This window comes from Paramisgurnus dabryanus, chromosome 2 (assembly GCF_030506205.2).
Source record: "Paramisgurnus dabryanus chromosome 2, PD_genome_1.1, whole genome shotgun sequence".
Classification (NCBI taxonomy): domain Eukaryota; kingdom Metazoa; phylum Chordata; class Actinopteri; order Cypriniformes; family Cobitidae; genus Paramisgurnus; species Paramisgurnus dabryanus.
The window spans coordinates 52,207,581-52,279,669 of record NC_133338.1 but is presented as its reverse complement, the minus strand read 5'-3'; the positions used below and the strand labels follow the sequence as shown (position 1 = coordinate 52,279,669).

The 72,089-nt window shown below is 35.2% G+C and overlaps 4 protein-coding genes across 6 annotated transcripts; 1 reads left to right on the top strand and 3 right to left on the bottom strand.

Annotated features, from left to right (window-relative positions):
* Window positions 1-3,945: 3,945 nt before the first annotated feature.
* Window positions 3,946-6,786, bottom strand: LOC141281862 (uncharacterized). Its single transcript, XM_073813664.1, has 2 exons — window positions 6,570-6,786; window positions 3,946-5,671 (listed from the first exon to the last, which is right to left on the bottom strand). Exon 2 carries the CDS (start codon window positions 5,536-5,538, stop codon window positions 4,552-4,554), a length of 987 nt encoding a protein of 328 aa, XP_073669765.1. The 5' UTR covers window positions 5,539-5,671; window positions 6,570-6,786; the 3' UTR covers window positions 3,946-4,551.
* Window positions 6,787-37,062: 30,276 nt separating this feature from the next.
* LOC135743789 (uncharacterized) lies at window positions 37,063-47,228 on the bottom strand. 3 transcript variants are annotated; one of them, XM_065261633.2, is made up of 2 exons: window positions 47,167-47,228; window positions 37,063-40,336 (listed from the first exon to the last, which is right to left on the bottom strand). In XM_065261633.2, exon 2 carries the CDS (start codon window positions 40,187-40,189, stop codon window positions 38,945-38,947), a length of 1,245 nt encoding a protein of 414 aa, XP_065117705.1. In that variant the 5' UTR covers window positions 40,190-40,336; window positions 47,167-47,228; the 3' UTR covers window positions 37,063-38,944. The 3 variants fall into 3 exon arrangements, with proteins under 3 accessions (XP_065117705.1, XP_065117708.1, XP_065117707.1); XM_065261636.2 differs by having other exon boundaries at window positions 47,162-47,220; XM_065261635.2 differs by having other exon boundaries at window positions 47,046-47,171.
* A 429-nt stretch (window positions 47,229-47,657) lies between these two features.
* Window positions 47,658-55,698, top strand: sirt3 (sirtuin 3). Its single transcript, XM_065261632.2, has 8 exons — window positions 47,658-47,838; window positions 48,076-48,169; window positions 48,641-48,814; window positions 48,888-49,120; window positions 49,962-50,062; window positions 50,238-50,399; window positions 52,816-53,028; window positions 53,831-55,698. Exons 1-8 carry the CDS (start codon window positions 47,742-47,744, stop codon window positions 53,852-53,854), a joined length of 1,098 nt encoding a protein of 365 aa, XP_065117704.1. The 5' UTR covers window positions 47,658-47,741; the 3' UTR covers window positions 53,855-55,698.
* A 1,257-nt stretch (window positions 55,699-56,955) lies between these two features.
* On the bottom strand, window positions 56,956-64,529 carry drd4b (dopamine receptor D4b). Its single transcript, XM_065261572.2, has 4 exons — window positions 64,284-64,529; window positions 63,536-63,648; window positions 60,496-61,088; window positions 56,956-57,209 (listed from the first exon to the last, which is right to left on the bottom strand). The coding sequence occupies exons 1-4, from the start codon at window positions 64,527-64,529 to the stop codon at window positions 56,968-56,970; spliced, it is 1,194 nt and encodes a 397-aa protein (XP_065117644.1). The 3' UTR covers window positions 56,956-56,967.
* Window positions 64,530-72,089: the final 7,560 nt, after the last annotated feature.

Genomic DNA, 72,089 nt, shown 5'->3' with positions numbered 1-72,089 from the left:
ATATATATATATATATATATATATATATATATATATATATATTTTTTTTTTTTTTTTTTTAATACAACTTAAAATACTTCAATCTTCCCTTAATTTGCTGGCGAGCCACAGAGCACTCCAGATGAGAATAACGAAAAAAAAAAAAAACGCTTTATTTAATCTTAAAGACCATACATTCAATTCCTGTTTAAAATGGTAAAAGCATACAAAATCATAAATTATCATCTACAAATAAAATACACAAAAGGCATTTGTTTTGGTAAAATTACCATATTCATATTAATGAAAATACCATCTGCAAGCTAAACTTACATTTTCATAGTTTGCATACAGAAAGACATACAGTAACCAACATTAAATTTGCAATAAAATTGAAATAAAAATTAAAAACTGTATTTTTTTTACAAATGACTTACATGTGAGCTTCATTATTTAAAAAAAATCATGTACCCTCACAACTTTTAATCAAAAACACAAATGTCCTCCTTTTTTTAAAATGATCTCTCTTTACTTTCTGTCACATGATATGGTAGGTAAGCGGGGTCAAGAAAAACATTGCAGTGATTATCAAGTAGCAACATAACCCAACTTCAAACGATTAAATCATTTTTCGATTACTTTTTGCAGACACTGCTTTTCTATGTGAGCACTTTTTAGGGTTTTTCCCCAGTAAGGATCTTTTGGTCCCATGTCCGTTCTCCTGCTTACTAGAAGGTTTTTCCACACACAGAACTTAAATTGCATGTGTCTTCTGGTGTCTCTTTCGAGCTTTCGTTCAAGTGAAACAGCAGATGAAGTTTGAGACTTCGTGCCATTGCATAACTCTTATCACACAGATGGCACGAGTAAGGCTTCTCACCCGTATGACTTCGTATGTGATACTCAAGATGTCCACGTTGTGTAAAACTCCTGTCACACTGCGGGCACCTGAAAGGTTTTTCTCCAGTGTGAATCCGTATGTGATTCGCTAGATTTGTTTTTTTGGTGAAACTCTTTCCACAGTGAGGACAGGTGTACGTCCTATCACCACTGTGACTTCTCATGTGAATATTAAAGGCTTCTCTTTGTCTAAATCTCTTTTCACATTGAGGACAAAAGAAAGGCTTTTGGTCAATGTGATTTATTTTATGATGTAGCAGGGACTTTTTACTTTTGTAAGTCTTTTCACATAGAGGACAGCTGTATGTCTTTTCTTCAGTGTGAGTCTTCATGTGAACATTAAGTTTTGTTTTTAGTGAGAAACACTTATTACACTGGGGGCATGCAAAGGGTCTCACATTTGTATGAGTTACTAAATGTACACTAAGGTCTCTTTTACATATATAAGTCTTTTCACAATGAGGACAGGCGTATGGCCTTTCTCCAGTGTGAGTCTTTATGTGAAAATCAAGACTTCTTTTTTGTAAAAAAGGCTTATCACACTGAGGGCAAGTGAATGGCCTCTCATCTGTGTGAATTAATGAATGTCTCTTAAGATCCTTTTTACATGTGAAAGTCTTTGCACATTGAAAGCAAGTGAATGGCCTTTCTCCAGTATGAGTTTTTATGTGATCATCAAGATTATGTTTTCGTAAAAAACCCTTATCACACTGAGGGCAGGTGAAGCGCCACTCATCTCTGTGAGTTTCTAAATGTTCCTTAAGGTGTCCTCTACGTCTGTACGTCTTTCCACATTGAGGGCAGCTGTATGGCCTTTCAGTAGAGTGAGTCTGTATGTGAACATTAAGATTTCTTTGTTGTTTAAAACTCTTATCACACTGAGGGCATGTAAACGGCCTCTCACCAGTGTGTTCCTTAAAATGCCTTGTCTTTTCAGGCTGAGGACTGGTGTATAGCATTACTCCTGTGTTGGTCATTATGTGAACATTTAAATGTTCTTTTTGTGAAAAAGTCTCAGCATAAAGATGGCATGCAAAAGAGATTTTGGCTTCTGCTCTTTCTTCAGGTGAATCCTTATCAGTTTGTGAGCACTTTTCTTCACTAATGAAATTATGGTGCTGATCCTTCATTTCATTTTGTTGTTGATCTTCTTCTTTCATTCCCATTAGACCTATAATGAACAAATTATTAACATGAAATTAATTAAAAATATTAAACCTCAATTTAACCTCAAAATGCAAAAAAAGATATTGTTATGCCTGGTCTACTAAAATTAAATTCTGTCATTACAACACCATCAGATGTAGATTTCTATTTTATAATAATTTAAGTCAAATTCCTTATTATAATATCGTACAGCTTTTATGCTTTTTATCAGTCATTAAGATGAAACACAAACCTCTTTGTTGTTGAGTATGTTGAGGTGTTATTGTGAATGATTCAGGATCAGTCTCCTCTTTAACACACTCCATCATTACAACAGTGGATCAGAATAGTAGAGTAGTTGAATGTGTTGTGACAACAGCTGCTTGTTTGACTTCTTCACAGTATTTATAGATGAACTGGTGTGATAGTGACTTCACTGAAGATTGTATCATTTAAGATTGTTTCTTCACCATCTACCTGTGAAGATATACAAATGACCACAGTTATAATTTAATCAATAGGCTACGCCAAATACTTGACCCAGTCTGTGAAAACCCAGCTAAAGTTATTTTTAGTGTTTTACTGTTTTCTACATAAACTCATCCTACATACTGTTAAGAGCATTCTGTGAAAATATAATATAGACTGGGGAAGAAAATTTCAAAGATTGAACTAAATGTAAAATTAAACTTTAATGCTCATTGTCTTATGAACAGATCATAAAACTATAAAGGCAGGGTGCATGATCTTTAAAGCCAATGTTGACATTTGAAATCACCCAAACAAACACGTTCCTACCTTAATAGAATCTGGACCTTCTTTTGATAGACCCGCCCCAAACATACGCAACCCAGGCAACATTTCGGTTAGTAGACACTCCCCTTACTGCTGATTGGCTACAAGTGTGTTTTGGTACTCAGCCCGACTCCCTTTTTCAAAGTGTTTCAAAAATCATGCACCCCGCCTTTAACCAGGTTTTCATAGGGAGGGTAACACTCATTAAAACTAACTGCAAGGTGTCTTTACAATTGTTTTTTTTTTTCTATTTATGGGCATAAAAATGTGTATGATGCAAATGCAATTCTTTGCATTTCCTTTTACACAAACATACGTCTGACAATTTTTAACTGGAAAAACAAAGTACATTTGTAACTGTATTATCCATGTCACACAAGTCATGACCCTGATTAATTTTACAAGCAAAATTAATTATCCACCTGCTATGTTAAAGTACTGTATGGAAAATAGGAGCACGTAAAATTAAGCAAATTAACAGATTTGAGAAACATAAGAGTTACAGACCTGAATGGGTTGAAAATTGAAGTAAATCTCTTTGTTTATCGCATTCTAAATAAGGCTCGTTACAACTTAAAGTAAATCTACAATATTATCTAAACATCGTTTCAATAATATCTAAATTGTTGGAGAACCTTTATTAAAAATTACGCCAGACAAGCGGCAGCGCACTGAGCGCACTCCTTATTACGTCACTGCACGATAGACTCCAAGAAGCAAAATAAAAGTCCTGAAGTAACTAAAATATACGAAACATAAAAGTAAAATAAATATATTCAAGGTTAAATATCCTACATTTGTCAAACGATTATAATACAGGGTAAAGTGATACGAACACTGCATCTTAATTACAATTAAAGATTACATAACAAATAAATGGCACTTTCTATAAACTATCACAAAAAATGTTCTTTTATATATAATAAGTATATCTTAAAATATTGCCAAACATCATATTTTTATTGTTTGCTGTCTGCACTTTAAACAAACACGACAACAATAATCATAGTACAAAAAAGCTATGCTCAAAGTAGAAATTATGTTAAAGATAGGAATAAACAACATAAAAGAGAGGTTTATAAAACATTTTTTTTTCATGTTGAATTGGATCTGATAATGGAGACATCTAACATGTGAAGCACTGGTTATGAGAGAATAATAATAAAATTTTCAGTTTTGGTCAAATGATTCCTTTAATAATCACACTTCAGTCCATCATATCCATGATTAACAAAAAATGTTAAGTATATGAATGGAGATAATATTGTTACATCATATTGTTACAATCATTTAACAAATTCCTTCAAATGACATGAGTGCAAATCTAATAGTAGGCCTACTGCTACTCCAACATAAACAAATAATAAATCCTGATTTTTTTTTACATTTTATTGTATTTTGCAGACATCTTTATCCAAAGCAAGTTACAATACATTTCATCAGAATGTGTGATCCTGGGATTGAACCAATGACTTTCGAACTGTTAACACAAGGAACAGGAACAAATTTCACCACTTCATTTAATGCATAAACATTTATATGTTTTGGAGTAATTCACTCGTGAAGTTTATCTTCATTTCAGTTCATGTGCTTGCAGGTGTGTTATCGTCTGAAACTTCTCCAACATGAATGACAGCGGTGCAGCTTCTCTCCAGTATACAGTCACTTGTGTTTGATCAGCGTCACAGAGCCAATAAAACTCTTTCCACAATGTGAACACTTTTAGGAGTTTTATACAGAATGGTCAGACAGCAAATGATTTTTGAGACTTCGTGCCTGTGTGTAACTCTTATCACACAGATGGCACGAGTAAGGTCTCTCACCTGTATGAATTCGTATGTGAGACAGAAGATGTGAACGTTGTGTAAAGCTCTTGTCACACTGAGGGCACCTGAAAGGTTTCTCTCCAGTGTGAACTCGTATGTGAGTCTCTAAATGTGCTTTTCTTGTGAAACTTTTCCCACAATGAGGACAGGTGTAAAGCCCATCACCACTATGAATCCTCATGTGACTATTAAGGTTTCGTCTGTGTGTAAAACTCTTTCTACATTGAGGACAAGAGAAAGGCGTTTGGTTAGTGTGACTCATTTTATGTTCTTTCATGGACTCTTTAGATTTGAAAATCTTTTCACACAGAGGGCATCTGTATGTCTTTTCTGCAGTGTGAGTCTTAATGTGAACATTAAGATATTTTTGTCGTAAAAAGGCTTTATCACACTCTGGGCATGCAAAGGTCCTCTCATTTGTGTCAGTTACTATATGTCTCTTAAGATCCCCCTTACATTTGTAAGTCTTTGCACAATGAGGGCAGCTGTATGGCCTTCCTCCAGTGTGAGTCTTTGTGTGAACTTTAAGATTTATTTTTCGTATAAACCCCTTATCACACTGAGGGCAGGTGAAGCACCACCCATCAGTGTGTCTCATAAAATGTTCCTTAAGGCATCCTTTTTGTCTGTAAGTCTTTTCACATTGAGGGCAGCTGTAGGGCCTTTCTCCAGTGTGAGTCTTTATGTGAACATTAAGATGTGTTTGTCGTTTAAAATATTTACCACACTGAGGGCATGCAAGGGTCCTCTTACCAATGTGATTTCCTGTATGTTCCTTAAGATGCTCTTTCTCAGTCATTGAGATTAGACACAAACCTCTTTGTTGTTGAGTATGTTGGGGTGTTATTGTGAATGATTCAGGATCAGTCTCCTCTTTAACACACTCCATCATTACAACAGTGGATCAGAATAGTAGAGTAGTTGAATGTGTTGTGACAGCAGCTGCTTGTTTGACTTCTTCACAGTATTTATAGATGAACTGGTGTGAAAGTGACTTTACTGAAGATTGTTTGTTCAGCATCTACCTGTAAAGATATACAAATGAACAAAGTTATAATTTTACATTTCAATCAATACGCCAAATGCTTGATCCAGTCGGAGTCATTTTTTATTTACTGTTTTCTACATAAAATCACGTAAAGACCATTCTATGAAAACATAACTTTGATATATTTAATATTGAGTAAGGTCATGTCAAAGATTGAAATCAAACTTTGATGCTCTTAATCTCATCATTAGATTATGAGACTTTAAATCTGCCACACACTAAAAGACGACCGGGGCAAATTTGGCCTCGTTTTTGTGTTATCAGCGACTGAATCTGTTCTGAAGCACTCCAATTGCAAAATATCAGAAATCCTGTTGTGTGGACAAATGCGTATACAAGTTATCGATTATCAAGTGGAATGAAACGATACTCAATCAGAAAGCAAACTGATGAAAGACATAAAGTCTAACAGGTGCAGTCCAAAGTAAGATGGACATCAGAGATGTAAAAAGCAGTCCATAGCATTAATGACATTTCTTTATCCCTGTTGTTATGTTTGTTTCCTGTGAAATCACATCGCAAGATCTCCCATGTTCTCAGTCGAGACTCACGTTGTTTGTAAAGGGAATCTGATGGTGTGTGGTGTGCTGTCATGAACAGTTGTTTTTACAATTTTCCATTTGTCAGCATAAAAATTTGGGCAGTAAAAATGCAAATCTTTTACAATCCTGTTTACACAAACATACAATTTTCAACTGGAAAAACAAAGTACATTTGTAACCGAATTATCCATGTATTACAAGTTATGACCCTGATCAATTTTACTAACAGCAATTATTTATCTGCTATGTTAAATAACTGTATGGAAAAGAGGAGCATGAATATTCCTTAAAATTAATGTACAGCTCACCAACACATTTATAAAACGTACATACCTGAATGGCTTAAAAAGTGAAATCTCTTTCCTTGTCTAACTTCTGTCCAAGTGGAACAACTTTAAGTATTTAAGAAATACAATAAAGTATAATAACTTCAAATAACACTGTAATATTATTTAACATTGTTTCAATAATATTTAAGTTTCTGGAGTAACTTTGATTGAAAGATCAAGCCACATTTATATGTTTTTATTCAACTCAATCTTCTCTCCCTCCACCGACAGACGAGAGCCGCGCGCACTCCTTATGACGTCACTGCACGACCGGCTCCAAGAAGCATTATAAAAGTCCCGTTCTTTAATTTATGTCCCAATTCGTGAGATGCAAGCAAATAAATGACCTATCATCTTCTACACCAAAGGAAATACACAAAATATGTTAATTCGTAGCTAAAATAAATATATTTAAGGTTAAATATCCAACATTTGTCAAATGATTACAATTTAGAATCAATTTAGAAGTGAATGACACTGCATTACAGTTAAAGTTTAAGTAACAAAATAAAGAATTTACACTTGATGCAAACTATATCACAAAAACACTGACTGTTTACTGGCTGCATTCATCAGTAATCATCAGGAGCACTGCAGACTAATGTATAAACAAATAACTCAAAAGAGTCAGCGCACAAATGTATAGATAAAATTACCTGGAGATTACTAATCTAGTTAAGTGGTCCAGGCCAGCTTTAAGAAGCTTAAAGTATATTTCCATTTTACTTGTACACTGTACATACAATTAAAAGTACACTACATTAAAATACTGTGCACAAACACAGGTGGTCAACGCATTTATTTTTTTTAAACATTAGACATTTAACATTATATGTGCCAACAATAAACAGTACAGAAAGCTATGCTTACAAGTTGAAATTCACTAAAGAGGGACTGAGTGGGGAAATGTTTTTGAAATGTAGTATAGACTGCAAGACCTGAATAATGGAGACATCTAACATGTACAGTGCTGGCTTATAAGTGAATAATGACAGAAATGTTTTGTTTTGGGTGAACGAGTCCTTTAATAATCCCACTTTAGTCACAAAAATGTTTACTTCTCTTAAGTTAATGAATTGAGATTTAGACCGTTAATTTAACAAATTTCCTTTAATAAGTGCAAATCTCATAGTAACGATATTAGTACCAACATAAAAAAAAAAAATCCCGAAAAAAATGTATTTACGTTTTAATGCATTTTGCAAAAATCTTTATCAAAAGAAAGTTAACAATACATTAAAGCACATTTAATCAGAATGAGTGTTACTGGGATTGAACCAATGACCTTTTGCACTGTTAATACAATGCTCTACAAGATGACGTACAGTAAAGAATTTCACCACTTGATGTTATATTGGAGTAATTCAATCGTGAGGATTATCTGCATTTCACATCATGTGCTTGCAGCTGTGTGATCGTCTGAAACTTATTTAACATGAATGACAGCGGTGCAGCTTCTCTCCAGTATACAGTCACTTGTGTTTGATCAGCGTCACAGACTCAATAAAACTCTTTCCTCTTTGAACATAACAAGTCCTTTAATAATCTCACTTCAGTCACAAAAATGTTTAGTTCAGTTAAGTTAATAGATGGAGATATAGATTGTTGTTACCATTAATTAAATTACCTCTAATCGTAAGAAATCTTTTGGTTCCAATTGCAGTTCCGGTTCAATTCCGATTTAATTATAATAAAAGAAATATGAAAAATAATGCACAGTACTTAAAACAATTTCATTTGTGTTTATTAATCACTGTCAAAATATTTTAAACAGAGTATTTAAATTCACATCAACTTAAATTCAACATCAAATTTAACATTCAGTATTACAACTTAGCAAAACAATTATAATTTTTATACCCATGTTACACTTTGCCTCATTGTTAAACCTTTGGAAATGAATCCTCACTTTGGATTTTCTTTTAGACAAGTTTAACACTAACTATACAAACCGTACATCAGTAGTGCTAGTGTTATCAGTGGTAAGCTACGTTAATTTGGTTGTGGGACTGTAAACAGTGGCTTAACTTAATTAATATTCATGAGGTAAGAGATGGCTATTTAAAGTAACCCCTCCCAGTGCTCTGCCCGTGCATCGCATCAGAACCACTTTTACAACCGAAACTTAAGAATTCTGCACAATTCCGGTGGCTTTTAAAAACAGAACCGGCTCTGAATAAGAACCGGTTCTCGATTCCCAACCCTACACTCTCAGAAATAAAGGTACAAAACTGTACCTTTTCTGTCACTGGGGCTGTACCCTTTCAAAAAGTACAGCTTTGCACCTAAGGATTTCATTTTAGTACCTCAGAAGTACATGCTGGGACCAAAGAGAGCTTATTAGTACCTCAAAAATACATATTAGTATCTCAAAGGTACATACTGGTACTAAATGGTTACATATCTGTACCTAATGGTCCATACAATTACCTTCTTAAAAGGTGCTGCCCCACTGACAGCTAGGGTACATATTTTGACTTTTTTCTAACAATGTAGGTCCTTAAGGTACGGTAATCTACCCAAAATTGTATTCTGTTTTGTATTCCTGTAAAGGTACCAAACAGAAACTTAGGGTACAGCCCCAGTGACAGAAAAGGTACAGTTTTGTACCTTTATTTCTGACAGTGTACCCTTGACCTTTTGAACTTTTAACACAATGCTCTACAAGTTGAGCTACAGTAACAAATTTCACCACTTTATCTAATTCATTAAAATTTATATATTTTGGAGTAATTCAATCGTGAGGTTTCTCTGCATTTCACATTAGGTGCTTGCAGCTGTGTGATCGTCTGAAACTTCTCCAACATGAATGACAGCGGTGCAGCTTCTCTTCAGTATACAGTCACTTGTGTTTTATCAGCAGCACAGACTCAATAAAACTCTTTACACAATGTGAACACTTTTAGATTTTTTTTTCAGAATGGGCAGCCAGCAGATGATATTTAAGACCATGTCCCTGTCTGTAACTTTTATCACACAGATGGCATGAGTAAGGCTTCTCACCTGTATGAATTCGTATGTGAGACAGAAGATGTATACGTTGTTTAAAACTCTTGTCACACTGCGGGCACCTGAAAGGTTTCTCTCCAGTGTGAATTCGAATGTGATCCTGCAGATGGGTTTTTGTTGTGAAACTCCTCCCACAATGAGGACAGGTGTGAAGCCCATCATCACTGTGAATCCTCATGTGAAAATTAAGGTGTTCTCTTCGTATAAAACTTTTTTCACATTGAGGGCAAGAGAAAGGCTTGTGGTCAGTGTGACTTTTTTTATGTTGTTTCAGGGACTCTTTAGATTTGTAATTCTTTTCACACACATGGCAGATGTTTGTCTTTTCTCCAGTGTGAGTTTTTAAGTGAGCATCAAGCCTTCTTTTAAATGAAAAACCCTTACTACACTGAGGGCAGGTGAAGGGCCTCTCGCCAGTGTGAATCATTAAATGTTCCTTAAGGTGCCATTGATATCTGTAAGTCTTTTCACATTGAGGGCAGCTGTAGGGCCTTTCAGTAGTGTGAGTCTTTATGTGAGCATTAAGATTTCTTTTCTGTTTAAAACATTTATCACACTGAGGGCATGCAAAGGTCCTCTCATCAGTGTGACTTACTTTATGTTCCTTAAGATGCTCTTCATCATTCATTAAGATAAGAGACAAACCTCTTTGTTGATAAGTATGTTGAGGTGTTATTGTGAATGATTCAGGATCAGTCTCCTCTTTAACACACTCCATCATTACAACAGTGGATCAGAATAGTAGAGTAGTTGAATGTGTTGTGACAGCAGCTGCTTGTTTGACTTCTTCACAGTATTTATAGATGAACTGTGTGATAGGGACTTCAATGAAGATTGTGTCATTTAAGATTGTTTCTTCAGCATCTACCTGTGAAGATATACAAATGACTAAAGTTATAATTTAACAATTCAATTAATACGCCAAGTCTCCCTTTTGTTAACAGCAACTAAAACAGTATACTGTTGAATAAGATGAAGTGCTTACTGACTGTTAAAACAGTAGGTACTGTATAGTATGAATGCTAGTAGTATGAATGAGATTCGGACATACTACATCCACCATGTTGATACATCACATGACATACATCGTCATCATGTCATGTCATACCAGCGCGAAAACAGCCCCATCGCTGCTTTCGCCTTTCTTCTTCGTTGCATCACTCCGCTTCTGGGGCATCATGGGATAGTGAAGTGTCCATCGTATGCATGCTTCAAAATCTAACTGGAAGTAGTAGGTCATCCGGGTACTTTTAGCATACTGTTTTTGGAATACTACGTATTCAGACATACTACTCGCCTCGCCTACTGCTTTTCCCCTACTATATAGTATTAAAGTAGGCGGTTTCGGACGCAGCATCAGACGCTCTGCGCATGTGCAATCTTCTTCTTCTTTTCTTTTTTAATGTCGGTTGGCAAACACACTAAAAGGTGCATTTCTGCCCCCTACAGGACTGGAGTATGGAGCATATGCACACGTGCAATGATGTAGAATTGGCATAATGACGTGTGACGCAAAGAACTCAAGTTTGTTTTGTTGAAGAAAGTCACATAAAGTGATTGTCTTGTCAATCTTAAAATGTTCCTATTCTCATTTCATTCCCCTTTAAAGTGATACGAGAAAGCGTTGTCCGGTCATTACATGATTTATACTCGGATCCACACACGTTTGTGTTTGGACTCGCTTCCCAGACACCTCTGCAGCACTGCGTGAAGTAAAATAAGCTTTTTGGGCCACTAATCTGAATCTGATTGTTTGTGGTGAGCTCTGTCATGAACACATAGGAGGACTCCACACACTATAGCAGGTCTCTCTAACCCTGCTCCTGGTGAGCTACCAACACACCTGTCTATAGGTGTTTCTCAATGTCAAGGAAGGATCCTCGGAAGCCAGAATTTTGAGGATGCTACGTCATCATTCCGTCGAAAACCTGTTCCAATGTCGAGGATCCTCAAAATAAAAAATAAAAAAAATCCAATATACAGGAAAGGATGCATAAGTGTATCATTGACGCTCTCAAATCACCCACAATCCTATGCGCGCAGCACCGAAAAGCAGACCTTTTCACTGACGTAATGACGTGCACTTGCTAGCCTGTTCAATTTATGTGTTCCCCGAATGCTAAAGAGGAGCCTCGCCTAGCCTCTGAAGGAAGTGACTTGGAAAGACCAGCTGTCTCATTTTTAAAACTGTGCGTAGGATCCTTACTAAAACTCTACTTACGCACAAAAGCCAAAAATGGCAAACGCCAAAAAAATATTAAGACTTATAAAACAAAGCAATGTTCCCTTTATAAATCACAGATCACCTGCAAGTGTGCGTACATCGATCATCCTCAGATCCCACCCTGCAAGCCCATTCTCCTGTAAAGTTTGTTTTTTATAGATCACAACCTTTGCAAGGGAACTGGCGTACGCACGTTTCCAGCCTCGTTTTGTGTGTACGCATGCTTTATAAATGAGACCCCAGTCCTGCCAAGGAAGTATCCTTGACATTGAGAAACACCGTAAAATGATCAAGCAACCCTGAACACCTTGATTAGTAGGGCTGGGCAAAAAAATTAGATTTTCCGATTAATCAGGGTTTTTTAAGTGATCGATTCAAAATCGATTCTCAAAGACCACAAATAGATTTTTTTTAATGAAATAACCTGATTCTGTTTGATTAAGGAATGTGACTGTTCTGACTTTTTTCAGCATACATTTTTCATCTTGCATCAAAATTGTATGTATTTGAAAATTAGAGATGGGTTCTGTTTAAATGTACCGAAGTGTACCTAAAATAAAAGAGTTTAATATACAGGTTTGTTGCTATTAATTTCTTTTTATTAATTGCCCACTTGTAAACTTATGTTCAATGTTCTTATTTTTTTTTAAATAGAGTACTTGTATTAAATCTATATTCATTAAGTTGAATCAATATAAAACCCCAGAACCGAAATCGTAAATCGAACAGAGAATCGAAATCGAATCGATTTGATAGCTTAAGTGTGGCCCAGGCTTTAACTTGGTTTTCACAAACAGGGTTGCACAATCTTTTAAACTAATTGCAAGTTGTCTTTACAGTTTTCCATTTGTCAGCATAAAAATTTGGACCGTAAAAATGCAAATCACATTTACACAACCATACAATATATGACCATTTTTAACTGGAAAAACAAAGTACATTTGTAACTGTATTGTCCATGTTTTACAAGTTATGACCCTGATCAATTTTACTAACAGCAATTACCTATCTGCTATGTTAAATAACTGTATAGAAAAGTGGAGCATGAATATTCCTTAAAAGTAATAAAAGTTACCAACAGATTTATAAAACTTACATACCTAAATGGCTTAAAAAGTGAAGTAAATCTCTTTTCTTGTGTAACTTTGGACCTAGTGTTAACAACTTTCATTACTTTAGAAATACGATAAAGTATAATTACTTCAAATAACACTGTAATATTATTAAACATTGTTTCAATATTATTTAAGTTTCTGGTGTACATTTGATTTAAAGATCAAGAAAATTTATGTAGTTTTATTCACCTCAATCTTCTCTCCATTCACCGACAGACGAGAGCCGCGCGCACTCCTTATGACGTCACTGCACAACAGGGTCCAAGAAGCAATATAAAAGTCCCTTACTTTAACTTGTGTTCCATTTAGTAATGTGCAACGAAATAAATGAACTATCATCTTCTACACCAAAGGAAATACACAAAACATGTTTTTTGTAGGTAAAATAAATATATTTAAGGTTAAATATCCCACATATGTCAAACATTTTCAATTTAGAATCTACAATTGAACGACACCCCATCAGTTAAAAGTTTACATAACAAAATAAAGAATTTACACTTAAGGCAAACTATATTACAGAAATACTGATTGTTTACTGGCTCCATTCATCAGTAATCATCAGTGCAGACTAATGAACAAATATCTCATAAGAGTCAGGGCACACATGTATAGATAAAATTAACTGGAGAAGTCTCCTAATCTAGTTAAGTGCTCCAGAGCAGCTGTATGAAACCCAGAGTATATTATTTCAGTTTTGCTTGTACACTATTCATAGTTAAACGTACGCCACAAAAATAATGTGTACAAACACAGGCGGTCAACTCATTTTTTATGCATTAGATTTTTATGTCTAAAGTGCCAAAAATAAACATTGTATACGAAGCTATGCTTACAAGTTGAAATTCACAAAAAAGAAACGGAGTAGGGAAATGTTTTTGAAATGTAGTACAGACTGTAAGACCTGAATAATGAAGACATCTTACATGTGCACTTAAGTTCACTTAAGTTAATGGATATATAGATTGTTGTTACAATTTGTTAAATTACCTCTCATCGTAAGAAATCTTTCGGTTCCAATTGCGTTTCCATACCAATTCCGGTTCAGATTCCGATTCCATTATAATAAAAGAAATATGAAAAATAATGCACAATACTTAAAACAATTTCATTTGTGTTTATTAATCACTGTCAATATATTTTAAACAGAGTATATATTTAAATCCTTCCCATGACCGTTTGAACAGTTAACACAATGCTCTACAAGTTAAGCTATAGTAACAAATTTCACCACTTTATGTAATGCATTAACATTTAAAGGACAAGTTCGGTATTTTACACTTAAAGCACTGTTTTCAGATTGTTTATGATGAAATAGAACGGTTTTGACTGAAATGTCGACATATGCGGCTGCCCTGAGAATTTTCGCGTGATTGTGTTTCACCTCACACCTCTACAATGGGTTTAATGGTGCACTGGAACAATCCTTCCTAAAATGCATTAAACTTTTGTTTACAAAACGTGAAACTCACCGAGTGGTCAGGGGTGTTCACTGATATGCTCACACAAAAATCGCTGCAAAATACGCATTCCAACAGGTTTTATCGTACTTTTTACCAACTCCATTGACTAGTATTAGATGTCCTGTGAGGTACGGTATTACTCCGCGCCGGGAACTTTGTTTCTATTCTTGCAATTGGCAAAGGCGGATTAGCGCCACCACCTGGGCTGGAGTGTCTATTATTCAAGCTCTAAGCGGAAGAATGTACGGGTGTGAGGCGTTTGGAAAAATAGGTCCACAAGTTAACAACGAATGCTAAAACAGCTGTTGAAAAGCATCTTTTGCAGGGATTTTTGTGTGAGCATATCAGTGAACACCCCTGACCACTCGGTGAGTTTCACGTCTTTGTAAACGAAAGTTTAATGCATTTTAGGAAGGATTGTTCCAGTGCAACATTAAACCCATTGTAGAGGTGTGAGATGAAACACAAACACGCGAAAATTCTCAGGGCAGCCGCATATGTCATAAACAATCTGAAAACAGGGCTTTAAGTCTAAAATACCGAACTTGTCCTTTAAGGCGGAGTGCACAATGTTTGAAAGCCAATGTTGATATTTGAAATCACCTAAACAAACACGCCCCTACCCCAATATAGAATCTGGACCTTCTTTTGATAGACCCGCCCCACACATACTCAAACCCGGCAAGGATGTTGGTTAGTAGACACGGCCCTTACTGCTGATTGGCTACAAGTGTGTTTTGGTAATCGGCCCGACTTCCTTTACCAAAGCGTTTTCAAACATTGTGCACTCTGCCTTTAATATATTTTGGAAGTAATTCAATCGTGAGGTTTCTCTGCATTTCACATTAGGTGCTTGCAGCTGTGTGATCGTCTGAAACTTCTCCAACATGAATGACAGCGGTGCAGCTTCTCTCCAGTATACAATCACTTGTGTTTTATCAGCGTCAAAGACTCAACAAAACTTTTTTTAGGAGTTTTCTTCAGAATGGACAGACAGCAGATGATATTTGAGACCTTGCCCATGTGTGTAACTCTTACCACACAGATGGCACGAGTAAGGCTTCTCACCTGTATGAATTCGTATGTGAGACAGAAGATGTGCACGTTGTTTAAAACTCTTGTCACACTGAGGGCACCTGAAAGGTTTCTCTCCAGTATGAATTCGAATGTGATCCTGCAGATGGGCTTTTGTTGTGAAACTCTTCCCACATTGAGGACAGGTGTGAGGCCCATCATCACTGTGAATCCTCACGTGACTATTAAGGTGTCCTCTTTGTGTAAAACTCTTTCCACATTGAGGGCAAGATAAAGGCTTGTGGTTAGTTTGACTTCTTTTATGTTTTTTCAGGGATTCTTTAGATTTGAAAGTCTTTTCACACAGAGGGCAAATGTGTAACTTTCCTCCAGCGTGAGTTTTTAAGTGAGCATCAAGACTTTTTTTAAATGAAAAACCCTTACTACACTGAGGGCAGGTGAAGGGGCTCTCGCCAGTGTGAATCATTAAATGTACCTTAAGGTGCCATTGATATCTGTAAGTCTTTTCACATTGAGGGCAGCTGTAGGGCCTTTCAGTAGTGTGAGTCTTTATGTGAGCATTAAGATTTTTTTTCTGTTTAAAACATTTATCACACTGAGGGCATGCAAAGGTCCTCTCATCAGTGTGACTTACTTTATGTTCCTTAAGATGCTCTTCATCATTCATTAAGATAAGAGACAAACCTCTTTGTTGATAAGTATGTTGAGGTGTTATTGTGAATGATTCAGGATCAGTCTCCTCTTTAACACACTCCATCATTACAACAGTGGATCAGAATAGTAGAGTAGTTGAATGTGTTGTGACAGCAGCTGCTTGTTTGACTTCTTCACAGTATTTATAGATGAACTGGTGTGATAGTGACTTTACTGAAGATTGTGTCATTTAAGATTGTTTCTTCAGCATCTACCTGTGAAGATATACAAATAACCAAAGTTATAATTTAACAATCATACAAATGGCGCTGAAGGCACTGTCCAAAGTGAGATGGACATCAGAGATGCAAAAAGCAGTCCACAGTATTAATACTAATTCTTTTATGCCCGTCATTGTTATGTTTGATTCTTGTGAAGTCACATCGCATGATCTCCGTGTACTTAGTCGAGATTCACGTTGTTTGTGAATGGAATCTGATGGTATGTGGAGCACTTTCATGACAACACATCGCACTCTACACACACTATAGAGGGTATGCACGTGACGTCACCTTGGGCGAAAGTGACTGCGGTTACGCCCAGTGAGGGGCAAAAAGTCAGAGCGACATCATTAGTATGAAATCTAAAATGAGGGAAGCTGTTGTCTGATTGACTGTGCAGACAGATTCAACAAGAATTTGTAGCTATCGTTTGGTAGTATTAGGCAAGACAAACATATATGTCGGCAAAAAAGATGTCTGGTCACATGCCAAGATCCCCAGACTAATGGTTGTTTGGCAAATTGTTAGGGTCGCTGTCAAGGCCAACTAAATTCAATTTAAGATGATAATTGTCAGTTATACTGCCGCTTTCTATTAAACCCAGGCATTTTGTTCAATGTTTCGACACTTATTCTTTCCTAAGGGGGCGTGTTCATGTGTTAAGAGTGATGTCGATGCATAACCTCTATAGCAGGTATTAGTGTTGTAGTTCTCGAGACCGGTCTCAAGACCACTTTTTAAAGGGATAGTTCGGCCAAAAATGATATTAAACCCATGATTTACTCACCCCCAAGCTGTCCGAGTTGCATATGTCCATCGTTTTTCAGACAAACACATTTTCGGATATTTTAGAAAATGTTTTAGATCTTTCAGTTGATTAAATGTAATGTTACGGGGTCCACACATAGTCCACGACCTTCAAGTCCAAAAAAGTGCGTCCATCCTTCACAAATTAAACCCAAACGGCTCCAGGATGATAAACAAAGGTCTTCTGAGGGTAATCCATGTGGTGTTGTTGTAGAAATATCCATATTTAAAACTTTTTTAACGAAAATAAATACCTTCCGGTAGCGCCACCATCTTAGTCGCGTCCGCATTCAGGAGAGAGTATTAGCGTAGTGTATGCACTTTTCTTAGTGACGTATGACAAATTCGGAGGGCGGGGGCACAGAGCAGCAGCAGAGTAGCCTCCGTAGGCTGCGTAAGCTCTCATCCTGAATGCGGACGCGACTAAGATGGCGGCGCTACCGGAAGGTATTTATTTTCGTTAATAAAGTTTTAAATATGGATATTTCTACAACAACACCGCGCGGATTACCCTCAGAAGACCTTTGTTTATCATCCTGGAGCCGTTTGGATTTATTTTGTGAAGGATGGACGCACTTTTTTTGGACTTGAAGGTCGTGGACTATGGGTGGACCCAGTAACAATACATTTAATCAACTGAAAGATCTAAAACATTTTATAAAATATCCGAAAATGTGTTTGTCTGAAAAACGATGGACATATGCAACTCGGACAGCTTGGGGGTGAGTAAATCATGGGTTTAATATCATTTTTGGCCGAACTATACCTTTAAAGGTCTTGGTCTCGTCTTGGAATCGACCGTTTTTTTACTCGATCTCGTCTCGGTCTCAGACAAAGAGGACTTAGAATTTATCTCAAGACCGGTCAAGACCACAACTGATGGCACATCACAAATTTATTTGTTATCATTAATTTTAAGCAGTTTATTCAGGTTTGGCATATGATGTTGGCATTGTGTTAAGTGTAGGTTGACTACAACACTAGCAGTAATCTCTAACTGTGCGTTCACACCGCCACCGTCGAAACATAAATAAAAGCTCTGGCTGCCGTCAACGACGTTATAGAAAAAGTGTAGTGAACGCTCTTGCACTCGAATGCATTATCTAGAATCCTCTCAGGTGGAGGTTTCCGCCTTCCGATTGGTTAAGGGCAAACTTTTCTGCCTTCTGATTGATTGCTGCCGAACCGCATCATAGCTCATTACCATAAAGTTGAGCTGATTTTGGAGACCCCTGTACTATAGGAACAAAAGTGTTATATCATAGATTTTTTTGTTATCATGTTTGTGGTCTCTCACATAAAAAACTGATAAGATTTTTTTTACTTTTAGTGTGGCCTAGGCTTTAACTTGGTTTTCACAGATAGGGTTGCACAATCTTTTAAACCAATTGCAAGTTGTCTTTACAGTTTTCCATTTGTCAGCATTAAAATTTGGAGAGTAAAAATGCAAATCATTTACAATCCTGTTTACATAAACATACAATATCTGATCATTTTTAACTAGAAAAACAAAGTACATTTGTTACTGTATTGTCTATGTTTTTACAAGTTATGACCCTGATCAATTTTACTAACAACAGCAAATATCCATCTGCTATGTTAAATAACTGTATGACAAAGAGGAGCATGAAAATTCCTTAAAATTAATGTAAAGCTCACCAACAGATTTATAAAACTTGCATACCTGAATGGCTTAAAAAGTGAAGTAAATCTCTTTCAGTATTTTAGAAATACAATAAAGTATAACTACTTCAAATAACACTGTAATATTATTAAAAATTGTTTAAATAATATTTAAGTTGCTGGAGTAACTTTGATTAAAAGATCAAGACATATTTATATAGTTTTATTCACCTCAATCTTCTCTCCATTCACCGACAGACGAGAACCGCGCGCACTCCTTATGACGTCACTGCACGACCGGCTCCAAGAAGCAACATAAAAGTCCCTCTTTAATTTGTGTTCCAATTAGTGAAATGCAAGGAAATAAATGAACTATCATCTTCTACACCAAAGGAAATACACAAAACATGTTTTTTGTAGGTAAAATAAATTTATTTAAGGTTAAATATCCCACATATGTCAAACGATTACAATTTAGAATCAATTAAAAAGTGAATGACACTGCATTACAGTTAAAGATTAAGTAACAAAATAAAGAATTAACACTTAATGCAAACTATATCACAAAAACACTGACTGTTTACTTGCTCCATTCATCAGTAATCATCAGTGCAGACTAATGTATAAACAAATAACTCATAAGAGTCAGGGCACACATGTATAGATAAAATTAACTGGAGAAGTCTCCTAATCTAGTTAAGTGCTCCAGAGCAGCTGTATAAAACCCAGAGTATATTATTTCAGTTTTGCTTGTACACTATACAAAGTTAAAAGTACGCCACAAAAATAATGTGCACAAACACAGGCGGTCAACTCATTTTTTATGCATTAGACATTTATGTCTAAAGTGCCAAAAATAAACATTTTATACGAAGCTATGCTTACAAGTTGAAATTCACTAAAGGGGGACTGAGTAGGGAAATGTTTTTGAAATGTCTTCATTATTCAGGTCTTACAGTCTGTACTACATCTAACATGGGCAGTTCTGGCTTATAAGGAAATAATGACAGAAATTTTCAAGTTTGAGGGAACAAGTACTTTAATAATCTCACTTCAGTCACAAAAATGTTTAGTTCAGTTAAGTTAATAGATGGAGATATAGATTGTTGTTACCATTAATTAAATTACCTCTAATCGTAAGAAATCTTTCGGTTCCAATTTCAGTTCTGGTTCAATTCCGATTCCATTATAATAAAAGAAATTTGAAAAATAATGCACTATAATAAAAACAATTTCATTTGTGTTTATAAAACACTGTCAATATATTTTAAACAGAGTATTTAAATTCACATCAACTTAAATTCAACATCAAATTTTATATTCACTATTACAACTTAGCAAAACATTTTTTTCACGTTACACTTTGCCTCACTGTTAAACCTTAAAAATGAATCCCCACTTTTGACTTTCTTTTAGACATGTTTAACACGAATTATACAAACCGTACATCATTAGTGCTAGTGTTATCTGTGATACGCTGCATTAATTTGGTTGTGGGACTGTAAACAGTGTCTTAATTAATATTCATGAGGTAAGAGATGGCTATTTAAAGTAACCCCTCCCAGTGCTTTGCCGGTGCAGTATACAGTCATTTGTGTTTTATCAGCGTCAAAGACTCAATAAAACTCTTTACACAATGTGACACTTTTAGGGGTTTTCTTTAGAATGGGCAGACAGCAGATGATATTTGAGACCTTGTGCATGTGTGTAAGGCTTACCACACAGATGACACGAGTAAGGCTTCTCACCTGTATGAAGTCTTATGTGACCCTGAAGATGTACACGTTGTTTAAAACTCTTGTCACACTGAGGGCACTTGAAAGGTTTCTCTCCAGTGTGAACTCGAATGTGATCCTGCAGATGGGTTTTTGATGTGAAACTCCTCCCACAATGAGGACAGGTGTGAGGCCCATCATCACTGTGAATCCTCATGTGACAATTAAGGTGTCCTTTTTGTGTAAAACTCTTTCCACATTGAGGGCAAGAGAAAGGATTGTGGTCAGTGTGACTTATTTTATGTTGTTTCAGGGACTCTTTAGATTTGTAAGTCTTTTCACACACATGGCAGATGTATGTCTTTTCTCCAGTGTGAGTTTTTAAGTGAGCATCAAGACTTCTTTTAAATGAAAAACCCTTATCACACTGAGGGCAGGTGAAGGGCCTCCCATCGGTGTGAGTCTTTATGTGAGCATTAAGATTTCTTTTCTGTTTATAACATTTATCACACTGAGGGCATGCAAAGGTCCTCTCATCCGTGTGACTTACTTTATGTTCCTTAAGATGCTCTTTCTCAGTCATTGAGATTATACACAAACCTCTTTGTTGTTCAGTGTGTTGAGGTGTTATTGTGAATGATTCAGGATCAGTCTCCTCTTTAACACACTCCATCATTACAACAGTGGATCAGAATAGTAGAGTAGTTGAATGTGTTGTGACAGCAGCTGCTTGTTTGACTTCTTCACAGTATTTATAGATGAACTGGTGTGATAGTGACTTTACTGAAGATTGTTTTTTCAGCATCTACCTGTGAAGATATACAAATGGCCAAAGATATAATTTAACAATTTAATCAATACGGCAAGACATCAGTCATTGTTTGTGTTATCACCGACTGAATCTGTTCTAAAGCACTCCAGTCGCAAAAAAAAAGAGGAGCATGAATATTCCTTAAAATTAATGTAAAGCTCACCAACACATTTATAAAACGTACATACCTGAATAGCTTAAAAAATGAAGTAAATCTCTTTCCTTGTCTAACTTATGTCCTAGTGGAACAACGTTCAGCAGCTACTTTAGAAATACGATAAATTATAATTACCTCAAGTATCACTGTAATATTATTAAACATTGTTTAAATAATATTTAGGTTTCAGGAGCACCTTTGATTTAAAGATCAAGCCACATTTATATGGTTTTATTCACCTCAATCTTCTCTCCCTCCACTGACAGACGAGAGCCGCGCGCACTCTTTATGACGTCACTGCACGACCGGCTCCAAAAAGCAATATAAAAGTCCCTTTCTTTAATTTGTGTTCCAATTAGTGAAATGCAAGGAAATAAATGAACTATCACCATCTACACCAAAGGAAATACACAAACATGTTTTTTGTAAGTAAAATAAATATATTTAAGGTTAAATATCCCACATTTGTCAAACGATTACAATTTAGAATCAATATGGAAGTAAATGACACTGCATTACAGTTAAAGTTTAAGTAACAAAATAAAGAATTTACACTTGATGCAAAATATATCACAAAAAACACTTGATCTCATTCACTAAGCATGCGTACGCAAATTTGTTCGTAAAATCTGCGTGGGGACGTTTTAACTTACAAATCATGTTCAATAAAAACTTTCATACTAAAATTTATTTTAAATGTATGCAAAAAAGGCTAAGAACAACTTAGACCACACGTACCCAATAATCATGAACAAGGAAAAATATATATATAACACAGATATATATTATAGGGTTCTTTTTCCATGTTCATGATTATTGCGCACGTGTGGTGAAAAATCTTCTTATATTTTTCTTAAATTGCTAGTCCGGGTTTGGTTGAAGGCTATAGTTTGTCAGGTTAGAACAAGTATGTCTCACTCAAATTATAATTCAAATCGTTGACTTTATTAAATGTGCATAGATCTTCAGCTGATCTCCTTTCCCGTTATAATTCGCTCTCCGACACTTCGCGGACTCTAGCAGAAAGCTTAGGAACAGTCCCTTTCGCACTGAAATGGACTGTTCCAAATTTGCGGTCAAAACTTTTTTTATGCATAAGAAATTTAACATTATGTCTAAGTGCCAACAATAAACAGTACAGAAAGCTATGCTTACAAGTTGAAATTCACTAAAGAGGGACTGAGTGGGGAAATGTTTTTGAAATGTAGTACAGACTGTAAGACCTGAATAATGAAGACATCTAACATGGGCAGTGCTGGTTTATAAGTGAATTTAAGTACTTTATCTCACTTCAGTCACAAAAATGTTTAGTTCAGTTAAGTTAATGGATGGAGATATAGATTGTTGTTACCATTTATTAAATGACCTCTAATCATAAGAAATCTTTTTGTTCCAATTCCGGTTCAAATTCCGATTCCATTATAATAAAAGAAATATGAAAAATAATGCACAATACTTAAAAGTATTTATTAAGTTTATTAATCACTGTCAAAACAGAGTATTTAAATTCATATCAACATCAAATTTTACATTCAGTATTACAACTTAGCAGATTAAATTTTTTCCACGTTACACTTTGCCTTATTGTTTTACCTTTGGAAATGAATCCTCACTTTTGACTTTCTTTTAGACATGTTAAACCCGAATTATACAAACTGTACCTCAGCAGCGCTAGTGTTATCTGTGGAAACTGCATTAATTTGGTTGTGGGACTGTAAACTGTGGCTTAACTTAATTAATATTCATGAGGTAAGAGATGGCTATTTAAAGTAACCCCTCCCAGTGCTTTGCCCGTGCATCCCATCAGAACCACTTTTACAACCAAAATATATTCTGCACGGTTCCGGTTGCTTTTAAAAAACAGAACTGGTTCTGAATAAGAACACTTCATGTAATGCATTAAAATTAATATATTTTGGAGTAATTCAATCGTGAGGTTTCTCTGCATTTCACATTAGGTGCTTGCAGCTGTGTGATCGTCTGAAACTTCTCCAACATGAATGACAGCGGTGCAGCTTCTCTCCAGTATACAGTCACTTGGGTTTGAGCACTTTTAGTTTTTTTTTTCAGAATGGACAGCAAGCAGATGATATTTGAGACCTTGTATCTGTGTGTAAGGCTTATTACATACATGGCACGAGTAAGGCTTCTCACCTGTATGAAGTCTTATGTGAGATAGAAGATGTACACGTTGTTTAAAACTCTTGTCACACTGAGGGCACTTGAAAGGTTTCTCTCCAGTGTGAACGCGAATGTGATCCTGCAGATGGGCTTTTGATGTGAAACTCCTCCCACAATGAGGACAGTTGTGAGGTCCATCACCACTGTGAATCCTCATGTGACTATTAAAGTGTCCTCTTTGTGTAAAACTCTTCCCACATTGAGGGCAAGATAACGGCTTGTGGTCAGTGTGACTTCTATGTTCTTTAAGGGACTCTTTAGATTTGTAAGTCTTTTTACACAGATGGCAGATGTTTGTCTTTTCTCCAGTGTGAGTTTTTAAGTGAACATAAAGACTTTTTTTAAATGAAAAACGCTTATCACACTGAGGGCAGATATAGGGCCTCTCACAAGTGTGTCTCACTAAATGTTCCGTAAGGTGCCAACGATATCTGTAAGTCTTTTCACATTGAGGGCAGCTGTAGGGCCTTTCAGTAGAGTGAGTCTTAATGTGAATATTAAGATTTTGTTTCCGTTTAAAACATTTATCACACTGAGGGCAGGCAAAGGTCCTCTCATCAGTGTGACTTGCTGTATGTTTCGTAATATGCTCTTTCTCAGTCATTGAGATTATACACAAACCTCTTTGTTGTTGAGTATGTTGAGGTGTTATTGTGAATGATTCAGGATCAGTCTCCTCTTTAACACACTCCATCATTACAACAGTGGATCAGAATAGTAGAGTAGTTGAGTGTGTTGTGACAGCAGCTGCTTGTTTGACTTCTTCACAGTATTTATAGATGAACTGATGTGATAGTGACTTCACTGAAGATTGTGTTATTTAAAATTGTTTCTTCAGCATCTACCTGTGAAGATAAACAAATGATCAAAGTTATAATTTAACAATTCAATCAATACGGCAAGCCACCAGTCATTGTTTGCGTTATCAGCGACTTATTGTCTTTACAGTTTTCCATTTGTCAGCATAAAAATGTGGACAGTACAAATGCAAATCATTTACAATCCTGTTAACATACAATATCTGATCATTTTTAACTGGAAAAACTAAGTACATTTGTAACTGTATTGTCCATGTTTTACAAGTTATGACCCTGATCAATTTTCACTGTTTAAATAAGAGGAGCATAAATATCCCTTAAAATTAATGTAAAGCTCACCAACACATTTATAAAACGTACATACCTGAATGAATGGCTTAAAAAATGAAGTAAATCTCTTTCCTTGTCTAACTTATTGACAAGGAAAGAGTCCTAGTGAAACAACGTTCATCAGCTACTTTAGAAATACAATAAAGTGTATAATTACTTCAAGTATCACTGTAATATTATTTAACATTGTTTTAATGATATTAAGGCTTCTGGAGCACATTTGATTAAAATATCAAGCCATATTTATATAGTTTTATTCACCTCAATCTTCTCTCCCTCCACCGAGAGACAAGAGCCGCGCACTCCTTATGACGTCACTGCACGGCAGTCTTCAAGAAGCAATATAAAAGTCCCTTTTATTTGTGTTCCAATTATTGAAATGCAAGAAAATAAATTAACTATCACCATCTACACCAAAGGAAATACACAAAACATGTTTATTTGTAGGTAAAAAAAATATATTTAAGGTTAAATATCCCACATTTGTCAAACGATTACAATTTAGAATCAATTTAGAAGTGAATGACACTGCATTACAGTTAAAGTTTAAGTAACAAAATAAAGAATTAACACTTAATGCAAAATATATCACAAAAAACACTTGGTCTCATTCACTAAGCATGCGTACGCACAGATTTGATTGCAAAATGTGCGTACAGACGTTTTAACTTGCAAATCATGATTCAACAAAAACTTTCGTACTAAAATTTATTTTAAATGTATGCAAAAAATATATAACACAGATATTATAGAGTTATTTTTTCCTTTTTAATGATTATTGCGCACGTGTGGTCTAAGTTGTTCTTACATTTTTGCATAGATGTAAAAAAAAATTGTATGAAAGTTCTTGTTGAATCATGCGTCCGAACGCACATTTTACGAACAAATTGCTGCATACGCATGCTAAGAGAATGATGAGACCCACTGACTGTTTACTGCATCAGTAATCATCAGGAGCAGTGCAGACTAATGTATGAACAAATAACACAGAACCAGGTTCTCGGTTCCTAACCCTACCCATAACCTTTTGAACTGTTAACACAATGCTCTACAAGTTGAGCAATAGTAACAAATTTCACCACTTTATGTAATGCATTAAAATTTATATATTTTGGAGTAATTCAATCATAAAGTTTCTCCGCATTTCAAATCATGTGCTTCCAGCTGTGTGATCGTTTGAAACTTCTCCAACGTGAATGACAGCGGTGCAGCTTCTCTCCAGTATACAGTCACTTGTGTTTGATCAGCGTCACAGACTTAATAAAACTCTTTACACAAAGTGAACACTTTCAGGGGTTTTATACAGAATGGACAGACAGATGATAATGGAGACCTTGTGGCTGTGTGTAACTCTTATCACACAGATGGCACGAGTAAGGCTTCTCACCTGTATGAAGTAGTATGTGAGACAGAAGATGTGCACGTTGTTTAAAACTCTTGTCACACTGAGTGCACTTAAAAGGTTTCTCTCCAGTATGAATTCGTATGTGATACTCAAGATGTCCTCGTTGTTTAAAACTCTTGTCACACTGAGGGCACCTGTAAGGTTTCTCTCCAGTGTGAACGCGTATGTGACTGTCTAAATGTGCTTTTATTATGAAACTCTTTCCACAATGAGGACAGGTGTAAGGCTTATCACTACTGTGACACCTCATGTGAACATTAAGGGCTCCCATTTTTGTAAAACTCTTTTCACATTGAGAGCAAGTGAAAAGCTTGTGGTCAATGTGATTTGTTTTATGTTCTTTCAGGGACTCTTTACATTTGTATGTGCTTTCTCCAGGGTGAGTCTTTAAGTGAACATTAAGTTTTCCTTTAAATGAAAAACCCTTTTGACAGTGAGGGCAGGTGAAAGGCCTCTCACCAGTATGACTTACTAAATGTTCCTTAAGGTGTCCTTTAAATCTGTAAGTCTTTCCACATTGAGGGCAGCTGTAGGGCCTTTCAGTAGTGTGAGTCTTAATGTGAGCATTAAGATTTTTTTTCTGTTTAAAACATTTATCACACTCAGGGCAGTCAAAGGTCGTCTCATCAGTGTGACTTATTGTATGTTCCTTAAGATGCTCTTTATCAGTCATTAAGATAAGAGACAAACCTCTTTGTTGATAAGTATGTTGAGGTGTTATTGTGAATGATTCAGGATCAGTCTCCTCTTTAACACACTCCATCATTACAACAGTGGATCAGAATAGTAGAGTAGTTGAATGTGTTGTGACAGCAGCTGCTTGTTTGACTTCTTCACAGTATTTATAGATGAACTGGTGTGATAGAGACTTCATTGAAGATTGTATCATTTAAGATTGTTTCTTCAGCATCTACAGGATCAGACCTGTGAAGATAAACAAATGACCAAAGTTACAATTTAACAATTCAATCAATACGGCAAGACACAAGTCATTCTTTGTTGCGCCGCAGTCATGGCGCAGCAGGCACAGTCCAAATTGAGATAGACATCAGAGATGTAAAAAGCAGCCCACAGTGTTAATACTAATTCTATTATGCCTGTCATTGTTATGTTTGTTTCCTGTGAAGTCACATCGCAAGATCTCCCAGCTAAGAGAAACGTAGCCGGACACACTTCATAGGCAGTAAAATTGAATTTGGTTTAAAATATAAACAGAGCGCGTCTTTGTGAAAAATAATCCTATATTTAAAAACAATACTAATTTCTAACTAGAAATGCAATTAAAAAGTGTAAAAAGTGAAAATATATCTTTAATTACACTAAATTTATGCTCCAGACACTTCCTTGGCTGCAGTTTTATTTTTTTGAACTCGACCAATCACATTCCCCGTGCACACGGACGCATAAAATTGTGGGACAGGACATGAAAATTGCTTTTTGCGGCAGCTTTCCAAGAAAGGAAAGCATCAAGACATGTCTTATTTCAAAATATTAACAATTATAAAGTTGACTATTATTCTTAGTTAATCGTAACTTGAACTATGTTTTTGACTTGTGTATTTTAGAGCTTTCAGACGCAGCCAAAAATAAGCTGCTTCGGCTGTGTTTAATTGGGGTTGGAGCTAAAATCTGCAGGATGGAAGCTCACCAGGAGCAGGGCTGAAGCACCTGCACTATAGGAAAAAAAACGATTAAATCAAATATTTTTTTCAGGTCGCTCACATAAAAATTTAAAAGTGTTTGTGATTTTTAAAAAATACTTTGTGTGGCCCAGGCTTTAACTTGGTTTTCACAAACAGGGTTTCACATTCTTTTAAACCAATTGCAAGTTGTCTTTTCAATTTTCCATGTCTCTGTATAAAAATTCAGAGAGTAAAAATGCAAATCATTTACAATCTTGTTTACATAAACATACAATATCTGATATTTTTTAACTGGAAAATCAAAGTACATTAACTATATTGTCCATGTTTTACAAGTTATGCCCCTGATCAATTTTACTAACAACAGCAATTATCCATCTGCTACGTTAAATAACTGTATGGAAAAGAGGAGCATAAATATTCCTTAAAAGTCATGTAAAGCTCACCAACACATTTATAAAACGTACATACCTGAATGGCTTAAAAAGTGAAGTAAATCTCTTTCCTTGTGTAACTTTTGTCCTAGTGGAACAACTTTTAGTACTTTAAAAATACAATAAATTATAATTACTTCAAATAACAACATACTATTACTTAACATTGTTTCAATAATATTTAAGTTGCTGTAGTACCTTTTAAAAACCAATTTTATATGGTTTTATTCACCTCAGTCTTCTCTCCCTCCATCGAGACGAATCTCGCGCACTCCTTATGACGTCACTGCACGACAGGTTCCAAGAAGCAATATAAAAGTCCCTTTCTTTAATTTATGTCCAAATGCGTGAAATGCAAGGAAATGAATTAACTTATCTTCTACACCAAAGAAAATATACAAAACATGTTCATTTGTATGTAAAATAAACATATTTAAGGTTAAATATCCCACATTTGTCAAACAATTACAATTTAAAATCTACAATTCAATGACACCGCATCAGTTAAAGTTTAAGTAACAAAATAAAGAATTAACACTTAATGCAAACTTTATCACAAAAAACACTGACTGTTTACTGGCTGCATTCATCAATAGTCATCAGGACCAGTGCATACTAATGTATGAACAAATCTCTCATAAGAGTCAGGACACACATGTATAGATAAAATTAACTATTAGTAAAGATAAAAGTATACTAATCTAGTTAAGTGTTCCAGGGCAGCTTTAAGCTCAGAGTATATTTCCATTTTGCTTGTACACTATACATAAAATTAAAAGTACACAACATTTAAATACTGTGCACAAACACAGGCAGTCAACACTTTTTTATGCATTAGACAGATGAGTGGGGAAATGTTTTTGAAATGTAATACAGACTTTAAGACCTGAATAATGGAGACATCTAACATGTGCAGTGCCGGCTTATAAGTGAATAAAGACAGAAATATTTTGTTTTGGGTGAAGGAGTCCTTTAATAATCTCACTTCAGTCACAAGAATTTTAGTTCTCTTAAGTTAATGAATGGAGACTTAAACCGTTGTTACCATCATTTAACAAATTACCTCTAATGAGTGCAAATCTCATAGTAACGATATTAAAGGGACACAAGGCAGCATTTTTATGTTAATAAATCATCTTCGTAAGTCGGTATATGGTTAAATGACTCATTACATGACGAATGAAGACTCTCTCGCCCGCCCCTACCGTCTGTAGGAAGAATACCCCACTTGCAAGTTCGCTGTATCCGACCCGGTGTCCTTCAGTCTCGTATAGTCTTAGATATAGAACGCATTTACTCCCAGACACTAGGGGGAGCTAGTAGAGAAATAATACTCAGACTTGCCTTGTGTGCCTTTAATACCAACATAAAAAAAAAATCCTGGGGGAAAAATATTAATTTTAAAAAATTTTGCTGACATAATTATCCAAAGCAAATATAATACATTAAAGCTATACATTTTATCAGAATGTGTGATCCTGGGATTGAACCCATGACCTTTTGCAGTGCTAACACAATGCTCTACAAGTTGAAATACAGTAACAAATTTCACCACTTGAAGCAATATTGGAGTAATTCAATCGTGAGGATTATCTTAATTTCATATCATGTGCTTGGACCCGAAGACTGAAGTTGATCTTTGTTCACTCTTTCCTGTTTGATCGTCTAAAACTTCTTCAACATGAATGACAGCGGTGCATCTTCTCTCCAGTATACAGTCACTTGTGTTTGATCAGCGTCACAGACTCAATAAAACTCTTTACACAATGTGAACACTTTTAGGAGTTTTCTTCAGTATGGACAGACAGCAGATGAAATTTGAGACTTCGTGCCTGTGAGTAACTCTTATCACACAGATGGCATGAGTAAGGCTTCTCACCTGTATGAATTCGTATGTGAGACAGAAGAGATCCACGTTGATTAAAACTCTTGTCACACTGAGGGCACCTGAAAGGTTTCTCTCCAGTGTGAATGCGTATGTGACCTTTTAGATGTCCTTTTATTATGAAACTCTTCCCACAATGAGGACAGGTGTAAGGCCTATCACCACTGTGAATCCTCATGTGAATAGTAAGGGTTCCCTTTTGTGTAAAACTCTTTCCACATTGAGGGCAAGAAAAAGGTGTTTGGTCAGTGTGACTCATTTCATGTTGTTTCAGGGACTCTTTAGATTTGTAATTCCTTTCACACAGATGGCAGATGTATGTCTTTTCACCAGTGTGAGTTTTTAAGTGAGCATTAAAACTACTTTCAGTTGAAAAACCGTTATCACAATGTAGGCATACAAAGGGTCTTACATTTGTATGAGTCACTATATGATCTGTAAGGTGCTGTTTACAAGTGTAAGTCTTTTCACAGTGAGGACAGCTGTATGTCTTTTCTGCAGTGTGAGTCTTTATGTGATCATTTAGATGTCTTTTTTGTAAAAAAGCCTCATTACATTGAGGACATTCAAAGGGCCTCTTATTTGTGTGAATCATTAAATGTTTCTTAAGATCCCCTTTACATATGTAAGTCTTTTCACAATGAGGGCAGCTGTAGGGCCTTTCTCCAGTGTGAGTCTTTATGTGAATATTAAGATTTCTTTTTCGTAAAAAACCCTTTTGACAGTGAGGGCAGGTGAAGGGCCTCTCACCGGTATGACTTACTAAATGTTCCTTAAGGTGTCCTTTAAATCTGTAAGTCTTTCCACATTGAGGGCAGCTGTGGGGCCTTTCAGTAGAGTGAGTCTTTATGTGAGCATTAAGATTTATTTTTCGTAAAAAAACTTGATCACACTGAGGGCATGCAAAGGTCCTCTCACCAGTATGACATACTATGTGTTGCTTATAGGACCTTTTATTTGTGCAAGTCTTATCACACTGAGGGCAGATGTAAGTCCTTTCATCAGTGTGATTTACTTTAAGTTCCTTAAGATGCTCTTTCTCAGTCATTGAGATTAGACACAAACCTCTTTGTTGTTGAGTATGTTGAGGTGTTATTGTGAATGATTCAGGATCAGTCTCCTCTTTAACACACTCCATCATTACAACAGTGGATCAGAATAGTAGAGTAGTTGAATGTGTTGTGACAGCAGCCGCTTGTTTGACTTCTTCACAGTATTTATAGATGAACTGGTGTGATAGTGTTCACTGAAGATTGTGTCATTTGGGATTGTTTCTTCAGCATCTACAGGAACAGACCTGTGAAGATATACAAATGACCAAAGTTACAATTTAACAATTCAATCAATACGGCAAGACACCAGTCATTCTTTGTGTTATCAGCAACTGAATCTGTTCTGAAGCACTCCAGTTGCAAATGCATATACAAGTTATATATTGAAACGATTCGCAATCAGAAAGCAAGATGATGAAAGACATAAAGCCTAACAACCGCAGTCATGGCGCAGCAGGCACAGTCCAAATTGAGATAGACATCAGAGATGTTAAAAGCAGCCCACAGTGTTAATACTAATACAATTATACCTGTCATTGTTATGTTTGTTTCCTGTGAAGTCACATCGTAAGATCTCCCAGCTAAGAGAAACGTAGCCGGACACACTTCATAGGCAGTAAAATTGAATTCAGTTTAAAATATAAACAGAGCGCGTCTTTGTGGAAATTAATCCTATATTTGAAAACATTACTAATTTCTCACTAGAAATGCAATTAAAAAGTGTAAAAAGTGAAAATATATCTTTAATTACACTAAATTTATGCTCCAGACACTTCCTTGGCTGCAGTTTTAATTTTTCGAACTCAACCAATCACATTCCCGGGGCACACGCACGCATAAAATTGTGGGACAGGACATGAAAATTGCTGCTTTTTGCGGCAGCTTTCCAAAAAAAGGAAAGCATCAAGGCATGTCCGAATCCAATGTAAGGTTTACTTCCTGACTCCTGAGATCATTTCCCACAATTCTATGCGTGTGTGTGCATGGGGAATGTGATTGGTCGAGTTCGAAAAAATAAATCGGCAGCCAAGAAGGCAGGTGAGGCACAAATTTTGTGTAAATAAATGTATATTTTTAATTTTTACACCTTTTAATTGCATTTCAAGCAAGAAATTAGAATTTTAGTTTTTAAATATGTGATTAGTTATCACAAAGGCGCTCTCTGTTTATATTTCAAACACGCTGCCTTTGAAGTGTGTCCGAAAGCATTTCTCTTAGCTGCCTTCATGCCTCCGAAGTCATTGCCTCACGAGGCAGCGAGGCAACAAGTCAGCTGCCTATTTTTTTTGGACGCAGCCGATATCTCAGGAGACAGGAAGTAAACCTTTCATTAAGGCTGCAGCCACATTTATAGGCTGCATCTGTCATAAAGACTGTCTAATTTCAAAATATTAACAATTATAAAGTTGACTATTATTCTTAGTTAATCGTAACTTGTTGTACTATGCGTTAGACTTGTGCATTTTAGAGCTTTCGGACGCAGCCAAAAAGTAGCTGCTTCAGCTGTGTTTAATTGGGGTTGGAGCTTAAATCTGCAGGATGGTAGCTCCAAAGGGGTCTCATTTATAAAGCTTGTGTACGCACAAAACGGGGCTGGAAACGTGCGTACGCCAGTTCCCGTGCAAAGGTTGTGATTTATAGAAAAAAACCTTTAAGGGAAAATGGGCTTGCAGGATGGGATCTGAGGATGATTTATGTACGCACCCTTGCAGGTGTTCTTTGATTTATAAAGGGAACATTGCTTTGTTTTATAAATCTTAATATTTTTAGGCATATGCCATTTTTGGCTTTTGTGCGCATGTAGACTTTTAGTAAGGGTCCTACACACAGTTTTATAAACGAGACCCCATGAGCAGGGCCGAATACACCTGCACTATAAGAAAAACTGTTAAATCATAGTTTGTGGTCACTCACATTTAAAAAAAAAAGTGTACACGATTTTTTAAAAATACTTTTAGTGTGGCCCAGGCTTTAACTTGGTTTTCATAGACAGGGTTGCACTTTCTTTAAAACCAATTGTAAGTTGTCTTTACAGTTTTCCATTTGTCTGCATAAAAATTTGGACAGTAAAAATGCAAATCATTTACAATCCTGTTAACACTGACCATTTAAACTGGAAAAACAAAGTACATTTGTAACCGTATTTCCCATATCTTACAAGTAATGACCCTGATCAATTTTACTAACAACAGCAGATATCCATCTGCTATGTTAAATAACTGTATGGAAAAGAGGATCATGAATATTCCTTAAAAAACATGTAAAGCTCACCAACAGATTTATAAATCGTACATACCTGAATGGTTTAAAAAGTGAAGTAAATCTCTTTCCTTGTGTATCTTTGGACCCTAGTGGAACAACTTTTAGTACTTTAGAAATACAATAAATTATAATTACTTCAAATAACAACATAATATTATTTAACATTGTTTCAATAATATTTAGGTTGCTGTAGTACCTTTTAAAAACCAATTTTATATGGTTTTATTCACCTCAGTCTTCTCCCCCTCCATCGACAGACGAATCTCGCGCATCCCTTATGACGTCACTGCACGACCGGCTCCAAGAAGCAATATAAAAGTCCCTTTTTGAATTTATGTCCAAATTCGTGAAATGCAAGGAAATTAATGAACTATCATCTTCTATACCAAAGGAAATACACAAAACATGTTTATTTGTAGGTAAAATAAATATATTTAAGGTTAAATATCCCACATTTGTCAAACAATTACAATTTAAAATCTACAATTCAATGACACCGCATCAGTTAAAGTTTAAGTAACAAAATAAAGAATTTACACTTAATGCAAACTTTATCACAAGCACTGAAAAAAGCACAAAAGCACTGACTGTTTACTGGCTGCATTCATCCGTAATCATCAGTGCAGACTAATGAATGAACAAATATCTCATAAGAGTCAGGACACAAATGTATAGATAAAATTACCTGGAGATTACTAATCTAGTTAAGTGGTCCAGGCCAGCTTTAAGAAGCCCAAAGTATATTTCCATTTTACTTGTACACTATACATACAATTAAAAGTACACAACATTTAAATACTGTGCACAAACACAGGCAGTCAACACTTTTTTATGCATTAGACAGATGAGTGGGGAAATGTTTTTAAAATGTAATACGGACTTTAATACCTGAATAATGGAGACATCTAACATGTGCAGTGCCGGCTTATAAGTGAATAAAGACAGAAATGTTTTGTTTTGGGTGAAGGAGTCTTTTAATAATCTCACTTCAGTCACAAGAATTTTAGTTCTCTTAAGTTAATGAATGGAGATTTAAACCGTTGTTACCATCTTTTAACAAATTACCTCTAATGAGTGCAAATCTCATAGTACTGATATTAATACCAACATAAAAAAACAATAAATCCTGGGGGAAAATATTAATTTTAATACATTTTGCTGACATAATTATCCAAAGCAAATATAATACATTAAAGCTATACATTTTATCAGAATGTGTGATCCTGGGATTGAACCCATGACCTTTTGCACTGCTAACACAATGCTCTACAAGATGAAATACAGTAACAAATTTCACCACTTGATGCAATATTGGAGTAATTCAATTGTGAGGATTATCTTAATTTCATATCATGTGCTTGGACCCGAAGACTGAAGTTGATCTTTGTTCACTCTTTCCTGTTTGATCGTCTAAAACTTCTTCAACATGAATGACAGCGGTGCAGCTTCTCTCCAGTATACAGTCACTTGTGTTTGATCAGCGTCACAGACTCAATAAAACTCTTTCTTTCCACAATGTAAACATTTTAGGGGTTTTCTACGGTATGGACAGAGAGGAGATGAAATTTGAGACTTCGTGCCTGTGAGTAACTCTTATCACACAGATTGCATGAGTAAGGCTTCTCTCCAGTATGAATTCGTATGTGACACTGAAGAGCTCCTCGTTCTTTAAAACTCTTGTCACACTGAGGGCACCTGAAAGGTTTCTCTCCAGTGTGAATGCGTATGTGACTCTTTAAATGTGCTTTTGATGTAAAACTCTTCCCACAATGAGGACAGGTGTAAGGCCTATCACCACTGTGAATCCTCATGTGAATAGTAAGGGTTCCCTTTTGTGTAAAACTCTTTCCACATTGAGGGCAAGAAAAAGGTGTTTGGTCAGTGTGACTCATTTCATGTTGTTTCAGGGACTCTTTAGATTTGTAATTCTTTTCACACAGATGGCAGATGTATGTCTTTTCACCAGTGTGAGTTTTTAAGTGAGCATTAAAACTACTTTCAGTTGAAAAACCGTTATCACAATGTAGGCATACAAAGGGTCTTACATTTGTATGAGTCACTATATGATCTGTAAGGTGCTGTTTACACGTGTAGGTCTTTTCACAGTGAGGACAGCTGTATGTCTTTTCTGCAGTGTGAGTCTTTATGTGATCATTTAGATGTCTTTTTTGTAAAAAAGCCTCATTACATTGAGGACATTCAAAGGGCCTCTTATCTGTGTGAATCATTAAATGTTTCTTAAGATCCCCTTTACATATGTAAGTCTTTTCACAATGAGGGCAGCTGTAGGGCCTTTCTCCAGTGTGAGTCTTTATGTGAATATTAAGATTTCTTTTTCGTAAAAAACCCTTTTGACAGTGAGGGCAGGTGAAGGGCCTCTCACCGGTATGACTTACTAAATGTTCCTTAAGGTGTCCTTTAAATCTGTAAGTCTTTCCACATTGAGGGCAGCTGTAGGGCCTTTCAGTAGAGTGAGTCTTTATGTGAGCATTAAGATTTATTTTTCGTAAAAAAACTTTATCACACTGAGGGCAAGCAAAGGTCCTCTCACCAGTATGACATTCTATGTGTTGCTTATAGGACCTTTTATTTGTGCAAGTCTTATCACACTGAGGGCAGATGTAAGTCCTCTCATCAGTGTGATTTACTTTAAGTTCCTTAAGATGCTCTTTCTCAGTCATTAAGATTAGACACAAACCTCTTTGTTGTTCAGGTGTTATTGTGAATGATTCAGGATCAGTCTCCTCTTTAACACACTCCATCATTACAACAGTGGATCAGAATAGTAGAGTAGTTGAATGTGTTGTGACAGCAGCTGCTTGTTTGACTTCTTCACAGTATTTATAGATGAACTGGTGTGATAGTGACTTCACTGAAGATTGTGTCATTTAAGATTGTTTCTTCAGCATCTACAGGAACAGACCTGTAAAGATATATAAATGACCAAAGTTATAATTTAATAATTCAATCAATACGGAAAGACACCAGTCGTTCTTTGTGTTATCAGCGACTGAATCTGCTCAGAAGCACTCGAATCAGATCAGTACTTTAGAAATACAATAAAATATTATAATAAGTATCACTATAATATTATTTAATATATGTTTTAATAATATTTAAGTTGCTGTAGTACCTTTGATTAAAAGATCAAGCCACATTTATATGTTTGTGTATGTCTCCCTCCACCGACAAACGAGAGCAGCGCATATCTTATGACGTCACTGCACGACAGGCTCCAAGAAGCAAATAAAAGCCCCTTTCTTTAATTTAGGTCTAAATTCGTGAAATGCAAGGAAATGAATGAACTATCATCTTCTCTACACCAATGGAAATATACAAAACATGTTTATTTGAAGTTGTCAAACAATTACAATTTGGAATCTACACGTGAATGACACCGCAAAGTTTACATTACAAAATAAAGAATTTACACTTAATGCAAACTATTCAGTGCTGGTCATATAATTAGAATATAATCAAAGAGTATATTTATTTCACTAATTCCATTTCAAAAAGTGAAACTTGTATATATTCATTAATTACACACACACTGATATATTTTAAATGTTTATTTTTTTAAATTTTGATGATATAACTGACAACTAAGAAAAATCCCAAATTCAGTATCTCAGAAAATTTGAAATATTACTTAAGACCAATAATACAAAGAGAGGATTTTTAGAAATCTTGGTCAACTGAAAAGTATGAACTTGAAAAGTATGAGCATGTACAGTAGTCAATACTTAGTTGTGGCTCCTTTTGCCGGAATTACTGCGGCAATGCGGCGTGGCATGGAGTCGATCAGTCTGTGGCATATCAGAGACTGCAGGCAGGAGTAACATCTTATACCCATTACCTATAACAGTGCCTCGTTGTTACTTTAGTAATATATGTTAAGATTTCTGGCTCAATAATGACAATGTATTTATTTGCACTCACATTTATTATAAATTGAGATTCATCTTATATTATCTAGTAGTAAGTGATGATTTTATTTAGAAATTCACAAAATTGATATGGAAATGTACTTTATTGTTAACATTAAATAACTGATGGAATTGTGTTACATGCATCCACTGATTTGGAGATAACGTTATATTAATAATGGACATAATTAAATATAGTATTTAGTCCAATCACAAATATAAATTTATTTTATTAAAAAAGTATTTTATTTTTATACAGTAAACATACATTTTCTTAAACAGAAATAGACAGCAATAAATATGTGCAAATGTAAATGTAATAAAATAAATGCTTTTACATTATAATAATGCAAAATATATGTTTTCACGCCCACTGCACACTAATCATAAGGGCACACATGCGCAGACATCCTCTGAAGCTATGTATCATTAACTAAAATGAACTAACTCTGGAACATAACCTGCTATCCTCAGAGAGTCAGTTGGTATGATTACTTACCCGAAAATTACCTCAGATTTTGGAACCGAAAGCAGAGGTTAGCAACGTACTTACTCCTAAAGTCACATTGCCTGCTTTCTACCCCCCAGGTGTCCCAAAACTTTTGGCAATATAGTGTATATCAACAGTGTTGGGGTAACGGATAACAAGTAATGTGCATTACTATTAATGATATTACTTTTCTGAAGTAACGAGTAAAGTAACGCCTTACTTTATAAATGTACACATTAATATAAAAAAAAGCAATTCGAGTTACTTTTCGGTTTAATTACTTTGATTAAAAAAACACAACATACTGAATTAAACTGGATGTAGTCACATAGATTTACGCACTATATGCGTGGTGTGCGCATCTTGGCGGGAACAGGAGATGGCAGGCCAGAGCTTGATATTTTTGTGATGGAAATGTGCAATTTCTGAATGCAAAACCTATAAGTCATAAAAACATGTGCAAAGCCTGAACGAGATAAAGCCTCAGCCAAGTAAAAAAAGTAACTTAAAAGTAGCATTATTTTTCATGAAAAGTAACTAAGTATGCAATTAGTTAATTTTTTGGTAATTAACTTAATATTGTAATGCATTACTTTTAAAAGTAACGTTCCCCAACACTGTATATCAATTACAACTGCCATTATCTGCATTATTTACATTCACTGACAACTCAACGAAGTACTCACACTTTTATCCAAAGCAAGTTACAATACATTAAAGCTATACATTAATCAGAATGAGTGTTCCTGGGATTGAACCCATTACTTTTTGCACTGTTAACACAATGCTCTACAAGATGAGCTACAGAAACAAATTTCACCACTTCATGTAATGCATTAAAAATATATATTTTGGAGTACTTCAATCCTGAGGTTTATCTGCATTTCACATCATGTGCTTGGACCTGAAGACTGAAGTTGATCTTTGTTCACTCTTTACAGACAGCGCTTTGCAGGTGTGTGATCGTCTGAAACTTCTCCAACATGAATGACAGCGGTGCAGAATCTCTCCAGTATACAGTCACTTGTGTTTTATCAGCGTCACACACTCAATAAAACTCTTTACACAATGTAAACACTTTTATGGGTTTTCTACCGAATGGTGAAACATCAGATGAAATTTAAGATTTCGTGCCTGTGCATAACGCTTACCACACAGATGGCACACAGATGGCTTCTCACCTGTATGAAGTCGTATGTGACACAGAAGATGTCCACGTTGTGTAAAGCCCTTGTCACACTGAGGGCACTTGTAAGGTCTTTCTCCAGTGTGAATGCGGATGTGACTCTCTAAATGTACTTTTTTTGTGAAACTCTTTCCACAATGAGGACAGGTGTAAAGCCCATCACCACTGTGACTCCTCATGTGACTAGTAAGGGTTCCCTTTTGTGTAAAACTCTTTCCACATTGAGAACAAGAAAAAGGTGTTTGGCCAGTGTGACTTATTTTATGTTGTTTCAGGGACTCTTTAGATTTGTAAGTCTTTTCACACAGAGGGCAGCTGTATGTCTTTTCTCCAGTGTGAGTTTTTAAGTGAGCATTAAAACTTCTTTTATTTGAAAAACCCTTATCACACTGCAGGCATTCAAAGGGAGCGTTTGTATGAGTCACGGTATGTTCTTCAAGGTGCTGTTTATGCATGTAAGTCTCTTCTAACTGAGGACATGCATATGGCCTTTCTCCAGTGTGAGTCTTTATGTGAGCATTAAGATTTCTTTGTTGTAAAAAAGACTCATCACATTGAGGACATGCAAAGGGCCTCTTATTTGTGTGAATCATTAAATGTTTCTTAAGATCCCCTTTACATATGTAAGTCTTTTCACAATGAGGGCAGCTGTAGGGCCTTTCTCCAGTGTGAGTCTTTATGTGAATATCAAGATTTCTTTTTTTTAAAAAACCCTTTTGACAGTGAGGGCAGGTGAAGGGTCTTTCTCCAGTGTGAGTCTTTAAGTGATCATAAAGACTACGTTTTCGAGAAAAACCCTTATCACACTGAGGGCAGGTGAAGCACAACTCACCAATGTGAGTAACTAAATGTTCCCTAAGGTGTGCTTTATGTCTGTAGGTCTTTTCACATTGAGGGCAGCTGTAGGGCCTTTCAGTAGTGTGAGTCTTTATGTGAGCATTAAGATTTTGTTTCCGTTTAAAACTCTTATTACACTGAGGGCAGTCAAAGGTCCTCTCATCAGTGTGACTTACTTTATGTTCCTTAAGATGCTCTTCATCATTCATTGAAATTAGACACAAACCTCTTTGTTGTTGAGTATGTTGGGGTGTTATTGTGAATGATTCAGGATCAGTCTCCTCTTTAACACACTCCATCATTACAACAGTGGATCAGAATAGTAGAGTAGTTGAATGTGTTGTGACAGCAGCTGCTTGTTTGAATTCTTCACAGTATTTATAGATGATAGTGACTTTATTGAAGTTGTGTCATTTGGGATTGTTTGTTTAGCATCTACAGGAACAGACCTGTGAAGATATACAATCATTTTTATATTGTCACTTGTTAACAATCAATATACAAAACAAAGTACAGAACTCAGAATTTAAAATGTATTTCACAAATAAATCGTATGAATCAAAAATTACCATGTGTAAATAACACTCTTCATTAATAGGGGCAAAATAAAATGAATATTTACCTCCATATAATCTATATTTCTCTGTATCATGGGTTTTTATATGCTTTGTATGGCAAGCGAAAAGGGTCATATTAACGCAATAAATGAATCGCGTTTACATCCAAACGCCGTATTTAACGGCGTTTAAAACAGAATTTGCGCCGCTAAATACGCCGTCGGGATTCCAAACGCCGTAAAAACCGCGCGAAAATCGGCAACAACGCCGTTATTTACGGCGTTTTATAATCCAATCAATGACGCCGTTTTGAGACGCCGTTTGTCTTGCCATTTACGCCGTAAATAACGGCGTTATCTTCTGTCAAAGACGGCGTAAAAAGCGGCGTTTGCTAGTGGTATAATGAGCCCCTCCCATCAATTTCCACAGCCAGTAGGTTTGAACCGTTCTTACCCAATCAATGATGAACTGAGTCAGGCCAGAGCAATTCATACTGATCATCCATGATGAAATAAGTGTTTAAAGATTACATGCATGCGCAGTATATCATAAATGGGCAGCAAATTATAGTTTCTCTAACGTTACTAAGATTAAATATATTACTATAGTAGCTTAAGGAAAATACTGCATCTCTGTATCATGTTAAAATAGGAGCGGTAATAGCACACCAACCTCATTTAAGGTGTCCCAATTATCAAGTAAATACCTCGACATTAAGTAAGGGGTTGAAATATTTCACAGCTTTGAGTAAACATGAAATCCCACCTGGTGTAACAGAGCCCAGATCAACTGTATAAGTCGATTAGTTATGAACCGTCTCAGTTAGCCTGGTGGTTAGAGCATTCGGTTCAAATGTCGAAGCTGCTGCGGTTCAAGTCCAGTATGGAGCGGATTGAAATCTTATAATTTTGTTTTGTTTATCAACATCGCTTATTTTTTAATGAGACTGTCAATAAGAAAGGAACGCATAGAATAAGTATAATATAGTTTGTGTATATATAAGTGATATTTCAAAAATATGTTATTTATCATACGAAAAAGTTAAGGCTACTGTCCACCGACATATGCTGTTTGAAGACAATTGTACGATTTTTGGAATGAAATACTTTTGTTGGTATTGCTTATTTCTTATGGATCTTAATCTCCATACATAAAGCCGTAAGCCGTGTGAAAGAGAGAAAGAAAGATGGAGAAAGAGCAAGCTGTGTTTACATGTGTTTGTAAGAGGCTACAAACTTTGTATAATAATATAATGAGAATATTTATAATATTTATCTATATAAATAATCCATTTGAAATATATCAACATGTATTTATTCATTTGCTGGATGGTATCAGCACTAAGCGAAAAATTACTAACACTGAACTGCAATAAGTAAATGAACTAGTGTGCCCCGGCTATCAGTGGTTAATTCGGTCTCTTTTTCTATTAAACAATTTTATTAATTCACTGTATTTATTTCTATATTTGTTTTGGAAATGCTTTATTTTATCAAATGAATCTGCATGTTTTTATTGATTTTAAAGTTTGCCATTTAAATGGAACGGGCGGACTCGCAGTATTTCTGTCATGTCAGTTAAACTTGATGGAAATATGCGGTCCAGCAAAAAAACTAAATATTTTTAGATCATGTAGGCTAATATTTTAATTATTAAGTGTATTTGTTAAATAAATGCATTATCTGACAATCAGCATTTGTGATGGGACGCATCTTGGTTACTTTAATCATTTCCGTAAGTACAAATTATTGCTACAACATGATATTTCACACATCGTATGTGCTTCTTATTTTATAACAACAATATATGTCCCTTTTCTATTCTAACACGGAAGGTTCTATTATACAAGATTTAAATTTTTAAAAAGATAAAAAATGTGATTGATTGAGTCTGTGAAGAACTGACATTCATAAAACCCAGCCCTGGGCTGAAGTTTAATCGATCAGCGCTGCGGATTATTACTGCAAAGTTTTGAGATTTTTCAAAGAATAGCCATTTGTGTAATAGTTTTAAATATCATTGCATAGAGCATTTTGTATTATCTAGCAATTGGATGGAAATGTGAAAATATTACTCGTGTATTACTCGGAGAGCATTAGAATATAACAAAATATGTTTGCAGTTACATATTAACAATGTCATAGTCATGTATATTTATTTACACTCTTGTGAGTTATTGACAACAGCAAAAATATTCTCTGTCTAAAACATTTTCTTTTAACATCACGTTTTTTCTGAAAAATTGTACTTTCGTCACTGCTCTCCCCTAAATAAAATCCAAACTTCATTGAACTATTTAAAAAAAACACAGCAGACTGCTCACAATATGGATAATTTATGGAGTCCACCTGTTTAAATACTGTTAAAATACATGGGTTATTATTGTACAATAAAGTAATACTTTTGGTCCACATATCTTTGGTCTTTCCGGGCAGCTTACTCGATTACTTGTAAAGTAGGCTACATTTCTTGTATTTTAATCAATATATTTGAGAATGTCACACTTAGCCTATTTAAGTTTTAAAAACTGTAATAATTGCTTATTTAAAATCAATATTATTTGTATTTAACATCAACTTAAAAAAACTTTAACTATGATTTGTATTAAATATTTTTGGTTAAACATGTTAACATTTTATTATTTGAGTAAATGAAGGAAGCAAAAAAGTAGATCATATGTTAATTTAAAAATCACATCAGGGCCAAAGGTTTTTAATCAGCAGCAAACTGCGCCTCTTGCTGGACAACAAACACCGCAGGAAAGTAATTTTACCCTTACAATATGTAGTCTATTTTGTTAATGAAATATTGTCTGTTTCCTTGGGTATACAACATAAGGTGCATTTATCTAAATACTTTCGGATTCTGTAATATTACCTGTACAGTAACAAGCAGCTTTTTTGCACATACTGCTAGAATAATCGTTTTATTTTACGTATATATTCAGGTCACCAAATTGTTAATACAGCTGTGCTACTTAAAATGTGTGTCAAATAATCAATTTCTGATCGTTTTATTACTGCACAATGTGGCTGTATGCAGCTTAAGGATTTTGGACAAATATGTTATTTAATGTTAAACTGTGAGAGTGGCGCTCTGTGGCGCTACAGGGATTTGAGCAACGTCCAGAATCACAACAGACAGCCGCCGTCAGTTGCCCCCAGTGTGTGTATATATAGAAAATAATGTGTTTGTATTTAAATTACATTGCGCTTTTCGTCTGGTGTGCCCTTCAGACGCGTTTCACTCCTGCTTTGCGACAAGCTTTGATCTCACCCGTCTCTTCATGACTCTCCACTGACTGCATTTAAAACATGTTCATTTAAATAACGTTACCTTTTCAATGTGTGCAGGTGCATGTGTTTAACTTGTCAAATTTGACAAATAAATGTTCGATAAAATAACCTGTCGCTTTGTTTATCATTGATAATTGATGGTTCAGTATGAAATTAATAAGCTTCACATTAAGTAAATCAAATTTTTTTAGTTAAATAATACTCACAAAAATGTCTACATCTATTTAACATTTCTTTAGGATTTTTGATTACATATACTCAATTTTTTGTGATAGAAAATACATTTAATTATTGAAATATACTAAATGAACAGATTTCAAATTTACTCCATATTTTTAAGTGTATAAATGAAAAGTTTTTAAAGTGTATTACACAAATGGCTATTGTTTAAAAATTCTTAAAACTGTGATCACTTTTAGTAATAATCTGCAGCGCTGATCGAAAACTTTAGCTCAGGTCTGAGTTTTATGCAGACCAGTTCTTCACAGACTCAATCAATACTTTTTTTAGACCTTGGTTGTAATATAACCTTCCATGTTGGAGTAGAAAAAGGCCATACATTGTTGTTATAAAATAAGAAGCACATGTGTGTGAAATATTTTGTAGCATTAATTTGTACTCACGGAAATTATTAAAGTATAGTCAAACCTGTTCATTAAGGAGCGTGCCAATACTTTGTCATGACAAAATTATAAGACTTTTTTTCTGCGTATTACAAAAGTGCTGAGTGTCAGATAAAATGCATCGTTTTAACGAATGTGTAACCCACACAACACACAAGGTTACTGGAGTGCAATTCTCTTTATCGCCTGCAGCTAGCGCAGGGAAATCACTCTGCCTGCAGGTTGCCAGGCAACCTAGTAAACAAACACACTTTCCTCCGGTTGAAGACGTTGCTTGAAAGTATCAAGAACTGTTTGAAAGCTGTGAGAGAGAAAGTTAAGCTGCAGGATGTTGAGTTTTTCAAGATACCTCCGATTGGTTTTTTAGAAAGGGATAGATCTGAATCTTACCCTGGCGGTCAGTGGTGAGCCAACCGCAGAAGTGAATGGACCAAGAGCCTGGTGTGGCCAGCCGTGGCATCTTTGGACCTATCATCATCATCCTTTGCCTTCATTTTAAAAACAGATAGTGAAGAGAACATATACTTCAAGAAACACTGAGAACTTCCATGGACTCATTCTTCATTTGAGTTATTTATTTTGAGTTTATTATGCACTGTGCACTCAGGAAGCCGACTTAGGTAGGCAGGGAATGTAAATAATTTATTTATTTTTTATAATACACTTTATAATACATTTTCAAATTTACCTGTTTTGTGTTGTCTGTTTTCTGCTAACCTTTTACTATTTCAGGCTCCGTAGAGCTTCTGATACTAGCCCATATCTCATTTTTAATACTTAAATTAGTTATTAATTACACTAATTTGAGACAAGGGGTTACAAGTGCACATAATAGTCAAAATATTAGCATACATTTAGGCCTACACGTAAACTGAATATATTTAGTTTTGCTGGACCACATGTTTATATTTCCATCAATTTTCGCTTAGTGCTGAATGCTGATTAGTGCTGATACAATCCAGCAAATAAATAAATACATGTTGATATATAGTTCAAATGGGTTCTTTATATATTATTGCAGATAATTCATATACGAATATAGCCAACCAATATTTGTTCTGTCTCATTATATTATTATACATGTAAACACAGCTCTCTTGCGCTCTCTCCATCTTTCTTTCTCTCTCTCTCGCTCTACACATGGCTTACTATGGCGTTTGAGATGCATAAAAAAGCAATACCAACAAAAGCATTTCATTCCAAAAATCTTACAATTGTCTTGAACCAGCATATGGCGGTGGATAGTATAGCCTAAACGGAACAGCAGTCGATCAAAATATTAGAAACATGCACACCCGCTGGCCGTTCGTCCAAGAAAGTCAGCGGAGGTGTGGGCATTCCCGTAATTTCGGTGGTTTTAAATATGCATAAATATAAACATAAATATAAACACATAAATTTGCCTATTGAATTTGCCTAAATTACTTTTCAAGTACAATGCACTCAAAATGAACAAAAATGACTAAGGAAGAACAAAAAGTTAGTTAAGTCCAGTAATTGTCCGCATACTTCATGATGAGCACTGAAGAAAGCATGGATTGAAACGTCTGCTCTCTAGTCTGTTTTTTATACACTTTGCACTGTTGTCACTTTTGCATAAAATATTTTTGAAATATCACTTATAGACTATTTACGAAATTTGCTAAATTGCATGAACATTAAAAATCTCTTATTCTATGCGTTCCTTTTTATTGACAGCCATTAAAAAAATAAGCGATGTTGATAAACAAAACAAAATCAAAAGAATTTAAATCCGCCCCAAAGTGGACTTGAACCGCAGCAGCATCGACATTAGAACCGAATGCTCTAACCACCAGGCTAACTGAGACAGTTCATGACTAATCGACTAATACAGTTGATCTGTTAGACCAGGTGGGATTTCATGTTTATTCAAAGCTGTGAAATATTTCAACCCCTTACTTAATGTCTTGGGTAAATGTATTTACTTAATAATTGGGACACCTTAAATGAGGTTGGTGTGCTATTACCGCTCCTATTTTAACATGATACAGAGATGCAGTATTTTCCTTAAGCTACTATAGTAATATATTTAATCTTAGTAACGTTAGAGAAAAAACTATAATTTGCTGCCCATTTATGATATTCTGCGCATGCATGTAATCTTTAAACACTTATTTCATCATGGATGATCAGTATGAATTGCTCTGGCCTGACTCAGTTCATCATTGATTGGGTAAGAACGGTTCAAACCTACTGGCTGTGGAAATTGATGGGAGGGGCTCATTATACCACTAGCAAACGCCGCTTTTTACGCCGTCTTTGACAGAAGATAACGCCGTTATTTACGGCGTAAATGGCAAGACAAACGGCGTCTCAAAACGGCGTCATTGATTGGATTATAAAACGCCGTAAATAACGGCGTTGTTGCCGATTTTCGCGCGGTTTTTACGGCGTTTGAAATCCCGACGGCGTATTTAGCGGCGCAAATTCTGTTTTAAACGCCGTTAAATACGGCGTTTGGATGCAAACGCGATTCATTCATTGCGTAAATGTGGACCTTCTGGCTTGCCATAGCTTTGTTCATTTCAAAGGTCTCATGGCAATGGTTTTAATGTAAATACAAACAAACTTAGTTACTGCTTCGTCGGCTACTCATACAATTTAGACTGCATGGAAGAGAGTAAAATAACGTACAAAATAAATTTTTAACAACAAACATACCCGAAGCTTAAATGTATTTGCTCATTGTCGGGCATATCGAAAACAACACTGAGCACTTTAAAATACAGTATTAAATTATCGTTTTTTTAAAGTTGATGAAGTAAATATTTTGTTACTCAACTATTCTTGACCTTCCCCCTGGCAAAGCGCGGCGCAGTCCGAAAGATGTCATCTCACGGCAGGCTGCCAGGCTCATAGAAACAAAATAAAAGTCCATTTATTTACCTCTTAAACACAGGACATTAAATAATATAAATATATTTACAAAATAAATGTTAAAATAAACATGTGTAATAAATCTTATTATGAATAATATCGGAAATTGAACGTTAAATATTTATATCGCGACCGAAAACCTTATTCCTAATAGAGACACATACTGCAGCGTTCCATAAACTATCATAAGTACTGTAGTACTCGCGCACTTTAAATCTTTCCAAAAGTGATAAATAAAAGTAATGATTATTAAAACAGGCAAAACCTTTAAAATAGACAATTAAAAATATACTTGTTTTCACTGGTTTTCACGAATGAGATTGACACCGGATAAAGAAACATAAAACATAATTAATGGAAACGTGCTCTTCTTCATTACGGTAGTAAGTACGTCATCAGCGTGTCCCTGACCTATGTTGTGTTTTTATTTACATGCACATAATCATATATAAACTGTAATGTATTACTTTTGAGTTCATTATGCCGAATTTAAAAACGACACTGCTAGATGTTTGCAGACGATGTTTTACAGACAACCACTGTTGGAGAAGAGGACTATGCACGAGACAATCCATATGTATGTTATTGACACTTTTGACATTATACCTTGTGTGTATGCTGCAAAGAATATTATTACAAAATTATTATTGCAACACTGCAATAAATATCGTTTATATCATACCAGTTAAGAATAAATCTCACAGAATGTATTATGTTATGCCTTTATGTTCTTACAGCAATTTTATTGAGTTGGTGGTTGGTTCTTTATTCTTTATGACCAGGGGATAATGTTGTACATAATTGTTTTACCCAGATCAGTTCAGAAGAAACTTTTCCCATCAAAAGGTCTTTTCACAATGTTCTCATGCACAGAAGAGGAAACTTTTTCTATCAGAATTGAACAGTATGTAAGTATACAGGAAAGGAAACAAACACACAGGACATTTAACATGAATGATACATTTACTAAATATTTATTAAAAACAAACCACGGTATATACATAGCTAGGGTTGCAAAAGGGCGGAAAGTTTCCAGTGGGAACTTAATCTGGGGAATGTGGAAATATTCCAAATTGGAAACTTAACAGGAATTTATGGAAATTTACAGGAATCTATTGGAAATACTTGTATTGAAATGTATATAAACTATATAATATACAAACATAAATAAACATTTTATTTGGTCATAAGCAGACATGCATGCAAGGTAATACAAATTTTACGCCCAGTGTAAAGTTACTATTTTGGGTGTGCATTAGCATTGAATAATTCAATGGCCCATTGTCAATTATTCCTTTACATAAACCTCAAAAAATGACGCAATGACAGTCTCCCAACTTCATGCCTAAATAAGATACATAAAAAATGTCCGTTCATAGAGCTCCGTTCATAAGATGTGCTGGAGTGAGAGGTCTGTTTGGAGGCACCCATGGCAGTAATCCTCGACAAACCCTGGAGGATATTGCAGAAAATATCAAAGACTGCAGGTTCAGAAACATTGTGGTGATGGCGGGTGCAGGCATTAGCACACCCAGTGGAATCCCAGACTTTAGGTAAACAGACTGATTTTCCCCCATCCATTTTTGAGATGTTTATCGCTCTTCCCTAATCATATTTCTCCTTCAGATCTCCTGGCAGTGGTCTTTATGACAACCTTCAACGGTACAATCTCCCCTATGCTGAGGCCATTTTTGAAATAAATTACTTTCATCACAATCCCAACCCTTTTTTCGCCCTTGCCAAAGAGCTGTATCCTGGAAATTACAAACCGAACCTGACACACTACTTCATTCGTCTGCTTTACGATAAGGGCCAGCTGCTTAGGATGTACACCCAAAACATTGATGGACTTGAGAGACGTGAGTAACCACATGTGCTCACCTTGGGAATTAAAGAAAGATTTTAAAACTGTCTGCGTTAAAATAATACTGAATATCAAGAAGAAAAAGTAAAATATAGCTATTCAAATTAATGTTTAATATTTATTTGTACTGTAATGTGTACTAGGTTCATGATTTGACTCCAATTTTATCGTTTTATCTTCTTGTAGAGCACCTAAAGGTCATGGGTACAATTTGACATGACCGTCCTCAGTCAATATTAAACATATCAAGTGAATATTTTCACTAGTGATGCACCGATGTATCGGCCGTCGATATTTATCGGCCGATTTTTGATGAATTTGAAACCATCGGCATATCGGCAATAGCATGAGAAAGGCCGATACCGATTGTTTATTAATTAACTGCATAAAGAAATCCATTATATGTAAAAAAAAAATGAGTTAATGTTGTTAATAAAATAAATGCTGAATAGCAAAAACCACCTTTGAAGGTTGTCATGCTGTCTTATTATATTTGTTTTAGCTTAATTTGTGCCTCTCTTATTATGTTGGTCAGTTGAATGTTAATTTGATCCAATCCATGTTCAGTAAAAATAATTTGATGTAGAAATAAACTAGCTAATAGACCAACTGTATAGTATTGTAAACAAGTGTTTAATATCGGTTTCGACATCGGTATTGGCCAGAAGTTGTCTGTTTAAATCGGTATCGGCATCGGCCAAAAAAATCCTATCGGTGCATCCCTAATTTTCACAGAATGTTCTTTACATTATGAAGGATGATTTTATGTAGAAACAGTAAATCAGAAAAAAATGACTATCTGTAAGGATCACAACTGTACATAAATGTTATTTTAGTGGCAGGCATTCCATCTAAAATGTTGGTGGAGGCACATGGGACATTTGCAACAGCCACCTGCACCGTCTGCCGCAGAGATTACAATGCCGAAGAGCTTCGGGTTAGTATGTGATGATACTCTACCAGATTAAATATGCCATTTCTGTAACTACACTTTCCGAAATTAACCCATCATTTTCCTAATATATTTATACGTATGTCCCAGCCATCTAATCTAGATTTAATAGTTATTAATGTCTAAAATAGCTCCTTAAATATGTATTTTATTGTAATAGAATGATATAATGGAAGGAACCATACCCAAATGCTCCAGCTGCACGGGAGTCATCAAACCTGACATCGTGTTTTTCGGGGAGGAACTTCCTCAGCGGTTCTTTAGTTATCTCATAGACTTCCCAAGGGCAGACTTACTCATTATCATGGGAACATCTCTAGAGGTAAGCAATGTTTCTGCATCTGTCAATAAGAACTAACTTAATCATTTAATAAAAGTGAGACAAGACCATACATTTATTTAAACATTTAAAGTATAGGCTCAGTTATTATTTAAAGGTAGGGTAGCCTATGCATTTTCGGAGAGGCTAGCCAAACCTACAGTATGCCTCCTCTAGAACTCATGAACTTTAGCTGTTAACATTTTTTCTTCATAGCCATTTCTAAGACTTTGTTTTTAACATCATATTCCTGTTTTTGTCACTTCAAGAGAAACATAAGGTTGCTGTTTGCCTTCCACACTGTCAGAAAAAAAGGTCAAAAAATGGCCCCTAGCTGTCACTGGGGTGGTAGGCTTTTTGGGGCAGTTCACTTTTTTAAACCATTTTTAGGACAGTGCATTCTCTCTTGGTCTGCATGGTAATGAAACAGACAGGGTTGCCAGATCTGCCTACAAAAGCAGCCCAATGGCCAATAAAAACTAGCCGAATCAGATGAATGCAATGATTGGATGAACATTTTATGGTCCTACCAGAGAGGATATATATTTATGAAAAAAAAAAAACTTTTTTGTAAATAGATTTTCAACCAGGATAACGAAAAAAATGTGGACAATTCACCCTTCCTTTAAAAAAAACACTTTTTTCAAAATATAATTATTCAGCTCCCTAGAGTTAAACATTAGATTTTTACCATTGGAATCTATTCAGCCGATTTCCGGGTCTGGTGGTACCACTTTTAGCATAGCTTAGCATAATCCATTGAATCGGATTAGACCATTAGCATCGCACAAAAAATATCCAAAGAGTTTCTATATTTTTCCTATTTAAAACTTGACTACTTCGAAGATCAAAGCCCTTGGATGTGAACATTCGGGGCTTGGATGATTAAAATATACTTGGCGAATAAAGCAATGAAAACAATAATTTTCTCTTTATCTGGAGCGTGTTTACGCGTCTCTCCTCCCATTAAAAGGACGCAAAAAAAGTTTGAAACTGCAGGTAAGGATACTTGCTCTTACATTGGGAGACTTGATAATTTATTTTCAGGTGCGTGACTATTAAAACACGTTGTGAGATATCACCCCTGATATTTATAAGCAGCACACAGAAACATCTCTCTGATTTATTTAAAAAACAATTAAAACACTTAATTATTCTGTTTTATGTAGTACTGACAAGAACAGAGTCCAGTAATAAAGCAGATATAAAGCAGAGTGCTCATACCACGTTAAGAAAAAATGGAAAATATAATAAATAAATATAGTTTTATTAACTTTTACGCTTGCTTGAAGTGCACTGCAAAAAATGCCTTTCTTACTTAGTATTTTTGTCTTGTTTTCAGTAGAAATATCTAAAAATTCTTAAATCAAGATGTGTTTTCTTGATGAGCAAATGAACTTAGAAAATAAGTCTAGTTTTTAGACAAAAAATAACAAATTAAAACAAATTTTTGCTTAAAACAAGCAAAAAAATCTGCTAATGGAATAAGAAATTTTTTGCAGAATTTTTCTTGTGTCAAGTAAATTCAAGAAAAAATGTCTTATTCTACTTGCAGATTTTTTTGCTTGTTTTAAGCACAAATTCAGTTTAATTTCATGTGTTTCATCTAAAACTAGACTTGTTTTCTTAGGTCATTTGCTCATCAAGAAAATACATCTTGATTTAAGAATTTTTAGACATTTCTACTGAAAACAAGACAAAAGTACTAAGTAAGAAAGGCATTTTTTGCAGTGTGGTTTTTGACTTGCGAACATTAAACCCACGTGACTGATTGTCTAGTTGTATCAACTGACATTGTTTCTCTCATATTTCGAGCTCAACGTCGTTGCAATGCATAAAAAATTCAGCATTTTGAAAATATTCGCTTTTTACGTTATTATGGAAACCCAGTTAATGTGACTTTAATTAGCATATCTATCATTTAAAAACAAACTTATTTCTGTTAAATGTTAACCTTAAAAAAAGACTTTAAGCTTCAAATGTTGGGTTATTTCATATCACGCAGTGACACATTTGTGGCTGAAGTATCCAAATGCTTTTTGAAGTCAGTGTTGTTAGTTATTAACCGCTGTATTTCACATATGATTAGGTCTAGTTGACCGTCAACAGTAAACAGGATTGGTTACTTTTTGATTTGTTTTGTAGTTAATTTGTTAAAATATTTTCTATTATTTGTGACCCAGTATGTTTTGAGTCCAGGTTGAGGTTCATAATCTAATGATTAGATAAGAAGCATCATAAGAAGAAGTTTGATTTCACTTATTTGACATGATAATATACAATCAATATTAAATATATCAAGGTTATATTTTCACAAAATGTTCTTTACGTTCTATTGGATGATTTTATACAGAAATCACAAAAACAGAGATTTCTAGCTGAGTTTTCACAAACTGGGTCACATTTTCTCTATTTTGAGGTGGAGCCCTTTGCCAGCCTGGCAGGTGCGGTGCCCAGTTCTGTGTCGCGCCTTCTGATAAATCGAGATCTTGTTGGGCCGTTTGCCTGGGGATCCCCACGTCACAATGACGTTGCTGAGGTGGGTGATGTTGTTAGCGGGGTTAAAAAGCTGGTGGAGATCCTTGGTTGGACGCAGGAATTAGAAGCCCTTATGAACGTGGACACAGAGAAGGTGAGTCTCTATTTTTACAAATAGAAATAATAATGGTGAATGTATGTAAACTAGTTTTCATTCGACTGTATTCAGCTGATAATTATTGAAATTTTTATTCTACAAGAGTTATTGGGGAAAAAATGTTCACGCTCTTCTCACATCCAAGATGTTTATGTCTTTCTTTGTTCAGTCGAGAAGAAATTAAGTTTTTTGAGAAAAACATTTCAGGATTTCTCTCCATATAGTAGACTTTATTGGACCTCAACAGTTTACCGTTTCAATGCAGCTTCAAAGGGCTCTAATTGAACGATCCCAACCGAGACATAAGAGTCTTATCTAGCAAAACGAACGTCATTTTCGAGTACTTTTTAACCACAACTTCTCATCTTGCACTAGTCGTGTGATGCGCCAGCGTGACCTAACGTATTATGTAATAACGTCGTTGTTTGTGAAAATGAAGATCGTTTTGCTAGATAAGACCCTTATGCCTCGGTTGGGATAATTTAGATCCCTTTTAAACGGAATTGAAACTGCAATTTTTAACTGCTTGAAACTGTTAACTGTTGAGGTCCACTAAAGTCCATTATATGAGGAAAAATCCTGGAATGTTTTCCTCAAAAAATAATTAATTTATTTTCAACTTAACAAAAAAATACAAACATCTTGGATGACATGGGGGTGGAGTCAAATATCAGAATTTTTTTAATGAAAGTGGTGTAATACTTTAAAGTCTTCCTTTCTTGTTAGAGAGAAGTCAATATGAAGAAACTTCAAATACAGTAATTAAAGGCATCTAAAATATTTTTGTTGTAATTTATAGGATGCGATGAAAAGAGAGGAATGAGCAGAAAAGGGATCTGTCTTAAACCTGCTGTTCTGTTGGATGGCCCCTACATTAAGTTGTCTTAATAGTGTGCATGCATTAGTGAGAGGAGTGAGTTTATTGTGTTGACAAAGTACTGGGTTGAAAATGGGTATCAAGAACAATGTTAACCTCTGCATACTAGTAGATAAATGGTTAATCACCAGCACATATATATTTTTTTAATATTTTAATAATACAGTAAGGTAGCTGACCAGAGTAAAAATCATGCCAGTTTTAGTTTTGAAGACTTTGAATCTTGGATTGTCATGTGAATGTATATAGGTATTGTATTTGCTTTTCATGTTTTTCTTAAGGTTTTGAGTTAAAAAATACACTTAATACAACTTAAAATAAAACACATGCAAGATAATTTGATTCCTGCTGAATTTTTAAACTGTTCATTAAGTTTTTATGTCCAAATGTTTGCAGTTTACTGCTATGCCATTAAATTAACAGCCCATCTGGTGTATGCAAATGACTTAATGATATGAAATGCACTGCTTTAAATCTGCATTAAAGGCTTTTTAAAGTATTGTTTTGTAAGTTCCCCAGACTAAATCATTTTTCCTTCATACAGTATACAATGTATTTGGACGTATCTTCATCATTTACCGTATCCTCCTGGCCTCAACAAATATTTGGATACAAACCACAGCTAAAAACTATGAATGTCAATGCATTAAATAAAACATCAAACTGTGGCATTGATAAAAGCACGCCTTTCAAGTAAAAAATTCAGAAAGATGTTTAATGGATTTTGCATTGTAAAGCAACAGATATAAAACTCAACATGACACATTTGTTTAAAAGCCACAAAAAATGCTCAGAAAATGCTCAAATCTATGAAATCATTTACTTTATATATTTAAAATGCAATGTCTTTTTTAACTCTGGACCACAAAACCGCATAAGTCACACAGCTTTAATTGTAGCAATAGCCAACAATACATTGTAGGGGTCAAAATGATAATTTTTGTATGCGAAAAATCATGAGGATATTGAGTAAAGATAATGTTCCATAAAAATATTTTGTACATTTTCTACCGTATTTGTCACAAATGTATTTATCATTAGTAATATTTGTTGTTAAGGACTTCATTTGGGCAACTTAAAAGACATTTTTCTCAATACTGTGATTTTTTTTGCACCCGCAAATCCCAGATTTTTAAATAGTTGTATTTCAGCCAAATACTGTCCTATCCTAACAAACCTATTTATTCAGCTTGAAGATGTATAAATCTTCATTTTAAAATGGACCCTTATGTTTTGTGGTCCAGGTTCACATTTGTATTAACATGTCCGAACTTCAATGTTGCGAGCAATCTATGTTTTATATTTTAATTAAACTTTACACCATGTAAAAGTTACTTTCATACCCCACTTGTCTCAAGTTTTCAAACCTTTCCCTACATTCAGATATGATTTGACTGACTTGGTTTTCTTTGAAATATAAACCCTCGCTTGATGTTTGTTGTCTGCGTTTATCACCTTCATAAAGGGTAATGTTGAGGGAATGACACAGGATGAGTTTCATAATTACTTTCTCAGAATAGAAAGTCTTCTTACTATTTGCTTGTGTTGTCTGTTGAGGACAGTGAGAAGGTGAACTGTTCAGTATTCATTTCAGACTTTATTGTGTCATTGTAGCATGCTGTCTGAGTATGCGACAGACACGACCTCTTTGTCTAATCCACATTATACTGTTGCTCTGTGCTTTATATAGGCTGAATGGATGACTTGAACCTAAACCTTTAATTAAAGAAACAATGAAAAAGAGATTGAAACTTTGACATAATAGGACATGTAGACATAATAGGTCATTGAGACCAGAGAGGTGACATGAATGAAATTTTAGTGTTAAACAAGTCTAACAGCACTATTTTAATGGAATTACACCAGTGTCACATCAACTAAGATGTAGTGTTACTTTCAACCTTAACCAAGATATTTTGCATTATAATGCTTGTGAATGATCCATGTTTGCTTAAACTGAAAAAATAGGTGAATTCAACCTACTCTTTTAAAGTTTTGACTTGTGATAAGTTGACATAACTTAGAAAAACAAGTTGAAATTGTTTAATTTCACTTTTTTATGTATTCACCTATGATAGGGTATTGGTTTATTCTCTAAGAAATGCCACAGTCAGGCGTCCTGGAGGAGCTGCACTTGATCATGCAGACATTTTATTTATTATTCAATAAGAAAGAAAAAATGGGGCAAGTGGGAATTCGGCACAGGTGTCTGATCCTTGTGATGATGTGCTTGAATAATAAAGAAGAAAAGATAAATCCTTTTAAGTAAGTTCATTACTTTGCTAATGATGTTCTGAGGCCTTCAAGGCGAAGCTTTAGTGCAAATTGTTACATTACAGGAACCCAAGTTTCAAACCTCATTAAGATCAGTAAGACGCTCCTATGGTCAGATCTGGATTTTCTGTGCCATTAGCAAATTCACTTTCAGTTGGCTTCAACAGAAACTAAACCCACAGCTATATTATATATATCCCAACAATTAAAAGGCATCGTTTTACAACAAATTAATCAAATAACACTGTAATTACAAGTCAATGTCGCACTGGTGCATGGAGAAGACACAAACACAGAAAATTCCACACACTTCTTCTTGCAAAAACTTATCAAAATGTCTTTATTAGCAACGTTTCGATTGTATTCACACTGTAAAAAATTGCAGCATTTTTTTTTTTAATTTTTGTTACTGTAACTTAAATGATTGCGTCAAAACTTAAAGTAGTAGGTTGAATAGCAAAACCAAGTGGTTTGAACTTCATGCTGCATTTTTACAGTGCAGACATATATAGGGCAGTGACATTTGGTGTCCAAAGTCATTTTTTCAGCTACATTTCAGTTATATTTTTATATTTTAATAATACCAAAAAAATCCAAAATTTAACCAATTGAATAAAGCTGAAAAACAGTGACTTTAGATACCAATTGTGCCTGCAATTATATAATCACCCATACAGCTATAAAATATGCCAACACAATAGGAACAAACACATTTTTTTCGCAAGATGAACATGACATTATAAAAACAAAACTGTGTTTTATAAATATACTTTCAGTATACACATTTAAATATTTTTAGCGCCTCGTTGTCGTTTAGTGGATGTCAAACAACAGCGCTTTAGAAATCCTCGGAAGAACTTCCTGAATTCAGTGTTGAAGATGGTGTAGATGATAGGGTTCAGGGCACTGTTGACGTAACCCAACCATGTTACTGTGCTCATGAGATGTTGAGAGATGTGGCACGATTCACACAGAGCTCGAGTGGTGTGAACCACAAAGAAGGGAGTCCAGCAAAAGAGGAAGGTACCTAGATGAAGATCAACATTACATAAAATTACTTGTTATTTTCAACCACTTATCATTTCACAGTGTAAGTTAACCATAGCCCTGGTATAGTAACCCACTTCTAGACGAAATAAACTTACATTTGGTTACATGCCAAAATAACTTGAGATCATTTCCATCATGTAAGCAAAGTCAACAGTGATTACAAGCTGTTTAATTTCATTTATTTTGCGCAATGGTAAGACATCTATTACATTTTTGCTGACCGAATTTTGCCTTGTTTTAGCCTAGATATCTGGGCTGTGTTTGGAGAGCTATTAGACGTCTTTTTACTGGGTAGTTTCTCTGCTAATGAGTTTTACCTTATGTGAACAACATGAATGTCAGAAAACATGCTAGCAAATGATTGGTATGCACATCTCTATTAGTAGATGTGTGTCAGTAGATGTTTTGAAGCCAGTGGACAGCACCATACGGCCATTGTCCAGGTTCAATTTTAGATATGAAAGAAAAAAGGGCCGAGAACTTGGGATATTCTTAAATATTCACAAATTCCAGCTTTGAAAGCTTCAGATAAGCCAGAAACATGTTATATTACATCCATTCATTCTGCATTATGCAACACTGCACAGGAATCTGTTACGAAACTGTGTCAGACGAAATGTCTTAAAGAACATGTGAGACAAAGCTGCTCTTATAAATTCAACTTCATGTATATTATTTTCTTCCAGAGTGTCTGCTCTGCTGAATTATTTAAGTATTATTAATGCTATTTCTATAAATACCCAGTATATGTTTCAGATCATCTGCAAGGTGTTTCTCAAATGCATGAAATGCATCTTGGCCCTTTTCCCACAGTGATTTGTCATTTTTGGTCCCATGAACCCCATAGAGGTTCAGCTTTGCTCGCATCAAGTACAGATTCCTTTGTATAAAATATAAAATTGCGCAGTGCTTACTTTAAAAAGCCATGTACCTCAGCAACCTTTTGTTATGCATGGTGGATTTAGGCAAGACTTCCTTTGCTATTTCTGTGCTACACAACCCCAACGCATAATGAATCTCTTTTAACTTTATAATTATAGCAGCAGGATGACACCTCAATGACGAAAAATTAATGATTTAAAGAAATGTTAGATTTGACATTGCAATGGTCTTTCATAAAAAACTTATAAGTATAGCTCGTGAGTCGCTTTGGATAAAAATGTCTGCCGAATGCATAAATATATATATAGATCTGTAATAAATGAATGTGTCATATGCTGGGGGCGTGATTATAGTTTCCCAATCATTTCAGCACTCTCAGAAAAAAGGTGACAAAAGGTGTCACAAGGGTGGTGCCCTTTTAAAAAGTACACATTTGTACGTAAAGGGTGCATTTGTACCTTTATGATACATATTAGGACCATTTTAAAGGGTACCATCCCAGTGACAGTTTTTGTACTTCTTCCTGACAGTGCATCTGACAAGAAATTATTTTAATTTGTGCAACCTAATGTAGCCTGCATGATTCAGTTTTATAAAATATTTGTGACTTAAGACCAAGTCTTTTAGGTTACCAGATTTTTTACAATGTACATTTTTAGATTTGGATATTTGAATATTTTTGTGATACATGTCATGCTGTTTATAACTTAATTAAAAAGCCATGCTAATTTCAGGATGTTGTATATAAATGAAACTGAAGCCAGTAAACATGTTTTAGTAAATAAGCAATGTAAAATTAAAATAGTACAATATTTTAACAAGTCAGATTCCACCTTTGTTAAAAATTAGATAATGCTGTGTGCACGTATTATGCATTCTTCAAATTCTTTAGCTTCAATTCTGCTTAATCCCGGCCTCAAGCCATTCAGAATTACTGGTTTGTTGGCAGAACCCATTAATCGGCACATCCGTTTTTCAGCAAAGTCCTCTAAGTACACAGAAGACGACATTCATTGGGTCTCTTGTCAGTACTTGGACCTGAATGCAAACTAAATGTATTAGCCACATGCCTCATGCACCCCCTAATGTGTGCTTCAGTTTTTTTTTTTCATTTTTACATTTGCAATATTTTTAGTTAAATCTTTAGTGATTTTGCAGGTGTTTACTATGTCTTGTCCAAAGAAGTGGATTTTTTTAAAGTAGAGGTCCTTCCCAAAAAAGCTTGCATGCACTTAGAGGGTTTTGCAGCGAAAAGCAATCAAATTTGTTTTACCAGTGAAAATAAGGCATTTCAATTACTGACTACCGTATTTTCCGGACTATAAGTCGCTCCGGAGTATTAGTCGCATCAGTCAAAAATGCGTTTTGAATAGGGAAAACTATACGTCGCGTTTATTTAGAAAATGATTTCACAAAATTCAAGCCGAAGAACAGACCTTTAATCTGGAAAGGCACTTTCCAACTAAACAATAGCACAGAACACCAGGCTGAATAGATGTCCATACATGTTAAGTAATTACTTAACAATTATTTAAACGATACACAATAGCATACAGAACATACCTGGGAGGCTAGGCTAAATTAACACGACAAGCCAAATCAAGTTCACCAAGCTCCCGAAGTCATTCCACATCACTGAATCCATTAAATTACATAAATACAGGAGCAGCATAAAGCGGACTCTCGCGGCTGTAGGCAGTAATGGTTTCTCTTAGTTCATATGAAATAATTTTGACGGATAAGTCGCACCTGACTATAAGTCACAGGACCAGCCAAACTATGAAAAAAGTGTGACTTATAGTCCGGAAAATACGGTAATAACCTTTTTCATTGCGATTAAAGTTAAAGTACTGAACCTAAACGTAAGAGCCTGATAAAAATCCTCATTTACAAGAAAACATGTCAGACGCACTTAGACGGTTTTGCATCTGAACTCTTCATTTGTAAAAGATATGTAAGCAAAATAAAGTTTTATAAAATAATGACTGTAATGAACAATAAAGAGATTTGTAAAACACTTTATATGGTCACTTTGGGACTCTTGGCACTCTGTAACGTTTTTATAATTCAATAGTGTGCTAATGAATTGCGGGTTAAGACACAAAAGCCAACCATTACATCATAACTGGATTTGAGATTTGTTAAAAGTTTCTTTGGGTGTTCCAACAAAATATCTTTGTTTTAATATAAATAACTCCTTACACACACTGATTGAACAGACCCATCGACGAATGCACAGGAGTGTTTATCATGTTGTATTTTAAAGTTTTTTAAGTTGCCTTAGATGAATTATAAAGTGAGCACATTCAACAGCAACATACACATAAATATATCACACAGAAAACACATTTACAATTACTTACCAACACCATAAAACTTACCGACAACAACCGGCAAGACCCTCATGGCTTTCCTCTCCCTGCCATTTATCTTAGCTCTCTTCTTCTGTTGGGTTGGCTGCCCATTGCGAATGTCCAGGCAAACCACAGTTTTGATGGGGTTGTGTTTATACTCGGGTAAGGGGCAGATGGGTTGTGTAAAGTCCTCCAGCTCCTCAAGGCTGGACTGTGTCAAGTCTCTCTCAATGACCCGGGGCAGTGAAGCAGGCAAAGCACACAAAGGAGGCAACGCGGCGGCCACCGCGGCGTGCTGCAGCCTCTGACAGGCCTGGATACCGTTTCTCAGTTTGGCTTTACGTGTCTCTTCCCATTTGCGCAAGCCATGGAACATCCCGAAGTACAGTAGGAGCATTATGGGGCAGGGAATAAAAAAGGAACATACTGAAGAATACACCACGTAATTATTGTCTTCTAGTTTGCATTCTCTTGGGTCCCTCTGTGGAACGTTGTTAATTCCGAAAATTACAGGCGACGCCACGGCCAGGGCCAAGAGCCATGTGGCTGACAGTAGGATGATCTGTCGATGGTCAACGTGCTTGCGGTTGTAGTTTAGCGGTATAGACACAGCAATAAACCTGGTAACAGGAAACAAATCACTTGTAAAACTTTAATAAATGAAATTAAAGGGGCCATGGCCAAGACTTTTTTAAGATGTCAAATAAATCTTTGGTGTCCCCAGAGCACATATGTGAAGTTTTAGCTCAAAATACCAAATAAATAATTTATTATAGCATGGTAAAATCGCCACTTTGTAGGTGTGTGCAAAAATTTGCCGTTTTGGGCGTGTCCTTTGAAATGCAATTGAGCGGATGAAGTCCAAACACTGATCACAATGATGGTGGTTTGTTGCAATTGAACCTCAGTTGTGCTGTGAATTATTTTCTTTCTCTCTCTTTTTCTTTGCACTAAATGGCTGTGCTGTGATTGGATAGGGGCGTATTATTATAATAAGAGCTCCTTATGACATCATAAGGGGAGCCAAATTCCAACTACCTATTTTTTATGTGCTTGTAGAGAATGGTTTACCAAAACTAAGTTACTGGGTTGATCTTTTTCACATTTTCTAAGTTGATAGAAGCACTGGGGACCCAATTATAGCACTTAAACATGAACAAAGTCAGATTTTCATGCCATGGCCCCTTTAAAATTTAATGTGTTCGATTTTTCTATACAACCTAAAGTTACAATGTTAAAACTAAAGGTGTTTCACGATGCCGTCAAAGAAACAAGAGTCGTTTTATGAAAAACATTTACATCTAAACAGTGTTTTTTTGTAGTAAAAAAAATATTTTTAATCACTTAGATTTTTACTTTGTATTTTCAACTGGACCTACAGTATATTCTACATTAACTGGCGACCCAACAGAGTATTGAAAATACATTGAAGTGTCAGAGCCAATGGTGTAGTGGGCAGTGCTCTGACATATGCACTTTTGGCCACCCAAGTTTGAATCACGGCCCGAGGTCATATGCTGATCCCGTACCCCCCTCTCAACCTCCTGTCCTCTCCTTATATTTTTCTAAAAAATCGCTAAAAAATAAGTTGAATAACTAAAAAAAATACACAGAAGTGCATTGGAAAATGTAGGTTTGTTTAATAGGGTTTACACATCAAACGTGAATTCACTGATTTGCGTGAGTAGATTACATACAAAGTCAATGCAAAGACATGAATGACGCAAATTGGACAGCACGATTGCCGCGACAAACACGGTATTCGCCTCAAATGCGTCTTCGCCATGTTGAAAATATTAAAATCGAGCAAATAATTCACATGACATGAAGTTAAATCTAGAGTAGAACGTTTGGCGTGTATGCATAATGCGTAATTTCAAATGATACTCAAGTAAAACTGGAGCACAATGGTTTATAGACCGTTTCATCAGACGCGCGCTCATTGCCACGCATCTGGCCCAAAATTAACGTCTGGTCTGTGCTTGTTTATCGGTCTGGCTAGTGAATGAACTGAGCTCTCGAACAAATACTTTGTTTTGGTTGCCAAAAGACTTCAGAAATAATTTACAGGGATTCTGTTGTTGTATGCGGAAGTCTACCGGAGGTTAAGTTTGGTCCACAAAAGCGGTTTGTTTATGTTGCTGCTGAAACCGTCTTTAGATATCCATAAGGCTAACATATTCATAGTGAAAAACAAAAAACTTCATTTTGATTTCACTGTCAAGAAAGATTTCAAGTCAATTCAACCTTCTATTTTAAGTTTTGACCTAAAAAAGTTGACATAACTTAAAAAAACAAATTGAAATTGTTTAACTTATTTTTTTATGTTACATTTTTTAATATATAAAACATATAAAAAAAAATTTATTTGACAAAAATGCCGCATTTTTTTTTTTTACAGTTTGGGCACTTTTATCTTATAAATTAAACAGAACTGCCCTCAAAATTACTCATTGAAATTCATTTCATTATATGAACTGCATAAAAGTATGCAAACAAACATTTGCTGCCTTAAATATTTTTGTTTAATCAACTTGGAAGTCTTTATAACTTACTATTATTTATCTCGACTAGAAATGAGTTGTAATAACTTATAAAAAGTAGTTGAAATATGTCAACTTGTAGCAACTAATCTCTTGTCAAGATAAACAATAGTAAATTGAAATGACTTGTAAATCTAAGTTGATTAAACAAAAAAATTTAAGGCAGCAAATAACTTTTTACAGTCTATAGTTAAAAGGTTGAAAAATTGACAAATTTGGTTTCTCAACCTCTGAATTTCAAGTCATTTTTACTTTAAAAAAGTACACTTTTTCTGGGTCATATTTTCTTGTGTCACGCATAATTTAGTTATCCTAACAGAAGTTGGCCTTAATAACATCACACTTTGTTTCTGCAACCCTGATTAGGTCAGAAACAAAATCTATAAACTGATTATGCATTTTGCATTCTTTCATGAGAAAATGCCTCAGGGCTCACAACTCAAAATGTCTTTGTTCTTGGACAAAGCGAAACCACACACGGAAAACTTCAGGGATATTGGGAGAAAGATAAAAGAAATCCAAACCTGTCAACGCTGATGGCACAAAGGTTGAATATAGATGCCGTGCAGAGCATCACATCCATAGTCATCAGTCCATCGCATAAAGCCAAATCTAAAGACCATACGCCACCTTGAAACTGCAACAATGGCAGATGTATTAAATCAAACAGTCTATATTAATGAGCATTTATTATAAAAACTGAAAATATAGATTACAGTACTACAAAACATATTAATATATATTGGGTATCCAACTGTTTAGGCATTCAGATTGCCCTTGGTACTCTGAAGGTGACAAAACAACCCAGTTGGGCAAATGTAGCAACAACTCGACCGATTAACTTGAAGCTAATAGGATAAGTGGCCTAAAACACTCAATTACAGTTATGCAATCAAATTATATTGTTGTATGTATTCTTTAATATATTTAAAAGAAAATAATATTTGCATAAATGGTATATATTAAAAAGTACATTTAAATGATTATATTAATATATTATCCTCTATATTGACATACTGACCTTTATCTGCTTTTAAAGAGAATTAAGAAGGTACAAAGGTAGTGCTGGTATTAGTTCATAATGCATAATATTTATCATGGTACTAAAAATACCATATTCATAAATCATAGTATTTAGATGATAAAAAATGCGAGACATGGAATAATTACTGATGCCAGACATGTTTTATTACTGATATATATTTGTGACATAAATCCATAAAATAAACGTACCATCTCAAGTATTTATACTTTATGGTAAATCAGACTTACCTCCGCATAGATGAAAAGTGGCAAAACCAAGACAGCCAGCAGCAGATCTGCCACAGCTAAACTCACAATGAAATAGTTTGTCGTTGTCTTCAGTGCTTTTTCTTTGTACACACTAATGCACACGAGCACATTACCGCAAATAATCACAATAATAAGCAGGACCCCAAAGAGAAGCGCAGGGACGTTATAGGAAAAGACCGAGTGCGCGTCCAATGTACTGTTCAAGCTCGAGAAATTCAGAGACATCGTTCCTCAAGCTTTTACGCATTGATCCGAGCGAGAATAGATGGTTTGTAAAAGTTTTCAAAAATATTTGAAGTCGTACTGTTCACTGTGATCCATCTTTCCTCATGCGCAATGTCGGAAAGAAAGTCATCTATCCGGACAGAGGTATTGGGCAGGTCTGTCCCATCCGCTGTTCATCACACCGCATTTCAAATAACACAGTCTGATCATCTAAAAAAATGAATTGATGGGAAGCTGTTGTCACAATGTAACTTTACCCACGTCGATTAAATAGCAGAATGTAGCCGCGTAACCGAGATGCGCGCGGTCGGTGAGCAGAGCTGTAGCAGGAGTCTGTGCTGCTACAATTATACATCAATGAGTTCATGATCGTAAACATCTCAGCAAAAATTATTTAACATGAAGCTAGATTATGAGTGACGATTGAAAGAAAATTTATTGAATGGCTTACGCATTAATCCACACTTTATTTAACTTCATATTAAATGACGACATAACAAATCAAGTGACATCTATTTTTAAGAAAACAAATGCGTAAATGCGAATGCATTGTGTGGTTTATTAAAATAATGTGTGCAACCTGCAACAAAACAATTACAACCTAACTATGTAGGTCGTTATACTTGCACATTATTGCTTTGGTTAACGTTTTATTGAGGTGATGTCATAAAGGTTTTTTGTGACTATTGACTGGTCCTTGACCCGAGGTCAGGTCAGGTCAGCATCTCCAAGGCTGGCATAAAGGTTAATTTAAAATACATCAATATTTTGCTGGTGTTTTGTATGTATATTGACATATGGTGCATAATGACATGTGTATTTAACTGTGCAACACATGCATTTAAAGTCTCAGACTCAAGTACAGCTTTTCAATGCAAATTTAGAGGTCCTTCTGAAATATTTTGGAGAATTATCTTGCACTGCTTTTCAACGCTGGAACTCAAATCCTATGGCAGGTCCATATCAGTGGCTTTATGTCATCAGTATTAACCAATTGCTGGGCGGATTTCTTAAGTAATTGATGATTTTGGGAGGTTTAGTCTGAAGTGTTCAGTTTTAGCTGATACATTTATTTGTGTGTTTCTTTGCTTGAAGTACTTGTTTTGTTTGAAATTATTAGCCTATTTAAGTTGTTTCAAATGTATTTTTAAAAGCAAGTGCAAAATGATGCTGGCGGCTGAGGAAATGGATTTTGGTTTTAACAACCCAGGACACCATACAAGTTAGCACCGCCACTGGCATGAAGTCATATTGCGGGCAAATGTCATCAGTAAAATTTGCAGTTAGTCTGCAATCAAAAAAGGAGGACCAGCTTTGTGTTTTTATTGTGAACTTTGAATTTGTAAAACCGTTTTGAATTGACTGTCAATAGGCTGTCAAATAAGTTACAGTACATACATGAGTGTTAAAGATAGTCTTGCATTGTATACTTCATATTGTTCCTAACATGTTTGACTTTCTTCTGTGAAACACCAAAGATGGATTTTACAAAATATTTAGAAAAATGTTATAACCAAGAAGATCTGGGGCACCACTGACTTCCACTAGCAATTTGTAGCCTCTTTATCCTTTTTGTAGTGGAGATGAGTGGTACCCGGTGGGGTCTTCTGCTGTTGTAGCCCATCTGCCTCAAGGTTGTGCGTGTTGTGGCTTCACAAATGCTTTGCTGCATACCTCGGTTTTAACGAGTGGTTATTTCAGTCAAAGTTGCTCTTCTATCAGTTTGAATCAGTCGGCCCATTCTCCTCTGACCTCTAGCATCAACAAGGCATTTTCACCCACAGGACTGCCGCATACTGGATGTTTTTCCCTTTTCACACCATTCTTTGCAAAATACCAGCCCGTCTGGCACCAACAACCATGCCACGCTCAAAATTGCCCAAATCCCCTTTCTTTCCCATTCTGACATTTAGTTTCGAGTTCAGGAGATTGTCTTGACCAGGACCACACCCCTAAATGCATTGAAGCAGCTGCCATGTGATTGATCGGTTGATTAGATAATTGCATTAATGAGAAATTGAACAGGTGTTCCTAATAATCCTTTAGGTGAGTGTATTTTGAAATCTACAGTCTAAGAAATGCTGGGATGTTTCAATCCATCGTTGGAAATATTACGGACAAATCCAGCCATTTAAAATGTCTTTATGTGACCCAGCAATGGGTTGAAACAACCCAGGGCACGAGTCAATTCTAGATACTTTTGAAAAACTTTTATAATGCCTTTTGTAAGATAATTGCATGAACAAGAGGAACTGTTCATCAAAATATCTTTCTTCTGTTCCACAGAAATAAAAGTGAAAGGGTTTGTAACAACATCAAACACATATACATCTTACATTATCTGTACCCTGAATATTAAGGAGCTATTTAAAGAGTAAAGACTCTTTTTATACTTGGTGCGTTCAGACAGACGGTGAAAGAAAAGAGAGAATAGCAATCAGATTGTGGGGGAAGATAAAAAAGAGAGCAATTTTAGCTCATAGTTCATTCAGGATTGAAATACATTATCATAAAACTCGTGGGTAAGCCGAAAATGAAACCATGTCCTCCTCAGAACATTTACAATAAAAGTCATTTCCACCTTCCAAGGTAATATCTATAGATTGAGAAGTGAATGATATTTTAATGAACAAGGTTTGCCAAACCTTCTCAGAGTAACACAGTAAATGAAGCGTTATTTTGACATGATTATTTTTCATAGCTCTGGGGTCACTGAGACCCAAAGAAAGAAAGTAACAACAATCTTAACAGACCATGAGTCGCTTAAATGCTTTCCAAGCCATATAACAGAAAAGTTTTATTTTCCGATGACAGTTTTTTATACACTGTATTAGCATAAAGTACAGGACCATACATTACAAAGCTTTTAAACATTTAGCTCCAACTCTATGGGCTTATGCTACAGTACAAAAATATCATGAACATCTATTATTTAACAGAATTACAGTCTCAATGTACAACAAGACCGCACAAGAGGAGAAATATGACAGGACTTACATATATATGCGTTACCAATCTCAGCATCAGGACCGCTGGCTTAACGCCTGATGCATACGGCGCACTTAACTGGAAAGACTTTAGCAGTTTCAAAGTCATCCTCTGATTGGTTAAATTATACCGGATGTCTGGGAGACACAAAACCATTTGATCATAAAAGAAAGCTGTCTTGTTTTCATCAGTAACAATATGCTTCACCAAGATTGAATAAGCGCTGCTTTTCAAAAGTTCACAGCATAAAGTTTTTAAAAGACATCCAAGAGTTTTGTCTGAAGCTGTTAGTGGAATCTAAAAGAGATAATCTGTCATTGTGGAGACATTTCTACGCTACTAAACATGATGTAGCACAAAAAGAAACATGATTGGTTGATTTACAAGTCAGTCAAATGGTCTCTTGGGCAGTCCATGGTTCTCTTGGCCCATCTTGCTGATAGCCGGACCGGTTATTGTGTTTTGCTGTCTTCTTTATCTCGTCTTGTTATTGTTTTCTGTTTCTCTCATCATATTGGCTTAAACTTTATTAAACAATTGTTGTGTTAACTCTGCCGGTTGTAGGAGCACACCTGGTATTTTATGATGTATAAGCTCATCCAGATGTTACAACTAAATTTGATCTCAGTAGCTTAAAGACTTTTGATCTTATTTCTCTTGCTGTTGATATTATTTTGTGCTTTCGGGAATTAAATACCTGAACCCTACCTCCTTACTGTATATATATATTTAAAAGCTTGTGTGCATGATTCCTTATTGCAGATGAACAGATAAAACTGTATGCTGTTATGTAATATTCCTGTATAGCTCAATTGGTTAAAAATGGCAGCACAAAAGGTTGTGGGTTTGCATACAAAAAATAAAAAATGTATATCTTAAATGCACTCACTGCAAACGCGTGTGACAAGTGCATAAATGTAAAGTAATGCAGTATAAACACAAATGTGCAAAATATTGAGACGGTTCACAAATGAGACATTAAGACTAAATTAAATGCTATCCTGGGGTGCATTTCCTGAACAACGACGTACAAACACTTTTTAAAGAAAGAAAATATTTTAAAGGATCCTCTCACCTCTGTGGCTGTATCATTGACATCATTGGTCAGTAATTTACAGCTTTGAGCCTTAAGAAGATATTCTCCGATCCAGCACATTAACCTCACACCACCTTTCAATCTAATGTTTGGACAGTATGGCCGTGGTTCAGTCCTTATACAGCCAACTTACTTACATTACTCTAATTAATGGGTTCAATGGGCACAAGGAGATTCCCTTTGTCATGTTAGTGGACTGAAATACTGTTCGCTTGTGACCCAAAATATTTTACTTTAAGTTATAGCAAAGATGTAATGCATTCACCTTCTGGTTGCATTGATTGTTTTGCATGATTCATGTCATGTCTTAGAAACCCTTAAAATAGTCTTTGTCTTTCCAATTTAATACCAAGGTCATGTTTTTGTCTCTCCCCTTTATTTGAAACGAGGAAAGACACATAAGTATGCCAGCAGTTCAGAAAGGTGATATTTTCTTAACATGAATTTAAGGTCAAAATGGTTTTCTAAAAATGGCGGGTGACCTAAAACAGGATGTTCACTGGCTATATTCTGTAATGTTTTATAAACAACCTCTAAAGAACACCAATACATACCGTAAGCCATGATAAATTATGTTTTTGTATCACTGCTGAGCGAGACTATCATGTTAGAGGATACCACAATAATTGGTTTTGCATGCACACATGTCAAACATGTTTAGAAACCCATGGTTTTAAACTATCTGTGACCTCTCTTACAGTGTCAAGAATCCCTTTTTGCTTAGTGATTTGTGGGCTGAATGACAAGTTTAAGCAGGTTTAAATTAAGCTTAGTCCGAGATCATGGATTAAACAGTGTGTGTGAGCATGTGTTAGACGTCATATGGGCTAAGATACTTTTACCCGAATTTTTTTTTCGAAATTCTCTTCCAAACAATCCAATCTGATTGAATTTGTAAGTATTTTACAAGTTGGCTAATTCATATGAATTCGTACAAAGTAAAAAAATAAAAATCCCACTACTTTCCACCCCTAACCCCAATTTCACAGCAGCGAAAGCAAATTGTACAAAAACGTCTGTGTATGGTCGTACAAATTCCCATGAGATTGGGAAACTTTGATTTTGTGGTTTTAACATTTTCTAGCTTTCTGTATCAACTTCTATAGAACAAGAAAATGTGTTGTGCATGTAGGTCACTTTTGATAAATGTGTCTTGCAAATGCATTAAATGTAATGTTTTTAAACCTGGATTTTTATGTAACGTAATATAGGGTAACGCTTTAGATTACAGCCCGGAAAGTACTACGTAAGTACAGCGAATTTACAGCGTATGTTTCTGTAATTATAGTTTACTTATGAAGTATGTACGTGTAATTATAAGGGAACAATTTATAATATTTGGGGAATAAAGGGGTAACAACCAGGAAAAATACAAATAATATATGCAGTAAAGTACTGCGTAAGTACAGCGAATTTACAGTGTATGTTTCTGTAATTATAGTAAACTTATGAAGTACGTACGTGTAATTATAAGGGAATAATTTATAATATTTGAGGAACAAAGGGGTAACAACCAGGAAAAATACAAATAATATATGCAGTAAGTATTTTAGATTACTAAACAAAACTTAAAATTCAGTTAATGTGTTTATGCTATTTATTAGTACGATACAATTTATTTAGAATTTTCAATAAAGGTTACTTACCTTAAGAAAGAAAAAGAGTAGAGGAATTTGTTGGGTCATCAAGCAAAATTAAAAATAGGCAAGGCAACTTTGGTGAAAACAAAGCAAGCAAAACTAGAACTACACTCTTAGAACGAATGTGTTAAAAACAACACATTAGTGTTGATTCTGGGACGACACACTAAATGCGTTGTCCCAGAATCCACCCATCTCTGTGTTATTATAGAAACAACACATTTTGTGTTACTTTTAACACAACTTGTGTTATATTTTAACACAAAATCAACACAAAATGATACATAATGTGTTAAAATTACACATAATGTTTTAAAAACTTAACACACAAAGATGTGTAAAAAATTAACACATCCTTTCTAAGAGTGTATTTTCTGTAGTTACTGTTTTGTGTTGTTACAGTCTAAGTCAAAAAAATGTACCCCCTTGTTTCACGTAGTTACAGAGTAAGTACAGAATCTGCGGGCTGTAAATTAAAGTGGCACTTGTTACCCCCTTGTTTCATGTAGTTACAGAGTAAATACAACATCTACGGGCTGTAAATTAAAGTGGCACTTGTAACCCCCTTGTTTCACATAGTTAAAGAGTAAATACAACATCTGCTGGCTGTAAATTAAAGTGGCACTTGTTACCCCTTTGTTCCAAAAATATTATAAATTGTTCCCTTATAATGGCATGTATGTACTTTATAAGTATACTATAATTACAGAAATGTATGCTGTAAATTCGCTGTACTTACGCAGTACTTTACTGCATATATTATTTGTATTTTTCCTGGTTGTTACCCCTTTATTCCCCAAATATTATAAATTGTTCCCTAATAATTACACGTACGTACTTCATAAGTAAACTATAATTACAGAAACATACGCTGTAAATTCGCTGTACTTACCCAGTACTTTCCGGGCTGTAATCTAAAGCGTTACCTAATATAGGTTTAGCTTTAAGCAGGAGTGACCCAAAAACTGATGCTGAGGTGCTGAGATCACAATCCACACCCATATCCCCTTGAGCAAAATACTTCATAGGCTGTTTACAAAGAGACTGTGGAAAAATGATTTATGTTTTTTTAGTACAGTTGTTCTAGACTGGTTTTGACTCAGGACCCAGATTTGGGCATCAAGTTTATAAGCCAACACAGTAGTGATCTTGTTTATCATAAAGAGCTTAAAACAAAACATTAAAATATATATCCATAAAATGTCTTTTTTATTTATTTATTTTTATTCGGTTGCTATTAATATTATTGCTTTTTGCATTGTAGTCACCTCCTGTCTTTGACCCTTTGGTTCTCAAACAGGGGGGCCCAGTTTTATGATTGATTTTCATTCATTTTCTTTGGGGGCCACAAAGCATCTACTCTAGGTTTCTTTTACTGGCTGTTTAAATAACATTTATACTGTACATTTGGCAGATGCTTTTACCCAAAGCGACTTATTTTACATTGTGGATATCATGTGTACATTGAATTGCAGTGTTTTTATTTTCTTTTGTTATTTTGTACAGTGTATATATTAATTTTTGTGTGCGTATCATTGCAGTACACTTGTGCAGGCCACATTAATAGTAACAATAACCCTGCATAGTTGGCAAATTTTGTGGATGATAGGATTTACCTTGTATTTTCTACAGAAGGACTTGTGAAATGAAATATGTTGTTTAGAGAAGATTAACACATTTTTGGTATTTGTAGTTAATCATGCTTGGCCTTCTATAATCATCTGATCTCTGTGTGTCCTTTTCAACTTCTTTATAGAGCAACACAACACTAAGTTTACAAATGTTTATTTTCAGAAAGTCGTCTTCTAAAATATGAAGTAAATAATGAGGTCAGTA

Coding starts and splice junctions, on each gene's coding strand:
- LOC141281862 (XM_073813664.1), bottom strand. CDS start 5,538: ATGATGGAGTGTGTTAAAGAGGAGACTGATCCTGAATCATTCACAATA.
- LOC135743789 (XM_065261633.2), bottom strand. CDS start 40,189: ATGATGGAGTGTGTTAAAGAGGAGACTGATCCTGAATCATTCACAATA.
- sirt3 (XM_065261632.2), top strand. CDS start 47,742: ATGCCGAATTTAAAAACGACACTGCTAGATGTTTGCAGACGATGTTTT. Junction 48,170..48,640: donor CTATCAGAATTGAACAGTAT/GTAAGTATACAG, acceptor GTCCGTTCATAG/AGCTCCGTTCATAAGATGTG. Junction 50,063..50,237: donor ACAATGCCGAAGAGCTTCGG/GTTAGTATGTGA, acceptor TTATTGTAATAG/AATGATATAATGGAAGGAAC.
- drd4b (XM_065261572.2), bottom strand. CDS start 64,529: ATGTCTCTGAATTTCTCGAGCTTGAACAGTACATTGGACGCGCACTCG. Junction 63,649..64,283: donor CACTTTTCATCTATGCGGAG/GTAAGTCTGATT, acceptor CCATTGTTGCAG/TTTCAAGGTGGCGTATGGTC. Junction 57,210..60,495: donor GGTCTTGCCGGTTGTTGTCG/GTAAGTTTTATG, acceptor ATCTTCATCTAG/GTACCTTCCTCTTTTGCTGG.